Source organism: Lactuca sativa, chromosome 6 (genome assembly GCF_002870075.4).
Source record: "Lactuca sativa cultivar Salinas chromosome 6, Lsat_Salinas_v11, whole genome shotgun sequence".
Classification (NCBI taxonomy): domain Eukaryota; kingdom Viridiplantae; phylum Streptophyta; class Magnoliopsida; order Asterales; family Asteraceae; genus Lactuca; species Lactuca sativa.
Window position 1 is genome coordinate 137,517,510 of NC_056628.2, and position 72,089 is coordinate 137,589,598.

General features: G+C 38.0%; 2 protein-coding genes and 1 long non-coding RNA gene across 5 annotated transcripts; 1 reads left to right on the forward strand and 2 right to left on the reverse strand.

Moving 5' to 3' along the window:
* Positions 1-11,677: 11,677 nt before the first annotated feature.
* LOC111893937 (60S ribosomal protein L38) lies at positions 11,678-13,095 on the reverse strand. The gene is made up of 3 exons (XM_023890017.3): positions 12,995-13,095; positions 12,123-12,306; positions 11,678-11,816 (listed from the first exon to the last, which is right to left on the reverse strand). The coding sequence occupies exons 1-3, from the start codon at positions 13,082-13,084 to the stop codon at positions 11,794-11,796; spliced, it is 297 nt and encodes a 98-aa protein (XP_023745785.1). The 5' UTR covers positions 13,085-13,095; the 3' UTR covers positions 11,678-11,793.
* A 42,723-nt stretch (positions 13,096-55,818) lies between these two features.
* On the forward strand, positions 55,819-60,874 carry LOC111893934 (transcription initiation factor TFIID subunit 5). Of its 2 annotated transcripts, XM_023890013.3 has the most exons (20): positions 55,819-55,948; positions 56,747-56,959; positions 57,047-57,128; positions 57,236-57,314; positions 57,414-57,511; positions 57,586-57,642; positions 57,715-57,802; positions 57,894-58,003; positions 58,094-58,201; positions 58,281-58,432; positions 58,500-58,610; positions 58,699-58,768; positions 58,858-58,894; positions 58,985-59,137; positions 59,222-59,298; positions 59,375-59,491; positions 59,574-59,839; positions 59,920-60,015; positions 60,112-60,193; positions 60,488-60,874. In XM_023890013.3, the coding sequence occupies exons 2-20, from the start codon at positions 56,772-56,774 to the stop codon at positions 60,539-60,541; spliced, it is 2,025 nt and encodes a 674-aa protein (XP_023745781.2). In that variant the 5' UTR covers positions 55,819-55,948; positions 56,747-56,771; the 3' UTR covers positions 60,542-60,874. The 2 variants fall into 2 exon arrangements, with proteins under 2 accessions (XP_023745781.2, XP_023745782.2); XM_023890014.3 differs by lacking the exon at positions 58,500-58,610.
* Positions 60,875-65,335: 4,461 nt separating this feature from the next.
* LOC111893939 (uncharacterized) lies at positions 65,336-68,974 on the reverse strand. 2 transcript variants are annotated; one of them, XR_002851047.3, is made up of 3 exons: positions 68,116-68,974; positions 67,219-67,399; positions 65,336-66,480 (listed from the first exon to the last, which is right to left on the reverse strand). It is a non-coding gene; the product is annotated as an uncharacterized LOC111893939 (long non-coding RNA). The 2 variants fall into 2 exon arrangements; XR_006184396.2 differs by having other exon boundaries at positions 65,336-66,176; positions 68,116-68,966.
* Positions 68,975-72,089: the final 3,115 nt, after the last annotated feature.

Consider the following 72,089-nt stretch of genomic DNA (forward strand, 5'->3'; position numbering starts at 1 on the left):
CTAGTTTGATTTCTCCCCTAAAACCTGGACGACCATGCTCCTCGCTTCCATTACTGTCCCAAGATGTCTTCATTGTTCCTCCCTCGGTCTCTTCCATCAGGTAAGTTGTTGGACCATCTCATCTACTCATTTTTTACTATCTTTATTCTCGCTCTCTTTTTTCTTGATTTTTCTTCTCCTTTCTCTGTTCTCCCTTTTATGTTGAATGTTGTTGGCAGTTAGAATCCAGGGGAACAATAGAGGAGAGTCAAATGGTAGTGGTACACCACCACATTTAGGTGTAGGTGTAGGTTAGGGATGGTTACCAACACCAAAAACCCTCATCCTATCCCAAAGCCCTCATGAAATCGACTCAATGTACATCACCATGCTCAGAACCACTGAATTCTTGGGTAAAACCACATCATCAAGGTATGTGTTTTACATCTAATTTCACCTGTGATATTTCAATTTTTTTAGTTATAAATGATCAAATTTAAAGATTTCTCTGTTCGGATCTTCTAATTTCTCATTTCTACTGGTAATCTCTTATCCCTTCTTTCATTTTGTGTTGTTCAGATCTTCTAATTTCTCCCATTCTAGCCCTATTTAATATCGTTAGTGTTATCCAATTTCAGCTTCAGTTGGTCTGATCTATTTGTTTTGTGTTTAATTAATGGATGTGGTTTACTTAGTTAATTGAATTTTAGTTAAATCGCAATGGAAGGATTAGGTCTCACAGTTGTAGATTGAGATAAGAATTTTTAAGAAAAAAAAAATCAAAACAAAGCCTTAAATCGTTAAATTAAGGCTTAAATAAATTTGAGAAAAAGTGGATTTATGTTCGATAAATGTCACATAGAGTTCAAATATGTTCATTAACACAGATCTATTTCATCCGATTGACTATTTGTTTATTGCTACGCAAACCTGATTATCAAATTCATTTACATATATGATTATAAAAAAATTCATATGATTTTTCCTTCAGCTTCATGGAGTAGAAGCTATGTGGGCTGAGCTTATGCAATTACATGCTGGTATTAAGGAGTTGACTTCTACTCGCCAAAAACTTACTAGTCAAGTTTAGGGTATGACTCAAGATCTTGCTGGAGCTACTGTTGACCGGGTCTGGAACGAAATCGCAGCGCCGTGACGCCGAATCCGAACCAGCCCTCACGTGTTTGGCTTCCAAGTGGATTAAGGGTAAAATGGTAACTGTCATTCCTTGAAGAGATGGAATGAAAAAATAAGGGTCTCATATGGTATGGAATGACATTCCTTCGTTAATGGTTTTTTCCTTTCCAGTTTATCAACCAAGCAACATTTTTTACTTCTAACTTTATCAAAATGTTATTTTAAATCATAGCCTTTATTAAAGTGTTGGTTGACTTTTTATTGATATCTCTACTTCTAATTTTATCTTTAGCCTTTAATATAGTAGTGGCATGATTTAATATGTGTTTTATACAGAAGCTGGATAATTTGGGAGAAAGGGTTATGTCTTTAGCTTTTGATGTTATATCTCGACTTCTAGAAATAGCCCCAGTGAGTTTTCATTTAGTGAATCAGCCATTTTATATTTGGTTTCATTCTATTCCTTCTTATAAATGAATTATAATCATCTGGAAACAGGGATGGAGACTTGTTTCACCACTTTTTATCTTTGCTGGAGTCTGCAATTTTTCCAGCAATAATAATGAATGAAAAGGTTTGATAGTTATTGCTTTATTATTTTTGTTTGTTATTATTATAAGTATTATGATGGTTGTTAATTGAAAATGCATTTGCATCAAAATCCTAACTGCAAGTAAGTAATGTTTACATTGAAATAATTTCTTCTTTAGGAGTAGGATATTATGGAGTGGGAGGAAGATTCAGATGAGTACATAAGAAAAAATCTCCCTTATGAACTGGTATGCACTTGTTCAAATTGTTTATTGGTTATACGAATTCAACCAACAGTAACTAATTGTGAGCTGTTCAAATTGTTTATTGGTTATACGAATTCAACCAACAGTAACTAATTGTGAGCCTGTGAAGTATTCTGATGGTCAACAACATGTAAATGAAGAAGTGGTTGTTGGTGAGGCATTTGAAGATTCTGTTTTGCAAAAACTTCAAAAGGTTTGACTAATTGACTTTCACTTCAATGTATCTTTAATTCTTGATTTTCCTTTTTGACAGAATAACTTATTCCTTTTTTTGCAGGGTACTGAGAGACAAAAATGAGTTTTTGCAGAATATCTAGAATTAAAATTTCAATATTGCTACTAGAATATGAGTACATTGATTATGTTATGACAGAAAGATTGGTGACAAAATATCTAGAATTTAAATTCCAACATAACACATGAAAGGAGAACAAGAAGGATGTTTCTATAGAAGAACTGTTGTCGATTTCAATAAGTAAGAATATCGTGAATATGGGTAACTACTTTTTTATTTTTATTTTTTAAATTTTGTTACAGATTAATGAATGGGAAATGGATTGTGGATGACAATTTAGAATATAGTGGCCATACAAGGGTAACCATTTTGAAATGTTATAAGTTTTTTTTTAATATTTATATTATTGTTATTATTACTTTTAAATATTTGCTTTAATGTTTGAATTAACTTTTTTCTTTCTTTGTTTTCATTTTTGGTTGAATTGTTTATATTCTGCAGCATATGGGTGATTTTAATTATCCAAGATTAGCTTACTTTGTTGCTGCAACATCTGGTTCAAACAAAGTACAATGCCAAAAGTGCTTGAAGAGCTAGATGTAAGTCACATTTAATGTTCCATAAAGGTTTTCTGCTTCTTTTTGCCCAAAAAAGTTTCTCAAATACTTGGTTCTCATTTTTTCATTATATTCAATCTAGGTTTACAAACAATTGAGACTTAGTCTTGAGTTATTAAAGAAAGAAATGGAGATACAAAGGATTCTGATTAGCTCCAACTTTACTGGTTTATGGTGAAGGGGTATTTTAGTAATTACCCCTTCCTATACAATGTTTTTTTTTGTTTCTATGTATTTTGTGCATCAGGTAAAGTTGATGGAAGAAAGGAATATGAAGCCACTTGATTTAAATCTTGCAGCATTATCAGCAAGATGCAGTAAAGACTTGGAGTTGAATTTGGCTAAGTCATTATTGAGTGAGATGGGCCAATGTACAACTGCTTATCCATATAATCAGCTGTTTAGAGCATTAGTCTTAAAGAATTATGAAAGGCAAGATGCAACTTTACTTAGTTGGAATTTGATGTACATAGTAGATTAGATGCAAATTTATATATTGTAAGAAATAGAATTGTATGACATTAAATTTATGCAATGGATTCTATTTTTTGTATATGATATTTTATTTTCTATTATGAAACATTAAATACAAATTTAATTTGAAAATTAGTAAATCTATAAAGAATATTTTTTTTAAAACATTTATAAATATGATACGCAAAAATGTGTGTCATCTTCATTTATGACATGGCCTTTCTTGACAGAGGCTTTCTTGATACGCATTGCGTGTCATTAACACGCGCGTCGTAAGGTTACGACACGCGAATGCGTATCGTCTTCCTTTATGACAGGGCCTTCCTTGATACGCATTGCGTGTCGTAACCGCGCGTCGTAAATGCGCGTCATAAATGCGCGTCGTAAATGCGCGTCGTCTCTCTTTATGACAGGGCCTTCCTTGACACGCATTTGCGCGTCGTCTGAGCGTTTTACGACGCGCAATGAGCGTCGTAAAAGGCCTTTTTTCTTGTAGTGCAAGACTGTCATGAATCGAGTTTGTAGATGGCTAAATGGGTTTAGTCATAGCAATGGTTGCTACAACATTCATGAGTGCTCATAAGTTATGAGTATTGGAATAAACCCACGCTCACTTGTATCACTTCATGGAATTTATCTCGAGTGATCGTGAGACGGTAATATCATATAAATCTTCAAACCTAGAGATATGAGTTGTTACCTATGAGTTGGTTGTGCATTGATTGCACGTAAACGCATCAGTAACTTGATGTTATAAAACGTGCCTTTATGTACAATTCAACAAGTAGTAGAACAAGCATATGAGTCGAAGTTTATCTGTTCCTTCTAGAAATAGAAGCGATATCTGGGCCCCTCGATGATTTTGTTGTGACCTATGTACCGGTCGGTCAGAACTAAATTGATGTGTTCCATTAAGTTCTTTGTCAAACAAATCGGAAATCGGGAAACAAACTGCTGGACAATAAGTACGACATTGTTCCATGTATTTGTCCGGCTGATATCATGAGAACAGAGGATTATATGATCACTTATCTAAAATGGCGCTTCATAGTTCAACAGAGTTTTCGAGAGCTACGATTGCTGGTTGGTTCCTGAAATAACATACGCAAATATAGTTATTAGACTTATCCAAGTGGGAGTCTGTTGGATAAGGTGTCTAAGTCCATAACTTATTTGGTATATACTTGACCCGACCCGGCATGGTCCATTTGGGTTGCATTTCATCCAAACTATTTATGGATAATTTTATGAGAGTTATACACCTATGTTTATTAATATATTGTAAGTTATAATATATTAATATGAAGTTATTTAATTAGTGTTAGTCTTAAATTAATTATGAATTAATTTAGAGATTAAAAGGAAGACTAATTAAATTGTGGGCTATTGTTTTATATGGTGTGGGCTAACACTCATTTGTTAATGGGCTAGGCTTATGTGGAAGTCCATGGATGATCCATGGAGCTTTTAACACATGGATCCTTGGAAAGGAAAAGACATGGGTTATTAGGGTTTCACCCTAATCATGTACACTATATAAACATGCTTATGTTGCATGAAATAGCCACTAGTGGCACTAGTTGTGTGAGACTAGTGTGTGTGCTTGTGTGTGGCCGAAAATTACAAGTGTGTGTACTCTCTCAAAGTTTTCCAAGAGTTTGTGGTGATTTGTGATTCCATTTGAGGCATTCACACTATTGGTGCTTGGCCCTCAAACTCTTTAGGAATAAAACTCATCATCAAAAGGTATGTAATCTCATCTAATTCTTTTATGTTTAAAAGTACCCCATGCCATGTTAGATAGGTTATGAACCTTGGAAAAATTATTATTTTGCATGTATTAGACAAACATAGATCCAAGGTTTATTAGGGTTGCATGCACACTTAGGAAGTGTTAGATTGCTCAAAACCCAACAGAGGGATCAAAAGGGGGCTTGTCGCCTCCCGTGTTTGCTCCGGGGAACTGCACATATGATTTAGCGGTAGGAATCAATTAATTAGGGTTTAATTTAATAAGATATTAAAAGAAGGGGTGTGAATTGACAGAAATACCCTCACACAAACGGAGGACACAAACGATTGTTAAGCCTTTGGACCAATTCCACAACAAATCAAACATTTTGGACCACCGGTGCAACCCCAAAACTTTTTGGACCAAACATCCAATTTTTGACATACCACAGGGACCAAACTTGCAATTTTGTCAAAAAACAATGTAAACTAGAGGTGAATATAATTTACACATATGCATAATGTTCTAGTTTTCGTTTTCTAAAGTTTCAATAAAAATTGAATATGATAATACCACAATGAGGATGTTTTAGTCGATGGATGAAATGGAAGAGGTTTTATTTGTTTTAGGATACGATAAAAACTAGAGGTGGCAATCGTGTCGTGTCGGGTTCGTGTCGTGTCAAACACTAAACGGGTTGAAAATGCTTGACCCTAACCCGACCCATTTAATTAACGTGTCGTGTCGTGTCAACCCGTTTATTTTCGTGTCGAGTTCGTGTCGGGTTTCGGGTTAGGGTTATACCTCGAAATATGTCGTGTCATGTGAGGTTAAAAGATTGAGCATGTTGAAAAAGTAGGAGTTGGGTAGGTGGAAAGGAAAAACTAATAGTTTGGAGGCAGAATAGATGAAGTCATAGCAAGTTCAGATGACAAAATTAAAAGAGTGAGAGTTGGGGAGGCGGATGACAAAGGTCATAAGGATGCGATAGTGGTGAAAGAGACTGAGTAGTTTGGGAGAGAATAGAAAAATTGAAATGAAGTCTTGATTTAGACGGCTAAGTCATTTCAACATTACAAAACAATTCAATTTGAAGGCTTTCTTTTACTTATGGTTTTGATTTTGTATCTTTCTAGTTTATTTAAATAATTCAAAATACTTGCATATAAATAAACGGGTAATTTTCGAGTCATATTCGAGTTGAAATTCTCAATCCTAACCTTACCCATTTAATTTTCGTGTCGTGTCGTGTCAACCCGTTTATTTAAACGGGTTGAAATATCTTACCCAAACCCGTTTATTTCGTGTCGTATCAATTTTTGTCACCTCTAATAAAAACATTAAGAGAAATTGAATAATAAGAATAAACTCCAAATTATCAAATTTAACTAGTTAATTTATACACGCGTTTTTTTTATTATTTTGATAATGATAAAAGTAAGATGTTTGATTACTTTTGCATACATATTCAAAAATATCATCAACATAATGTTAAAATAAAGAAAGAATATGATTATTTGTTGTTAAACTTTAATACCACCTGTTCCCTTAAAACGACATGAATTTGATTTTATATATATATATATATATATATATATATATATATATATATATATATATATATATATATATATATATATATATATATATATATATATATATATATATATATATATATATATATATATATATAGGTGGTTTTTAAAAACACCATCCCCATAGCATGCGTCAAACTGATTCACTTATAAAATTTGATTAATTTTTGTTTCCTATATGCTGATGATTGTGCATACTGTGCATGTAAAAAAAATCATTTTTTCGAGCAAAAGGATTCATTTTTTTCGAGCAAAAGGATCCAGTATGCTATGTGTATGTTTGGTATTTGTTAAAGAAAAAGTTATCTAACATTTTTAAGTTTTCATTTGACCTTGCTTGACTATAACAAATGAATTACACTTAGGTTAAAGTTATTTAACTTATATCTTCATAAAAAAACTATAACACATTATAAAAATTGAAAGAAGCGATCATGCATCATGGAAGAGTTTTTATCATTTTTGCAAAAGGCATGGCCTATGTATTTGTTTGTTTACTGTAGTCTTATATCATAGTAGACAATCACATATAGGACATCTGTTAAATAATTGTTTATATGCTATCTTATAATGATTATAAATTAGGGAAAGAAAAGGTCAAAGCTGAACAAATAACCTAATATTATGAATTATTGAGACATCTTAAAAGAAAAGGATGTTATATTACTTTTTTAATAAATCTGAGTCCAAATACATGGAATATTACGTTCCTTTTATAAAAAAAAGTTATGGTTGGTGTTTGGGTGTTGGTAATATATTGTATATTATATTAACTTTAATACATTATCTTATTACAGCTTATTTTGAAGATAAATAATTTTGAGAAAACTTATTTCCGTATGGAACATAACTTATAAAAAGATGAATGAACAGAATATTAATACATAAAATAATTTTAACATTGAAATTATCATTCTACTTAGTAATAACTTCTAAAACCCACGTACGATATAGGTATTCTGTATAGGGTTTGTTACAATAGGGTGAGTTTAATGGATTAGACAATGTCATTGGATTGATTTAGTGGACTAATCTTCTAACGTTTTGGAAACTGTTAGTATATTAGGCTAATATATCATATACGGTTTAGCTGTGAGATTCATATGTTATACGGATTAGATAAAACAAAGAATTAAATATGAAGGTTTAAACAAAAATATATTTAAATTTGAAATTTAAAATTTAAAATTTAAAATTTAAATTTAAAATGAAACATATTAAATAGTAATATTGTAATTTATTGATTATTTTCAATTAAGGCGGTTATTAATTGAAGTGTATGATGTGTTAATTAAAAAAAAGATAAAAAAATGAGAAAAATGATAAATGGAAAAAAATATTTATTTATAAATACCAAAAATGACATGTGTCCAGGTTAATGAGATATGTGGCAAAATTAATTTCATTTATTAGGGAAGATTCAAGGGCGAAGCTTTATAGGGCCATGGGGTTGTGCGAAGCTCCGCCCCTCGTATGATCGTTACTATTTTTTAAAACATTTTTTTCATTGACTATCTACATAGAATACCAATTTTGAATTGTTTATCAATAAATTATGTATTGGATATGTACTTTTTCTGTTTTAAACAATTTATTGTTAACCGGATGGTTAATAGATAGGTGAAAATGCATTTTTTTATGTATTAAAATGCTTTTTGGTAGGATCTTACAATCCGATTGGATCTTACTATCACTATTTTGCAAAGAGAAAAACAATCTTACGTGAGATCTCAATATTGATGACCTTGCATGTGATGGTGTTGCTATAATCATATGATTATTGAAAAGTTTTTGCTTTTACAAATAATTCTAAAGAACGAATAGATAATTTGAAAACCTGATAAAAAATTAATAATATAATCTAACGAATTGGACAAAGATGTTATAAAAGCATAAACTAGCAAGAGGTAGAAACACTTGGAAGTTAGTAAGTACACAAATCTCTTCACCACCTACTAGAAAATGAACTATTACATATAAAATACTAAGAAAACATGGAACTTTTCAACGTATTTTTTTTCTTAGTGTTAACTTAATCCCATCTTAAGAGGCAAATGCATGATCGTTTAAGATCCCCTAAAAATGACGGTGTGAGCCTTCTATAAAGGCTAATTTGCACTACAATTACATGTACATTAATCCTTGTGAGTTGCATGTTGCCTTCTCTTAAAGTAACAAAGATTTACAACAAGTAATTTACTAAAATAACTATGCCTCAAGATAGAGTCTTTTTAAGCTGTTTGTTTGTATTCACTACAACCGATTTAAAACAATACAAAACCAACAATATTATTAGTGATTCAACGAAATGTGAAATATTTGAAATATGTAAAAGCAAAGATGATTTATCAACTTAGATATAATCCATGATATATGCTAGATCATTGTCTTCCTGTGAACTGTCTTCTTCGAGAGACATCGTTTATGAAAGTTTCGACAATATATGTTGTGATGTGGTGGTTTTTCTCATTGTTCTCAGAGTCTATTACACATACATCATTATCTGCATATCACAAATAATTTGTGATCTCTTTCGCAATCTATTTATATAACCACTTGGAAGTAAAAACAGTTTCGCAAAGAAAAAAATTTATGTGTGAGAAAATATCGAGTTTTTGTAAATATGTGATCGATAGTTCATGATCATTCATTGTAGTTACCGAAAAATAAGATCCCTAAATTTTAATTTTAGAGAATAACTCTCCAAAAAAACAAATAGAACTAATAGATCTCCTTGATATTTGCAATAATACTTGACATATATAAAAAGAACACAATAAACCTTGTCATCTCATATTGTTAAGTTGTCAAATATTGCAAATACTATGAGGATGATGTTCATTTTTATATTTAAATCTGAGTTTTATAGGTATTTTCATTTTCCAACCGTCGACTACCTTTTAGATAAAATAAAACATATCTTCTTGTTTATATTATTACATTCGCATTATGTGTGTATTTAATGAGATTATATATGGTCGACTTTACACCTACAAAATATAGAATATCCTCATATAATCCAAATCAAGGATATGGCATATGTCCAAGAAATCTTTAACCTTATAACTTCTTTTCTTTTCCATTAATGAACATGACACAACTTAAATTTTCAGCCTTGTTTATGGTCATTTTAGGTTTCTTTTTTATATAATTGAACTTTAAAATTATAAAAATCATCCAACTAACCACCATCATCACAATGAACTTTTAAGCGTTTTGAATATTGAGCTTTTTGTCTCTCTAAAAAGATCCCGGTTAGCAAAAAACTTTGATACTATAGCTTCTGCTTAAAGCCTTAAGATTTTCAACCAACTTTTCTTTATTTTATTAAATTTACTCATTTGCCTTTACAAAATAATAATTAAAAAAAATTAAAAATAAAAAATAAACTTATAAGTTTACAGGTACTTTACAATCATCAATATAAATAAATGTTAGAACTTACAAAAACTAACACATCATCGATATGAATAAATGCTAGAGGTTACGAAAAATAACGACATGATAACCTAAGACAAAACAAACAAATTATAGCAAGTTAATAAGACACAGAAATAAGCAGGTAGCCTAACTGTTTCGACGTTTAATGTTTCAACACTAAACATATACTAATGTCTACACTTAAACCCTATAACCCAACACAAAATAATACGATTTAGATTAAAAATATGAGAAATTAAATAGTCTCCTACTATTTGTTTCTAATATCCTCCTACTTATTTTAGATGGTGACAAATGTCATTAAATTTAATTTAAATTTGATTGAAATTTTGAATTTGTACACTTGTCATTATTTTAAATGGAAGAAAAATATGAACAAAAAGTAGGATCATATTTAATTTCTCTAAAAATATATATCTAACTATGTTAACACAACATTAAAAAGTTTAGAGAAATTAAATAATCTTAACCATTATAAACGTGATTTTTTAAAAAATAACCATTTTTTCAGTTGTTAAAAAATAATAATTTTCTCCGAAATGACATTCCAAAGTATGTTTTAATTTCAGATTTTTTTTCTAATAATTCTAAGAATTTTTTTTTCTTTTTTTAAGATTTCGAATGTTACATTTCAGAATATTTTGTCTGCGTTTTTTAATAAAATATATAATTTTATACATTAATATTGTCTTGTATATATACTATATAAGTTCGACCATATTTGTTTAATTTTTGTTAAATTACGCAAAAAAAAATGATTTCTTTCTTGAAATTTCGAAATTTTTCTTCAGATTTCAGAAAACTTTAGAGTTTTATTTTTCAAAATTCAAAATTTTAGTCTTGCATCCGAAATATCTATCAAAATCAGTCAAAAAAATGTTTTTTCTTGTTTCAAAATGTTCACTCTAAACAAAATGGTTATTTTTGTTTAAGAAATTGACAATTATTCTAAACAAAATGGTTATTTTTGTTTAAGAAATTGACAATTATCTTCAAATACACATCGATTAAAAAGTTGTTAGATTTCTTAATTTCCAAAAAGTTTATCTTGTTAACTTTTTGAAGATTGTTTTCTATTCGACACACTGTCTGTGACACCCGTATGTTATACGGGTTGAATAAAACAAAAAAATTAAACATGAAGGTTTAAACAAAAATTTATTTGAATTTTAAATTTGATTTTTTAAAAGGAAACATATTAAATACTATATGAGTTGTAATATTATAATTTATTGGTTATTTTAAGTTAAGGCAACTATTAATTTAGATGTAAATATGATTGTGTTAATTAAAAAAATATAAAAAAATGAAAAAATGACAAATGGAAAAACATTTATTCAAAAATTAACAAAAATTAACATGTGTCAAATTTAATGAAAAAGTGACATGTAACAAAATTATTTTCATTTATTAGAGAAGGATATTGCTTAACAACCATTAAACAACACCCAACCAAAAGAAATAGCTCTCAACCGAACTCAATAAAATATAATAGAAAATTAACTAAATACTTTACTGACAAAAATAATTCACAATAATATCCACAACAACGACAAATACTTAAAAGAAAACTTCCATCAATCAAAATCATTAAAGAAAAATCAAATTCAAACACTACTACTTTCCTATAAGTCCACTATATAAATAATTATACCAAACACAATAAAACATCAACTAAAAAAAAGTCTCAAATTATGGGAAATTCAGTTACATCTCACAATATCTTTTTGATAATATCAAACCCTAGAAAAAGTTCATGACTTAACTCTTTCAGAAAAGATTCGATCTAAAGATCTTGAACGCTCAAACCTGCATCAATTAAACAAATTCTGTTATAAATTTTCCAAATCTGGTAACCATAAATAAATAAAAAAATTGTTTTATATTATCATATACAGTTTGCTTTTTGAAAATAGGTTTTGTCAGATTTTTATAAAAAAGAATTAGTATATTACAGTTTTGGTCCCTGTAGTATACATCTTTCTGCAGGTTTGATACTAGTTTTAAAAGTTCTACCATCTACATGTCTAAGTTAAAAAGATGTAAAAAGACGAAAATGCCCCTCTCTTTTTAACGAAACCTAGAGAGAGAGAGAGAGAGAGAGAGAGAGAGAACCTGGAGGAAGAGATTGCTTCAGCTTATCTGCCTTCTCCTTGTCAAAGACACATAAAGTGTAAAGATACTTTGAGCAACGAACTTTGAATTTGACAACATCTTTGCTTCTTTTGATCTTCACAGATCTTGCATCCTTTCTTCTTGCAGTTAAAAGGAAATCTTTGATTTCATGAATTTGCTTCGGCTGAAAATGGAAAATAAATTAAAACTAAAAGATAAGCATGAGAACAATACTTCTTCACATTATTGTTTCAAACCATCAATATAGATTACATGACCAAGTTGAAAGCAACATTGTTCTGGGAATCCTTGAGTGAAAAATTTCACATAATGTTAATAGTGTAATTGACAAATTCTTTCGATGTTAACAATGGCGGACATGCTGGAATATATTCAATGTGATGAAAGAACAGACACTAAAACGAAACAGAAAACCGAGACACCAGATGACTGAAAAGCAAAAATTACAATTTCTAAAATAGTTCGTGCTAATTTTATAGATAAAAATCTACGTTTTTTTGGGAAATAAAACCCTAATTTCCAATAAACAACTTCGCTCTCGAAACTAATTGAATCGATATCGGTTTCGATTCATAAAACGCAAAAGCGTGTTCAGCCGCATTTACAGATTCAAAATTAAACTTGTGATGATCAAGTCAATATATCTCTTAAGGGAAACCAGACTCAGTTAGTTCCAGCTTCATGGAGATGAAGTCTAGCAGCTGCCATAATAACGATAAAACCCTAATAATCATGAACTATTGTACCAAAACATTCAGATACAAGCTTAGAGACAATGCAATCTACAAGAAATTATATCTTAGGACAGCAAAACTGCAATCAAATAAGATATAGATTGGGAGAGAGAGTACCATTTTTGCAGGTGGAGAACTTACGGCAGCCGAAGTAAGAACTGTAAACCCTAGTTTCGCAGAAATATAAAGAGAGTCGATGGATAACATGGGCCAGTCAATGCATATGGATTTGTCCTCCTTAACCAACTCAAATGGGCTTTTAATAATTATTTAAGCCCATTAAAATGTAAGTGGACTGTGGCATATACTATTTGTTTTCTTGTTTTTTTTTTCTTTTGGTTTCTTTCAGCAATATTCATATATTTTTCAAAATGTATTTTTTTTTGTTGTTGTTGAGATTACATTGCTATAAATGAAAAAAACACCCATTAAGCAAACTCAATGCCCCTAAGTTTTATATTTCTATATTAAAGAGTTTAGAAACAATGACTATAATGAAAGAAGCTATTATGCTATATACCTCGTAAAGGAGAGATGTTAAAACAACTATTCCTTCTATTTGTGTATGCTAGTGGGATAATACTGACATGAAAACCCTTGCAAACTTTTCAAAAGTTTGTAAAAGATGATGCAAGTGTTCATCTATTGCATTGGATATAATATTCCCTTAAAATCGCTAACGGATGTTCATCTGTTGTCTTGGACAATACCTCAACTTTTCTATAATATCTTTGCAAAAGGAAGTAAAAAATCAAGAATAGGATGCAAATTGTATAATTTTGCTTTTCATAAAAATTCAACTCATTTAGACCATTAAAAACTAAATGAACTACTTATGCTTACAAATACATCGTTTAAGGTATGCTTCCTTTATGAAGATGAGACGCAAGTTTGAAGACATAATTTCATATCCATGAAAGGGAGAATATCATAAATAAGATCAAGAGGTAAGGTGCCTAATCTATTCCTTTCTACATCAATCATAACTTCATTGATCATAGAATCGGATGTTCCTCTCTACTCAGTCTTACGCCCCGCCCATAGGGGTTTGCCCGTTCTTTGTACATAAACCATTGTCAGGGTTTCACGGAGTTTCTACCTCGGTGGCCAGCACGCGCAGCGTACTAGTTGGGTACGCCCAGCGTACGACGCAGTTGACCAAACTTCACCTTTAAGCACTTAATCGGTTAAGTCACTAAGCCAACTCTCAAAGTTGATACTAAATGGTGACTTAACACGTAAAGTTTGCAACTTTACTCCAATGCATGACTTAATGGGACCCAAAACTCAAAAAGAACCATATTAAGGATCATAACACATGCATGGACTAATATAACTCATAAAGATTGCATTTTTATGGTCAATGAACCTCAAATGTAACCTCCCAAATTTCAGAAGTTTGAGTTAAGAGCTTAAAGTGTAGATTGAAGAAGGGACTCGACGAGTAGGTATACTTACTTGTCGAGTCGGAGCTGGATACGGGTTATAGAATAAGTGACCGACTCGACGAGTCGGCGAGTGGACTCGACGAGTCTGGTCTGGACGAGAAAAGCCCTAATCTTAGGGTTTGCACCCTATTTAAAAGGACCTTATGTCCTCTCCTCATCCCCCTTGTCGGCCAAAAGCTTCTTTAAGCGAGTCCAAACCCTAATTTGAGTAAGAGGAGGAGGAAAGTGAGCTTGGGGCTTTTACAAGAGAAAGATTTGGAGGATTTGACCACTAAGGAGCTGGAGGATTCAACTCTTTGGTTATGAGAATCAGTTTGAAGGTAACAATCTGTCACTTTGCCTTTGTTGCTTCTAGATCTTTTCTTGGATGATGTTTTGGGGGCATTTTGGCATGTTAAGGAGCCATTTCGAGCTAGAAGTCCAGATTTGAGGTTGCTACTTCAGATCTAGGCTTGCCTTGGTCCAAAAACCCGTAAAGTATCAGCCCTTGGTGTGTTGGTGAAGCATGTTTGTCTTAAACCCTAGCATTATAGTGTTTTAAGCCTATAGCTCCTTGGTTTCACGTAAAGTTTGCAAGTTTATGTGAAGGGTGGGCCTTAGAAGAGTGGATCTACAGTTTGGGGCCCCTGCATGGCTCGAAAAGCCACTGTATGGAAAAAGATCTGAAGCGACTCAGCGAGTCACATGGATGGACTCAACGAGTTGGAAGAACAACTCGGCGAGTCTGTTGAAGATTGCCTTGGACTCGGCGAGTCTGTTCTTAGACTCGACGAGTCATGTCGCAGAACCCCAACCTCTTTTGGTTAAGCTTCGGATTTGTGAGTCAATTGGCGACTCAGTGAGTTGGTCAAGATGGAATTCTGATATCGTTCAACTCGACGAGTCTTGGGGCGACTCGGCGAGTTGAGTCGTGTTATGGGAGTTTCCTGAATATAAGAACTCGACGAGTCGACGGCTGACTCGACGAGTAGGGTCAATCAGGAAGGTTGACTTTGACCAAAGTTGACTTAATTGACCCCGGGAAGACAGTTTAGTCTAAGTGTTGTTATTGGTATTGGTTGCTCAGGAAGCTAGAGGAGCAGCATTTCAGAGAGTCGTCGGATAGCAACCAGAGGGTTAACGCCCAAGTTCAACAGTTCAGGTGAGTTTTCCTTCCAGGAGGAACGGGTCTACGGCCACAATGTCGGTCCGTCTAGTTAGCAGTAGTTTCCGTATTTCGGTCTGATGCAGTAGTTCAGTGTGCTTGATGTCTTTGTGATTAAAGCATGTTTTGTGTTATGTGTTTCGGACTTCGGTCCGATGCAGTATGCAGTATATGTGTTTATGCTAGTAGTTATGATTATGTTATGTCATGTTCAACCAGTTAGTCCGGACTTCAGTCCGATGCAGTTAGCCGGACTTCGGTCCGATGCAGTGGGCAAGGCCCCAGTTAGTCCGGACTTCGGTCCGATGCAGTTATCCGGACTTCGGTTCGATGCAGGGGGCAAGGCCGCAGTTAGTCCGGGCTTCGGCCCTTTCTGTACTTCGGTCCAATGCAGGGGTCAAGGCCCCGGTTAGTTCGGACTTTGGTCCGATGCAGTGGGCAAAGCCCAATATGTGCTTTATATGTTATTGTATGGTATGTGATAGTTTGGGGGAGCTCACTAAGCTTCGTGCTTACAGTTTTCAGTTTTGGTTTCAGGTACTTCCGCTAGCAAAGGGAAGAGCTCGGGATGATGACATCGCACACACCACAGCTTCAGCTTTTATCCTGGGAGTTTATTTCAGATGCTATGATATATTGATACAGTTCTTTGTCATGACACATCTATTATAACTTTTTGAGATTTGTGACGTACGGTTTCATTATATATTATGGATGATTGTTAGCTTTTAGTACTATTTAAACAAAAAAATTTTGGTCGTATTTTGGTTCGTTTCATCAAAGGTGCTAAGATCTAACATTCATGGCTTCTGGAGTAGACCTACTCACAAATATGGCTTAAGGACCCAAAAATACACAAATAAAGCCCTAAATTGGATCTAGCATAAAGAATCATCAAGTAAAGAACTTTATACCTCAAATAGCTTGCAAAGATGATGATGATTCTGGATCTACAAGCTCAAGCCACTCCAAAGCAACCTCCAAGTGTTCTTCTTCCTTCAAATCACTAAAAAAACACCACCAAAACTCACTTCCAAGCTCAAAAATCACAAAAGGGCAATTAGGGTTTTAATCTTAGGGTGTAGATGAGTGGAGGCTGACCAAAGGATACAACAAAGGCAACATAAGTTGCGTAAATAGGGCACAGACCCTAAAAATTAGGGTTTATCCCTGCTTAGTGTACGCCCTGCGTACTCCCACATACGACCAGCGTACGTGGGCGCCTCCGCGGCCAACTAATGAGCCAGTACGCCCAACGTACTCATAGTGAAACGTACCAAAATAAGACCATAAAATTTTCATTTTTAGATTAATATAACATCAATCCATATCATTATCATAAAACCAAGGTTATCAAAATATATTGATACATCATCAATATCAAAGTAAATCAAAAAATGTGGAATTGAGTGGTGTGTGCTCTGCAATCATCCCGATTTCTTCCCTTTGGAACCAGAAGTACCTGAAACATAAACTGAAAACCATAAGCACAAAGCTTAGTAAGTTCTCAAAATACCACATATCATACATACATAAATAAACACATAATGGGCCCCGCCCAACAACGATCCCCGCTCGGAATACAGATCGGGCCGCCCGACATACATATAAACATATAACATATAAACACATACACATGCAATAATCACAAAGATGCATAACATACAAAATAGTCATCCGGCCCCGCCCGATAAGCATATGAGTACATAACACATGCAAGAGTCATGCAGACATCTAGCATCCTGATGTGTGTGAACTCTACTAGTTTTAAACCTACTTTTAATTATAAATTAACACACAAAAGGCAGTGGACCTATCAATTGTGGTATGGCTAAATGAGTAGGGTGTCGAACTCACGGAACAGAAAATTAAAACTAATAACTAATATTATCTAAAAGGCAAGTAATGAAAATAGGGTTTTCTCTAGTTTTACAAGACTAGAAACTTTAACTACAACTTAACTACTCAACTAATAGCTGAAAACACGTAAAAACAACTAAAGTCAATGATCAAAAAGGGTTTCTGTTTAGGTTCAACTCATTTACTCCTATGGTTAATTTTTATGTTAATGTAATAGATTAATTATTATTGGTTACCGATTATGGTGATTAGATTCACATTCATTATTACCAATCCTTAGGAAATAGATTAATTTAAGTAGTGATCAAGTGATTAAACTAATAAATCTCCTAGTTCAATTATTCAGATTAAATAAGACTTGTAATTAGCTAATTGAATCGGTGATTCAATTAACCTCTTGTTAATTAATGGTGTATCAATCAAGCTCACACATTAATTTACCCATTCTCTAGTTAATCCTAGTTTCATATTCATTATTCATAGGCATATAGCAATGTGTTCACATAAATTTATATGAGATAAGCAATCAAGAGATGTTCATGCAACTTGATTACTTAGCAATTAACAGAAAATAGTTATAGTTAATTCATAAGGGTCTTTAACAAGCTTAATTTAACAAAATCACCAATAAACAATTAATCAAAAGAGTATATCAAACCATAGGAGCAAATTCGTCTTTCCTAAACAGAAACTAACTAATTTAGTTCATGATTTCAGTATATGAAGATCTAAAAACGAATCTCATTGAACCAAACATCATTCTAATCAAAGGAAAAGTAGAAATTTAACTAGATTGCCTTATTCTTTCAAGATTAGAGTTCTTCACACGTTCTTATGATCTCCAGCAAGTTCCTTAGTCGCAAGTAAGTTATCCAAAAGTCAGAGCGGGCCTCATTCGGATTTTGGCTTCAATTTATAGATATCTCAAAACAGGGGCTACTCGTCGAGTAGTCCACTGACTCGTCGAGTCCCTTTGTTGAATCCGTATGCGGCAAGGACTTCTCGTATCCCTTCGCGAACCTTTGTATGGACTCGTCGAGTAGTCGTCCCTACTCGCCGAGTAGCTTCAGAATTAAGCATTTTCCTTCTTTCTTCCATTCCCGAGCTTTCAATCGTAACTCCTGCTTCCTTTTGCTTCCAATCTTCCCTTTTAGACTGAAAATATAATTTGAACAATATTAGGTACCTTTTGTCCATAATGTGTAAATAATTAGCTAATAAATGATATAAATCTATACTGAAAATATAGCCAAGTATGCAAATATCAAAATACCCCACACTTGACTTTTGCTTGCCCCTAAGCAAAACTGAATTTTAAACTGAATTTCGGCCCAGATTTCAAAATTTATTACAAATTTGGTCCAAAATTTACATTTTTGGCCCAATTTTTTTTTTTTACAAATTTGGTCAAAAATTTACCCTTTTTGCCCAAATTTTAGAATTTTATTATGAATTCATCCTAACTTTAGTTTTTTTACAACTTGATTTTCTCAAAAATTTGTTTGTAATATGTTTTTCTTTATAAACTCATATTTATACAAAAAAAAACATATTTTCACATAAAAATCTTATTTTTTCTATATAAAAACTTTTTTTAAAAAGTTTTTGTATATGAAATATCTACTTATAAAAATAGGTTTGGATTATTTGTGTGATTTCTCTTAAAAAATCAATTAAGAAATTAAAAGTAACCCTAAATTATACTATCAAATTATAGTTTGTCAAAAACTAGTTACACTCATTTTAATATTATTTATTTGTTCTTTAATCACATTTATAGGACAAATAATGTCAGTTCTTAAATGTAGTTCATAGAAAAAAACCATTTTATTAAAAAATTTCGACATCATGTTTTCGAGCAGGTTGTGATACTTTCCTTGTGAAGCTCAACTCAAGCATGTTTCAGGTGTTTGAGTAATTTTTTTAACCAAACTCATGTGTAAATTCTTTAGAACTTTAGTTAAAGTATTCTATTGTGTTATTGATAGTTATAATATTTTATATATTTATGTTGCTATTGTATTTTTAGTCATTTCTCACTTCCCTAAAAACATGTTTATCGATAATAAATTGCAACCGGTATTCCATATAACAGACATTAAAAAATAAATGAATTACAAGATTATAAATAATCCAAGTAAGAAGAGGTTGATTGGCAATAAAAAATCACAACTTAGATCGGACACGTGCCTTGAATGGATATGTTTTATTTAGATAATATATTTATTAAAAAGTTATAAAAAATATATCAAAGTTATGATTTTAACTTTTTTCTTAAAAAAGTTCTTACGAATAAAATATAATATTATTATATTATATATATTTTAAACTTTCATATATAACGTAACTAACTTGAACTTTCATATAAATGTGATTAAAGAACAATAATCCAAACTCATTTTTATAATTTAGGGTTACTTTTAATTTCTTAATTGATTTTTTAAGAGATATCACACAAATAATTCAAGCCTATTTCTATAACTAAATATTTTATATACAAAAAACTCTTTTAAAAAAGTTTTTATATAGAAAAAATAAGATTTTTATGTGAAAATATGTTTTTTTGTATAAATATGGGTTTATAAAGAAAAAACATATTGGAAACAAATTTTTAAGAAAAAAGTTGTAAAAAAACTAAAGTTAGGATGAATTCCTAATAAAATTTTAAAATTTGGGCAAAATGATAAATTTTGGACCAAATTTATAAAAAAAATTTAAAATCTAGGCCAAAAGTGTAAAATTTGGACCAAATTTTTAATAAATATTGAAATATGGGCCAAAAATGTAATTTTTGAAAGTTGGATGACCTGTTGACCGGGTCAAAGGGTTAAATTGAATAAGATTACCGGTATTTGGGACTTAATTGAATAAAAAAAATATATAAAGACTAAATCGATTATGAGACCAATATATAGGGACTTTATTGCAGTTTTCCCTGTAATTTTCTTAAAAGAAGATACATATTTTCATTTTCATTCGTCCATTTAAAAAAGGGTTATTGTCACTCTAGCCCAATAAAATTACGTATAATGGTTTAAATGGTCCCTCGCGATTATTTTTTGCGTTTTAAGGGCTTAAACTTGTTAATGACCGATTGAGAAAGTCACCTTACCCATTTTAGCAGGTTAACCTACCTCGTCACTTGCCATGTATACGTATGAGGTAACTCACTGAGTCAATACCGAGTTGACTCGATGACACATAAGTTGGCACATGCAGATTAGTAATTATCGCCTTTAATGTCCACCAACACCCCAACAACCTTTCACTGTCGATTCGATTGAGTCCCAATCACAAGTCTCGAATTATAAGGGGACATACGCATGTGGGGTTTGAAGTAAAATAAATCTGAAACTTGTTTACCATTTTCGGGCAAACAATATTGTGGAAGAACCCTTAAAAAGCAACAATGTCGGCTCCACCACCTTCACCCAACTCTATAAATTTTGGTGAAGACATCAACTATAATGTGCTCCACTCAATCTTCTGTGATTGTGGTCCGAAGATTACAGAAAACCAAACTGAAATGAAAAGGTTGAAGGAGCAGCTATGTAACATCCCCATTTTCTCGGCCAGAAAAGACCGAATTTGTTTATGCTTTATAAAAATCAGAGTACCTCTTTTAATAAAAATGTTGCAAAATTTTTTCCCAGTAAAACATGATAAATACGTTATCAAAACATTTCCGAAGAAAAGTATTTTTAAAAACATTTGGGATGTCATTGTCAATACAGAAACATAAGCATAAATTGAACTTACATTTATTTACACTAGTGATCTACATCTCTTTAATCTCTCAGTGTAATATGACTTCATCTCAACACCTGTAATATAAATAAACTGAGTGGGTCAGGTTGGGAAACCTGGTGAGTACATAGGGTTTTCAACCCATAATAATATAATTATTATGTTTAAACAATCAAACAATCGACCCAATTACCCATCCTCATTATCTTCTTTACTCTTAAGGATCTATCCTAAGAGTCATCTATCCCGCATTCGTTCATTATGAAGTCCTTTACTTCGAGAGTTATAGGACTGGCACTAAATCCATAGCTGCCAATGCTCGTTCGTAAAGCACTAATTCCATAGTTGTTGGGTACTAAATCCATAGCTACCAGTGTTTATCTAATAGGTACTAAGTCCATAGCTACCAATTCTTAACAGGTACTAAGTCTATAGCTACCAGTGTTTATCCAATAGGCACTAAGTACATAGTTGCCAATGTTATTTGTTAGGCACTAAGTCTATAGTTGTCAATGTTTACTCACACCATCTTTTATCTCTCATCATTCATCTACCCATCTCATACCCAACATACTTGTATATTTAAAATACGTATACAGTTCAAATCATTTAAAACATGTATAAAAAAAACGTTCATTCAGCATAGACAGCAAGTATTCAGATAATATGCACACATAACACATAGTTTATATAAAATATTTCATATCTATGTGTAAGATGAAAGTAACTATGCATTCACCTGAGAAGGTGGTGACTCGCTACTCGGACAGCGCTTCGTTTACTTTAAAATAATTTCCTTCGACGAAACCTAGTATTATTACCACTAGATTTTAGTCTAACATTTACCGTGACTAATTATTAGTCTTATTATTATTATTATTATATAAGCGTTTAAACAATACTTTCCAACCACTATGTACAGACAGGGGCCAGACATAAAACACCAGAAGGCATGACCATTTTGGCGTATAGCACTTCTGAAATCCAACCCTATGCGGCCCTTTAAACCAGATTCCCCGTACCACGAGTAGTTAAAAAGATATTATAACGACACTTATATAAGTCATAATAATAGCTCAAATATTTATTATAAATTTATAATAACAATACTAGTTTTAAATATAAACTATATTTAAAATAGGGTAAGCATAACTTACTTACAAGGGGATTTTAGCTAGGAGTCAGGCTTTGCAGGGGCAGAACTTCGTCGCTGAATCTTTCTAAGAAAGATTCATGCAGCGCTTCATCGCTCACCTTACTATACTAAAACTACAGAAAGAGAAGTCGAATCACGAGGGACCGAAATGCTCAGGGGATAAGGAGAGAAAGACTCTTGAATCAAGAGAATGGTGCAAGAAATATGAGAGTCCAAGGCTCTTATTTATACTAATTGAATTTTCAAAAACTACCCTCCATAATTACTTAATGACCTTTTAGTTATATAAACAACTAAACACTCCTCTATAATACTATTTTAAATGAATTTAATGATATTTTACTAAACTAATGTAGAAAGAACTCAACATTAGTCTTATAATGACCGCATCGTCGATACCTTTCTAATGATATATACATATGTATATATATGTGTACGTTTATATGATTTATACTTTATTTTAATATGTAAATATGCTATTATAATTTGTAACTCGTTCATACGAACTCCATTTTTGACGTTATTTATATCCACGCGTAGGTGGAGACGTACTCTACAACTTTCGTTTAGACCCTGCCGGCTAATTTTGATATATTTTTAAAGTTATATTTTTAACAGGCCGGGACAAGATTGGTCCGTTAAAATCTCATAACTTCTTCATTCGATGTCCATTTTCGTCTGTCTTTTGATCGTTACGCTACTAATAACGAGATCTTCGATTCTCGTTTAGGCTGTGTCGGCTAAAAAACGCTCGATCTAATATTCGAATTTCGGGCTGTACACTGCTAATCCGAAACTTCAAAAAATAATAACTTCCTCATACACAGTCAGATTTGGGCGTTCTTTTTATGGACGATTTTGGTTTAACGTATTATACGACTTTCATTTAGATCGCTAAGGCTAAATCTCGCTCTATCGTAAATTCACTATTTGTAACGACCATAAAAATTCAACCAATTTTAACTTTTCAAAAACAACCCATTTTCTTAATATTATTACAAAAAGGTTTTCAATACAATTATTATCAGAGTCTTCCCAGAATCACATCATAAAACATAATCATGAGGAGCGGTACAATCACGTCTTTGCCTTGCCACGGTCTCCTGAAGAACCTGAAAAACATTAAACCACAACTGTAAGCCCGAAAGCTTAGTGAGATACCCCCAAAATACCAACCACATATACCATACACGCATAACATGCCATATCATATCCGATCACAGAACAACCATGCACTTCGGGTCTACTGTGTGACTGGTCCGCCGCACCGGCCAACAGTCCACCTGGTCCACCCTCCGAGTCTAGCCATATACATCGAGTCTGCAGTGTGATTGGTCCGCCCGCTCCGGGCCTTCAATCCACCTGGTCCACTCCCTGAGTCTACAGTATGACTGGTCCGCCCACACCGGGCCTTCTGTCGGCCTGGTCCACTCTCCGAGCCTCGGCACGTCTGGTCCGCCCTCTTGGGGCCTACAACCTATCCGGACCGCTCGTTGGGCCTTCGGGACAACCGGTCCGCCCTGGGTATCTTGGCCTACAGCACAAAGCAGGACCCGCCTCAACCCAACCCCAGTCCAACAACCATGTGCACATAAACATACAATCATATAACAATTCACAGTCAACAAGTCGATCTAACTGATCACATAACATATCATCATCCTAACCAGGATACCGACCTAACCGGTCACTAGCATAGCATCACCCTACATAACAGGATACCGACCTTAACCAGGTCTCTAACATATACCATCCTAACTACCAGGATGCAAACATATCAAAGCCATATCATACAACAAATACCCGGATCTCAATCCGATAAAGGGCCGGCCTTGGTGCCTTAGACCCTATTGATATAGTGAGGATAACTCACCTTGCCACTGCCGAAACTCTAAACTGAAGAAGCAGATTCTCGAATCACCGACTCACCGAAAATCCCGAACTAGCCAACATAGCACAAATAATCATTAGGCTAAGCACAATACCCTTCCAAGGGTAAATTGACCATTTTACCCTTAACTCAATCCGGCCCAACACTAGGTAAGCTCTCAAGCCCACTGATGGCCCAAAGACCAAAAGTCCGAAGCAAAGCCCAGTATTGGCCCAATTTACTAAATTGGGCCCACCACACCAAATGGGCCTAGACCTATGGTCCATAACAACTAATGGGTCCACAATACTCCATCCATAATGTCTAGTCACGACCCAAAATCCAGCAGCCCAATCCCTAAGGCCCAAAATGAAAAACCCAACAGAGGGAGTACGTTGGGCATACCCTCCTTGGTATGCGGGGCGTACACACTGATTCGCAATTGGGGATCGGGGCACTGACCCGCTACGCGGGGCGTACTCCTCTGTTACGCGGGGCGTAACTTCGCTGCTCATTAAGTCCACATAACTTCTTAATGGCTTAAGCTCTTAAGCCCAAACTTCAAATCCTTAGGCCAAATATGCCTAATATTCATAAAGTCTCAAACTTTATCACTTGGGACGTCCATAAAGCTCTCAATCCAAGGTCTTAATCCATTAAGACCTACTTATCTCACACATGGAGCAACCACAACCCTTGGGACCTCATTTTTCTCACTCAAGACCTCTACAAAGGTCTGAAAGGACAGATAAACTCGACCAACTCAAAACATGCATCAAGATGAGGACTTTTGGGACAAGAATGATGTCAAAACTTCACAACACTTAGATCTATGCAATATAAATGACAAGCAAGAAGCTTTATACCTCAGATAGGCTCCAAAGGATGATATCTTTCCATATCTATAAGCTCCAACCACTCAGCTCCTTCTTTGACAACCTCCTCTTTCTTCTTCTAGCCTCTCCTTTGCCAAAATAAGCTTTCCAAGGGGAAACACACCCAACGATGGAGGTGGAACGGCTATCAAGGGTTTCTGAGGTTAAGAGAGAGCTTATGGAGGCTAGGGTATGAACAAACATGTTCCTTATATAGTGGTTGACCCTAATTTTAGGGTTTTAGATCTCTGAGAGTACGCTGGGTGTACTAAACCTTGCACCCGTGTCCAATTACGCACTTACGCTGGGCGTACTCGGCGTGTCCCAAATTTTCATATTTGGCCTTCTTTTCCCACTTTCCCATAAAAGGACCAAAATACTCTTCCTCTTAAATCCCAGGGACTCATAAATAAGTACTTTTAGGAACGGGGCGTTACAATTCTCCCCCACTTAAATTAGGCTTCGCCCTCGAAGCCTGCGACAACTCGACTCCATAACTTCTCCCGCAACGCACCACCTGGCATTAACCAACCTAGGTTCCTTAAGACACACCCTTCGAAATCCGAAACTCAACTTTCCCTTTTCTTGCGGTGTTCTGACCACCGGCTTCACCCTTTGATAACCACACTTATCAGATACTACATTCATCAACCGAGTACCACTCCATGGCACTTTCTCGATCCTGACCACAACAATCACTTGACTCTTACGAGCTAGATATAACCCTGCACCACCGGGTTCCCGATCCGAGTCCAACTCTATCCATTCCATGCTGACAGAATGACACATTCTTCAGCCTCAGAGCAACTCCCATGAGTTCTCCTCTTGCAATCGAATGCACATGTTGAACTAGCTCTAGCACCCTCGGGATGGGAAAACTCGTCACACTGATGACACCTCCAAACATCCCCCATGATGAATCACCACTACATACACAATTCCTTGGTCATAATCAAACTGGGAATCCAAGACTACATCCCTGCACCCCTTCCGAGCCTCTTGGCTCTACACCCGCGGAATCCCTTCCGCGACCTCAGCTGTCATCCAATCCGGATGTGATTCCATACCACTGCCACAATCGCTGCTCAAAGACCATAATTGGATCACTCGAATCATAACTCTGCACTTCCGCTTTCACTTCCGTGAATTTACACTCCCTCTCGGAGCTACATTCCTCTCTCTTTCCTTACCAAGGAAATCCACTTGGCCGCCTTGTCACTGCGACAAGTGCCACGGTGCTCGCCCAACGCTACACCACTCCCTTATAGCATAACCGCTATCCATGCAACACACTGTTGGATTAATGTCTAAGTCCATAACTATAATTGGTAAGACTTGACCCGACCCGGCATGGTCCATTTGGGTTGCATACCATCATGCACTTGGATAGACTAGAATGAGAGAAATAAGACACTTATGGTTATTAATATATTATAAGTTCTAGTATATTAATAATAAGAATAATAAGATTATTTAATTAGTATTGATCAAGAATTAATCTAGGATTAATTAAGTGATCAAAAGAAGACTAATTAAATATATGGGTTGATTGTGTAAATCATCCATACTTGTATAGTGGGCTAATGCTCCATGGATAATCAAGTTGGGCTAAAACCCATAGGATGGTCCATGGATGCTCCATGGTGTATTTGTACCCATGGATCATGGAAATGAAAGGCCATGTCAATTAGGGTTTACATGGTGTAACCCTAACTATATAAGCATCTTATTCTTGACCAAAATCGGCCACTAGTGTGTGAAAAGAAAGGGCTAGCCGATTTCATGAGTTGTAGAATTCTCTCAAGTCATTCTAAGTGTTTTGATGATTGTGATTCCATTTGAGGTGTCACACTTGGGGCACTAGGCACTCAAGCTTCATGAAGACTTTCTACACCAAAGAGGTATGTATTCTATCGTGCTATAGTTATTGTTTTGTATGCTAGATTAGGATAATACCTTGGAAGTTCTTATTTGCATGTATAATAGAGAAAACATAGATCCAAGGTATTTAGGGTTGCATGTACACTTAGGAGTGTTAGAATGCTCAAAACCCAACAGTGGTATCAGAGCCTAGGCTTGCTTTCTCTTATACTTGTAATTAAAAGTTGAAAAAAGTCGAAAACTTGCTGTCTGACGAATGGACTCGGCGAGTCCATGGGGGGGACTCGGCGAGTTCATGTGTATCTTCAACCTACTCGGCGAGTAGGTTCATGCAACTCGGCAAGTAGGGTCGACAGAGTGTAGATTTTCGACTTTAGTTGTTGGAAATGGATTGGAAACATTACCCTAAACTGTTTTGGTACTTGAAAACTTGTTTTAGCTGGTGTAATGTTTTTGCTAATTCATTTACAACAACTAGTTATCAAAATTACAAAGTTTAATGTGATTTTGATTCTTGAAAGTGTTCATATTCATGTTCTTGTTCTTATGAAGTTTAGATGATCATAGGAATTATTTGTAACCTATATGGTAGTTTAATTCTTGATCATAATGTGTTTTAATGGAGTCTATAGCTTGTCCTCAAGTTATGGAAAACCAAAAGTCTCTTGGATTAAAAAAAACCATTAAAAAAAACACAAGAGTTAGAAAAATGAAAAGTCCTCATTTTATTACTCTATTAAACTCATAAGTTACAAGAAATGAAAAGTTTTGAATAGTTTCAAAACTTGCCCTCAAGTTTTGAAATTTGTAAAGTTTTCACTTATGAATACTTTAATTCCAAGTTAGCCCTTAGAATTTTAAAAGTTAAAATTCAACCCTTATACTTTATAATATTATAAGTTAATAATATATATATATATATATATATATATATATATATATATATATATATATATATATATATATATATATGTATAAGAGTAAAGTCAGTCTTACCGCTAGTACGCCTCATTCACGAAGCCGGTCTATAAGGTGGGTATAAGGTTGTTGCCTATAAAATGGCAACTTAATGGGTGTCCACTCTCACCCACCGCTTGCTTGACTGGTGGAGGGTCGTTAGCCGAACGGGTTTGACAGGACTAGAATTCTCCCTTCATTAAAAGTATTAATGAAAAATACTAAGTAACTAAACTCTTAATAATACCCAATCTTAGTTATTTAGGAAAAATGTGAATAAGGTGCTAATCCATGAAATTACACTTTGCACTTTGTTTAAGTCGTTAGTGGAGCGTGTGTGGTTAACCGGCACACTGACTTGGACTTAACAAGGTAGGTAAAGGGTGACTTAATATTTATCATAGTATTGATGGAGCGTGTGTGGTTAACCGGCACATCGATTGAGGGGTAATTTATTAAGGGTACCAAGTGATTTGCATGGTTACTTCACACCTTGTTTTGTGATCCTCGGCATCCCAGTCACAAAACCTGAAGGGCACACTCGAGATTGAAACATGCCTTTGAAAAGTTCAATGAATCTCAAAGATCTAGGAGTTTCAAAACCAATTAAAACCTAATAATACATTTCGTTTATCTTGGTAGAAATTGGTGAATCGTCATTCATCTACCTTCAAATATTCTATAGCTTGGATTACGGCATACCTCTTCTAAGTTATAAAATAGTTTGTTGGGTCCTAGCCTTAATATTTCATATTGGGTGTCATATTAAGGACTTTAAATCAACTTTTTGAATATCTCCCAAAAGATGTCTGGTTTAGACATCTATGATCTTCCCAAATCTCTTGAAACAAGGTTTCCTAATGAGGATGATGTCCCATGGATATCATACTTCTTTCTCCTCCTCCAATTATTCTCCCTAACCCACAAGTTCTTGAAAAGTTTAAGGTCACTCAAGCCCTATTGGCAAGGCAAGGTCTAGGTGTGGTCACATCTTGGAGATGTAGTCACATATTGACAAGCCGGAAGAGTTGGGTGTCAAAGTCTTGAGAAAGTTGGTGGTTCAATCACTTTCTAAGTCACATAGTGAGTTCCTTTGGGACACCTATGAAACATACTATGACAAGACCCTTAATGATCTTATCTATTTGTTAAGATCAACTTCCTAAAAACTTTATGGACATTGACAATAGTGACACAGGAAATCCAGAAAAGCATTCTCTTCCCAATGGAAAGGGATCGGCCATAGTCAACTCGCTTGACCAAATGGTAAAGAGAAAAGCTAAGTCTGTGATAGTCCCGTGTACCATTATCAAAGGGTCCATATGTTTATATTGCCAAAGGAAGGGGCATTGGTTGCGAAGCTGCCAAATTTACCTAAGGATGTTAAAGTCAATAAGTTTGACTTTACTTCAGGTAAAGTCCACTATCTAACTCTGTTAAGTTTCTATTATGAGATTCGTGATACATGATGTGACTGGGTCACATGGTGATGTTTAAGAATCAAAGAAAAGTGAAGAAACTTAAAGAAAGAATATGCTGAATCTGATCGCATAGATGGATTTCTATCGCGTAGCTTGAAAAATCGAATTCGTGAGCTACTTCTCAGGAGTTATGAGATATTGCTTAGGAATAGATAACAACAAGTTTTCATATGGATTGTAAGGATAAGTTTTTCCGCAAAGTTTTAAAATAAAAAGAAAATTTTTTATTTTATTTATTTTAAAATATCCTTACAATGGCATTTGGAAAGAAAATTGTTGCTTATAAGATTCCATTAACAGCAAGAGTGGAAATATGAAATTGATTCTTTCATTTGTGGTAATGTTTAAATTTACCAAATAAGGAAAGATTCTCATCACCCAAGTTTCAATTGGACCGGAACTTGGAATCATGCAAGTTGTATAGCATGATGAATGAGAACTTTCAAGTTTTGGAAAATTAAGACTAATTACTTGTTCACATGGATGTGTGAGTCAAGTAAAGGACTAAGGGATCGAGTACACATTCTTGTGCACTGGTCAAGTCCACCACAAAAAGATTGATAATAATATTCGTCATGATTTACTTAAGTTCAGTAAATATGATTATACTTACAAGCTTAAGTGTAACTCTGAGACATTGGAAAAAAGGTTCCAATGTAAGGCAGAGCGAATAAGAAGAATCAAATTAGGCAGAAGGATAAAAGTTTCTCAAATCTGAAAAGATGGGAGAGTACTTTAGTATCAATTTTTGATCATCTTAATGATTAAGGAACCATATCAAAATTAGTTCTCTAAGGAAATCTTAGTGCATTCTTATGACTAAGAAGAGGGATCTTGAATTGTTGAAATGGTTAAATCAAGAAGATGAGTCATACTTCATTCCAATACAAGTCTTAGAGTCATACTCCAAGATTGTCAATTGAGTGACATGTCTTAAAGAAGGTTTAAAACACTTGTCAAATGTAAGAGTAAAAGTTTTCTACTCTTGTACATTTGAAATTGGTAAGTTGTGATGTTTTGGATAAAACAAAGACCAACTTAGGCCAATTGGGTAAAGTGTTTTTCTTGATTAGAATCCGCACTATCTCTTGGATGTTTGACAAGGGAGTCTTATATGTCAAGAGGACAGTGGGAGTCTTAAAGGTCTTGAAAGTCTCAAGAACTAATCAAGAATAAAACCTGAAGTTCTTCTCTAGCACATGACTTGAGGTTTATAACCTATCGTGTTGACATATTCTGTGCCTATTCCAGTTAAAGTTGGTTTTGCATATGAGTTCTTAGAGTTCTCAATTTGTTGCACAACAACTTGGAAGCAATGGCAGGCCCTTGAGCTTCCAGGTGGCAAGAAGTTAAGATTGAGTTCAATCCATATGAGTTTGGATTTGTCATTATCCTTGTCTTGTGACTATGGTTTTGACAATTCACATGGATAAGAACACATACACCAGTAAATCTAAGTGTCATAAGGTTTCTCTCCGATTCATGAAAATGATGGTGAGGAAACACTTTCACTAAGTAGATTTTAGCTAGATAGCAATTGTGATATTTGCATTCTCAAAGTCGTTAGTGGAGCGCGTGTGGTTAACCGGCACACTAATATGGACTTGTGAGAAGTGGCAAAAAGGTCTAACCATTATGATTACGGCATACCTCTTCATAATTGTTTAGACTCACAAGTGTGCTATCTAAGGGAAGGTGTATGATTTTGATAAAGACTTATCAAAACAATCTAGTATCAGAAATCTGAACTTTGGTAAGAAAGTCAGCTGATTTCTGAGTACATGTCAAAGCTAGTGGGAGCATAAGTGTTATGCTAATAATCATCATGTTAGTGGGAGCATGATAATTATGATAAGTATTGCGAGTTAGAAATGTTAATTATAGAAAACAAAAGGTTTCAATTGGGAAAAAAGTTGTTTTGCTATAATTAAGGGAGAGGAGATTATACTTCATCTCAAATCTATAAGCTTAGATCGTGAGGTTTTAATCATTTAGTCAAGGTTATATATATGAATTTCATGTTGGAATGGCTCAACATAAGGAAATTCTGTATATGGGTCCATTATTTGCGTTCTAAAATTCGATTATGATTACGGCATCCCTTTTCATAATCTGAATTATGAGAACTTGGCAAATTGAAATGGAAATGTTATAGCAAAAGACTGGTTTAGTCTTTATGTGAGACATCATGAATCGTGTCCCATATGCTTCGGATATAGGATCGATTACATGTGCTATAAGCATCCGTTCTAAAGTTTTCCAAATGCCTGGGGCATTAAGAAGGGAAAAGGTTTAGAACTGGATATGACTAAAAGGATTAAACAATTGTCGAGGACAATCTAAGGTTTACCAAAGATTGGTTGCTCAAGGACAGTTGGAAGTATAGTGATAATTCTGGAAGGACCATATTGACATAATCTGTAAGGAGGCAACTCTTGTTCAGAAGTGATAGTCAAGATGGAATCTGGAAATGTTTCAAAGTTAGAATTTTCAATCTGTGTAAGATTAAGGAAACTTAATGCAAGAAGGATATTTCCAAGGAGCTGATCTCCTTTGGAATACTCTGTAATGATTGTTGTCAAGTCTTTCTGACTATGTGCATAATCATTACAAGAGGATCAATGCATATAAGTTTTGAATCTAACAGATTTCAGTAAATGGCATGAAGTTGGAATTCTTGCATTTGCAGTAAGGATTTGGGAGTGTGAAAAGAGAATCATTGAAGTAATGTTCAATTGATCTAGTTCACAAAGTAAAGATCATAGACAAACATAGTATGCATACTTCGTGTGTGGCATGACTAGTGTTTAGAAAAAAAAAACATAGTGTACATGCTTGGAGCATGGGACAACTATTGTTTTAAATTCAAGAATAAAGTTGATAGCTGAAACAGTATACAATGAATAATGTGTAATCATATGGTGATAAATAAAAGGTGTTTTATTTATATTCATAAGTTCTGAGACCATATTGGATTCGATTATTATTGTGTTTCATTTTGCATGTTTTGACTTCCCGAATAAACTAGGTTATTCTTCCGGAATGACTAAGTTATTCAAACCATCCATAGTCGGTCATATTTTGGAAGTAGATATGAATTAAGACTGTCATGATGGGTTGTAGAGGTCTAAGGTGTTGGACAAGGCTACAACAATCATGAGTGCTCATAAGTTCTGAGTATTGGATTCAACCCGCGCTCATTGGAATCACTTCATGGATTTTATCATGAGTGATCATGAGACGATAATATCTTATATTCTTCAAACCTAGAGATATGAGTTGTTACTATGAGTTGATAGTACATTGATTGCATGAAAATGCATTTGGTAACTCGGTGCTATAAAACGTGCTTTTGTGTATGATTCAACAAGTAGTAGAACAAGCCATATGAGTCGAAGTTTATCCATTCCTTTTACCTTCGGGATAAAAGCGATATTTGTGGGCCCCTCGATGATTTGATGATGACAAATGGAAGTGCTCGGCCGGGCCAGGACTGATTTGATTTGTTCAATTAGTCAGTCGTCATAAATCGGAAATCGGGAAACAACAAATGGACAGAGAGATTGATTATAATCCATGTCTCAGTCCATATGATATCTAGAATGGAGGAATATATGATCCCTTATCTAATGGACAAGTCACTGACAAAGGTCAGAGTTTATCTACAAGGTCAGAGTTCGACAGAAGCTTTTGAGAGCTACGATTGCCGGTTGGTTCCTGTAGTCATACGCAATAATAGTTTTAGACTTATCCAAGTGGGAGACTGTTGGATTAATGTCTAAGTCCATAACTATAATTGGTAAGACTTGACCCGACCCGGCATGGTCCATTTGGGTTGCATACCATCATGCACTTGGATAGACTAGAATGAGAGAAATAAGACACTTATGGTTATTAATATATTATAAGTTCTAGTATATTAATAATAAGAATAATAAGATTATTTAATTAGTATTGATCAAGAATTAATCTAGGATTAATTAAGTGATCAAAAGAAGACTAATTAAATATATGGGTTGATTGTGTAAATCATCCATACTTGTATAGTGGGCTAATGCTCCATGGATAATCAAGTTGGGCTAAAACCCATAGGATGGTCCATGGATGCTCCATGGTGTATTTGTACCCATGGATCATGGAAATGAAAGGCCATGTCAATTAGGGTTTACATGGTGTAACCCTAACTATATAAGCATCTTATTCTTGACCAAAATCGGCCACTAGTGTGTGAAAAGAAAGGGCTAGCCGATTTCATGAGTTGTAGAATTCTCTCAAGTCATTCTAAGTGTTTTGATGATTGTGATTCCATTTGAGGTGTCACACTTGGGGCACTAGGCACTCAAGCTTCATGAAGACTTTCTACACCAAAGAGGTATGTATTCTATCGTGCTATAGTTATTGTTTTGTATGCTAGATTAGGATAATACCTTGGAAGTTCTTATTTGCATGTATAATAGAGAAAACATAGATCCAAGGTATTTAGGGTTGCATGTACACTTAGGAGTGTTAGAATGCTCAAAACCCAACACACACATGCTCTGAATCTGCTCGCAAGGACTCTCGAGTCCATGCACCATCTCCACTAATCGAGATCAATACCCGGGGTCAGACCTTCTAATGCTAATACATCGCGGCATGCTCAGTCCATTTCCTCGAACCGATCTAATGACATGTGCAGAGTCTTCAACATGACTGGACCGCCTTACCAGGCCTTCAGCCAATCTGGACCACTCTCAGAACCTTCAGCCGATCTGGACCGCCCTCCAGGGCCTTCAGCCTGGCTGGACCATTCTCTGAGCCTTCGGCCTGACTGGTACGCCTACCGGCCTTCAGTCTACCCGGACCGCTCAACTAGCATCCATCCTTCTAAGTTATCTATCTGGGAAATCCTCCCATGCATACTGTTCTAGCCCTCTAGGGGTTCCGAACTCTATCTCCATCATACATACTCAATCCCAGCCTGATCTCAGGCCCTCCACAATCAAATACCCTTGGTCTGTATCCCACCCCGCATGCCTGCCACTTACTCATACCAGCCTACGCTCTTGGCTGACAGAAACACTGCTGAATCCCAAGCAGCTAAACAACCTCACATGCTCATCGATCTTCCGGAGAATTTTCCAATTCTCCCCCACTTATAGCACTGACTATCAATCACCGATCGTCATCACCGACCTCCCTCAAGCACCTTACACCACACAAACACTTACACGCGAACTGATCCCCACTAGCACGAGCAACCTTCATAAAATCACATAACAACACTGATGATCCCGAGCTTGAAAGAAACTCAATCTGCAGCTAACCACTCCTCATAATGCAGATGTTACCCGACATTCAAACCAGACGCCAGATTTCCACTAATAACCCTCATGAATGATAACCAACGAAATTCCCATTACTAAACCCATAACCATACCATAACCCTCAAAGAACAACGAATACCATACCGAAAACCACACAACAAGACTAGCAGATAAACAATACTCCACAATAATCACAAGATAACAAGATATCAAGAAAGAAACATAACCGTCGCTGCATCCGGCACTGCTCTGACCTCCTATGCTGTAAGCTGAAAAGCACGACCCTGAGCCCTTGGGGGCTCCGCTCCACCCTGACCTCCGCCCGTGATCCTCAAAGTGGCCGGTGCTGGAGCCTGCACCAGTCTTGCAGCAAGCTGTGGACAGTTGACCCTCAAGTGTCCAACCTGATGACAATGATAATAAATCCTCAAATCCCGAACCGGGGCTGACTGCCAACAATCCCTCGCATAGTGCCCCTCCTTTCCGCACTTGCGGCAAGCACCACCAGACCTACAAACTCTGGTGTGACCCTTCCCATACTTCCCACAAGCGTGATTGCTCTGATCTCCCACCCTAGAATCAACGGTCTTGGACCGTTTCGGCGCGGCTGCGACTGCACCGGAGCCTGCCTCAGCTCACGCAACTGCAACTCAATCTCCAACTCACGCCGCCTGGCGGCCTCCTGCAACTCCAACAAAGTCTCGCACCTCTGCGTAGACACAAACTGTCCGATATCTCTCTTGAGCATACTCAGATATCGAGACATCTGAGCCTGCTCCGAAGCGAACTCAGTGAAAAACATCGCCCTCTCAGTGAACATCCTGGTGATCTCCGTCACCGACTCCGAATCCTGCTTCAGCTCAAGGAACTCCTGAGCCAATCCCTCCCTCTCAACCCGCGGAACATAACGAGTGCTGAATATTTCTCTGAACTGATCCCATGAAACCGCAGCCCTTTGCGCATCTGAATATGACCCCGTGGTCACCAATCCTTCGCCCCGAGCCTCAACAGGTTCAGAGCACACCTCACCCTCTGATCAGCAGGGCATGAACACGTGAAGAAACACCCCTCCACGTCCGACAACCACCTCATAGCAACAATCAGGTCCTGAACTCCATCAAAGGTAGGAGGCTTCGTATTATCGAAGTCCTGATACTAAAAACCTCGACCGGCTCCTCGCCCTGCCGCTGCTACAGCCGCTGTAGCCGCCGCGACATCCGTCTCAGTGAGAGCCGCATAGAGCTCATCAAAATACTCAACCATGACGGTCTTGATCGACCCAAACAGTTCCGGCAGCTCAGCCCGGAACAACATAACAACCTCATCATGCAGGATCTCACGAATCCTAGCATCCAACTCGCCTGTGCTCATCTGACCCACAACCTCGGGCGGTACCGACCCACCCTGACCGCCCTCTCCGGCTCCTGATCCTGACCTGGATCCGCTCCCAGCATGCCTCGTGACCACCATACTGAAAAACACCACAAAATCTCAGACACTTCCCACTATCCCGGGAACCAACTCTCAACCCAACCCTAAAGGTCATGGTTTCCTTGATACGCGTATGGGTCTATGCTTTCAGTAGTACGGGCCCATACTACCTTCCACACCTACCCATATTTGTATGAAGTACTACCACAACACCCTAGTGAAAAACATACATAACAAACGCTCAATCCTCACTCCTAGAGGAACACCGGAAATCTCCCACAGAGGACCCTAGGCTAGCAGGCATCATAAATCAGGCAACACTTATCATGAAACCCTGAAGATCTCTAGCCTAGTACTAGCATGTTGTTCTATCAAAGCTCAAAAACAAATATCATGTATGGTATTTTGGGGTTACTTACTGGCTTCGACTGATCGTACCTCCGCGTCCTCCTTTTACTCATTTTGAAAACCATTTTAAATTCTCTTTTAAAACTCTCCCTGATTTGAGACTGGATTCACACGAATGTTCCTCCAATTCACTCAAACCAAGGCTCTGATACCAACTTGTAATGACCATAAAAATTCAACCAATTTTAACTTTTCAAAAACAACCCATTTTCTTAATATTATTAGAAAAAGGTTTTCAATACAGTTATTATCATAGTCTTCCCAGAATCACATCATAAAACATAATCATGAGGAGCGGTACGATCACGCCTTTGCCTTGCCACGGTCTCCTGAAGAACCTGAAAAACATTAAACCACAACTGTAAGCCCGAAAGCTTAGTGAGATACCCCCAAAATACCAACCACATATACCATACACGAATAACATGCCATATCATATTCGATCACAGAACAACCATGCACTTCGGGTCTACTGTGTGACTGGTCCGCCGCACCGGCCAACAGTCCACCTGGTCCACCCTCCGAGTCTAGCCATATACATCGAGTCTGCAGTGTGATTGGTCCGCCCGCTCTCGGCCTTCAATCCACCTGGTCCACTCTCTGAGTCTACAGTATGCCTGGTCCGCCCACACCGGGCCTTCTGTCGGCCTGGTCCACTCTCCGAGCCTCGGCACGTCTGGTCCGCCCTCTTGGGGCCTACAGCCTATTCGGACCGCTCACTGGGCCTTCGGGACAACCGGTCCGCCCTGGGTATCTTGGCCTACAACACAAAGCAGGACCCGCCTCAACCCAACCCCAGTCCAACAACCATGTGTACATAAACATACAATCATATAACAATTCACAGTCAACAAGCCGATCTAACAGATCACATAACATATCATCATCCTAACCAGGATACCGACCTAACCGGTCACTAACATAGCATCACCCTACATAACAGGATACCGACCTTAACCAGGTCTCTAACATATACCATCCTAACTACCAGGATGCAAACATATCAAAGCCATATCATACAACAAATACCCGGATCTCAATCCGATAAAGGGCCGACCTTGGTGCCTTAGACCCTGTTGATATAGTGAGGATAACTCACCTTGCCACTGCCGAAACTCTGAACTGAAGAAGCAGATTCTCGAATCACCGACTCACCGAAAATCCCGAACTAGCCAACATAGCACAAATAATCATTAGGCTAAGCACAATACCCTTCCAAGGGTAAATTGACCATTTTACCCTTAACTCAATCCGGCCCAACACTAGGTAAGCTCTCAAGCCCACTGATGGCCCAAAGACCAAAAGTCCGAAGCAAAGCCCAGTATTGGCCCAATTTACTAAATTGGGCCCACCACACCAAATGGGCCTAGACCCATGGTCCATAACAACTAATGGGTCCACAATACTCCATCCATAATGTCCAGTCACGACCCAAAATCCAGCAGCCCAATCCCTAAGGCCCAAAATGAAAAACCCAACAGAGGGAGTACGCTGGGCGTACCCTCCTTGGTACGCGGGGCGTACACGCTGATTCGCAATTGGGGATCGGGGCACTGACCCGATACGCGGGGCGTAACTTCGCTACTCATTAAGTCCACATAACTTCTTAATGGCTTAAGCTCTTAAGCCCAAACTTCAGATCCTTAGGCCAAATATGCCTAATATTCATAAAGTCTCAAACTTTATCACTTGGGACGTCCATAAAGCTCTCAATCCAAGGTCTTAATCCATTAAGACCTACTTATCTCACACATGGAGCAACCACAACCCTCGGGACCTCATTTTTCTCACTCAAGACCTCTACACAGGTCTGAAAGGACAGATAAACTCGACCAACTCAAAACATGCATCAAGATGAGGACTTTTGGGACAAGAATGATGTCAAAACTTCACAACACTTAGATCTATGCAATATAAATGACAAGCAAGAAGCTTTATACCTCAGATAGGCTCCAAAGGATGATATCTTTCCATATCTATAAGCTCCAACCACTCAGCTCCTTCTTTGACAACCTCCTCTTTCTTCTTCTAGCCTCTCCTTTGCCAAAATAAGCTTTCCAAGGGGAAACACACCCAACGATGGAGGTGGAATGGCTATCAAGGGTTTCTGAGGTTAAGAGAGAGCTTATGGAGGCTAGGGTATGAACCAACATGTTCCTTATATAGTGGCTAACCCTAATTTTAGGGTTTTAGATCTCTGAGAGTACGCTGGGTGTACTCAACCTTGCACCCGCGTCCAATTACGCACTTACGCTGGGCGTACTCGGCGTGTCCCAAATTTTCATATTTGGCCTTCTTTTCCCACTTTCCCATAAAAGGACCAAAATACTCTTCCTCTTAAATCCTAGGGACTCATAAATAAGTACTTTTAGGAACGGGGCGTTACACTATTTACGTAACTCGGTATCGTGTCGGTTCCGTCGCGAAAGTTCGACGGGTCATAACTTTTTCGTTATAACTCGGATTTCGGCGGTCTTTATATGTACGGAAACCTTGTAACATATACTAAAACTTGGTTAATATTATTTATTCTAAATAATATTTTTCCGCAAAGTCATTTTCGACACTTATTGCCTCTAAATTGACTAGTCCGGATCTACGGGCGTTACAAGCTAGGACAAGAGTATATCGTTTGCAGGATCGACCACATCAGTCTCTAACACAAGATGGATGACCATGATCAAAAGTTTAAAGTCGTTGGTGTTGCTTTGGGTGGCATGATGTTGGGGATGCTCTTGTTGCTGGTTGTTGTGCTCCATTTCCTTGTTAAGCTTTGGTGATGGGTTGATCTGCAGCTAAGGTGGTTAATGGTTAAGAAGGTTATTAGTATGTAGTGTTCGTGTGTTTGAATTTTTTTTCTTTTATTTATTTTTATTTTGGCGAAATATGTAAAAGTCCTGTCTTAATGAAAAGCATTTTGTAAGTGAAATCGAATGATTAATGAAAGACCTATTGAAAGACCCCAACTTTCGTATTTATGAAAGACCCAAACTTTCATACTATTCCAACATTATTCTTAAGTTACTTCCTCAAAACATGCTACATGCATATTTATAAAACAATATTTTATATTGATAAAGTGATTACAAAAGATTGGATACAAACCGACTAAGTTTTATTACATTTCATATCTACCCAGGAATCTACTATTCATATACATACATGAACATTAAAATACATAGAAATAGTATTAACTATTCTAAATCTTTCAGCAGTATAAAACTATATTGGATACTCATCACCTGCAATTGTTAAATATTGAGAGGGATAAGCGATAACGCTTAGTGAATTCAATAAATAGATACAATATAATCTTATGCCTTATATATATATATATATATATATATATATATATATATATATATATATATATATATATCAATATGACATAAGAAAAAGGGAACAAGAACAACAATAGCATATGCGTATCATATGTCAGGCTTTCAATATCAACTCAAGATTTGATTCAATGATTTACGATCAATGAGACATAATGATTTCAATACTTGATATGCATCAATAAATCTTTGGCCCAAATGGCACAGATAACATATAATTTTTGATTAACATTTTGGTAGATTTCAGGCTTATAGCCCTGTCTAACAATTTGCCAATACCATAGAATATAGTTCATTCTCTTACGGAGTCATGCTCTACATGGTCAGAGGCTACATACCATTCCTATCTAAGCTTCTGCCAATGCCATAGAATAGAAGTCATTCTCTTACGAGACATGTTCTACATGGCCAGAGGCTACATACCAGTACCACCGTGAATCTAAGTCCTTTTACTGATCACATGGTCAAAGGTATAACTTTGCTATTAAAAATAGCAAATAAAAATAACCCGGGAAAATAACCCGAAATAATAACACTGAAGAGCACATAGCACATATAACACATAACATACAATTGTTCCTATATACTGAACTCACCTTAAAATAATCGAGGGTTAAAATAGTAATTTGAGCAGCATATCGGCTCCAAATATGACTTTATTTGTTGAAAACCGGGAGAATTAGCTAAAAACCGGACTCTAAAAAAGTAGAGCTTCAAAACCGAAAAGATAAATTTTTCGGGCTTCACGGCACTTCGGGGCGTGTTTCGGGTGTTAAAATTGACACCGGGGCTTCGGGGGATGTCAAAATAGTCAAAATATGGAAAAGGGGCCAAAAATGGCAATTTTCTAAAATTCCTCGGCAAGGCTCGCAGACCTTGTATTTATAGGGAGGAGATGCGAGGGTTCGGCCGAGAAGGAGTGAGTCAGCGAGGGCAGATGGCAGCAGGGGGAGAAGGCACGCGGCTTGCATGCGAGGGCTCCAGGTGGCTCGGTTCGGACTCGACAGCCGTCTTCGGATGCGAGGAGTCACCGGGTGACTAAGCTGCTTCAGACGACTCATCGCGACACGCGTCGGATCTGGGCGAGGGCGAGTCACGACATCGGAAACGAGGCGGACATGGCATCGGACCAATCAGAGGGTGCGATGCGAGGCTGCGGTCCAATCAGAAGATGCCACGTGGATTATCACTATTCATGCGAAAATTAAATAAAAAATGTGCCAAATCTTGTAAAATCCATAACTTTTGCATACGGGCTCCGTTTTTGACGTTCTTTATATGCACGCGTAGCTAAAATTATGCTCTACAACTTTCGTTTAGACTTCGTCGGCTAATTTTGACTTTAATTTTTATATTATTATTTTTAACAGACCGGGACAGGATAATCCGTTAAAAATTCATAACTTCTTCATCCGATATCCGTTTTCGTCAGACTTTTTACCGTTGTACTACAAATGACGAGACCTTCAATTCTCGTTTAGGTTGTGTCGGCTAAAAATCACTCGATCTAAAATTCGAGTTTTTAGCTGTCTACTGCTAAGCTGAAACTTCGAAAAATCATAACTTCTTCATACGAAGTCAGATTTTAGCGTTCTTTATATGAAAGTTGATTATTTTCACGAGTTCTACAATTTTCATTTACATCACTAAGGCTAAAAATTAGTTTATCGAAAACTAAATTTTTACGCGACAAAGTATTTTCTAGATTTATCACGGATCTTCATTTGGTCATAACTTCTTCGTTATAACTCGGATTTCGACTAGGTTTTCGCCTAAATGTTTCTAATGAGATTTTTTACAACTTTCAATAATAAAATTTTACTTATTCCAAATTTTATATTTTCGCTATATTTCACTATTTGGCTATTAATTGGAATCTCATAAGACTTTTAATATTTTATGAGTGATTCTAAACATAGTTTTACTTCATTTCTAGTAAAAACTATCTATTAGAACTCAACACTCAATTTTATTCACTTTTAATAATAATAATACACAATTTCAGAATGTGTATGTTACACCTATCAAAATGATAGGCGTTTTGTAAAGTTGTCTGATGTTCTTTGCCGATTGTTTTTTATCTAAATTAGTTCGTAAGTTTGATAAACGGATCCGTTGAAAGTGCAATAGTGGGAGTAATATAGTCTCTTACACAGTGGGGGTAATATAGTCTTTTTTATGCACTGTTCCTTCATATATACCTTCTTGCATTCATTCTAGCACATTGTTTTCTTCTTCAAATACTCTTCACTGTGAAGGTACATAATGAAGAACATGGAATGTGGATGTGGAGCTGAGGCTATAATAAGAACATCTCGTACTACCAATAACCCAGGAAGGCCCTTTTATGCATGCACGGAAAAGGTAATTTACCAGTTATTCAAATTTTGGTGTTAACCCTACTTTTTTTAAGATGTGTTAATTGAAGCAAATACTTGGAATCAGGATGCTCGTTCAGGTTTTATAGCTTGAGTTGATGAAATGGAGTGCAACAATGAAGGTTTGATCATAAATGGGTTGTATAAGTCCAACAAAAAGCTTCAAGCTGAGGTCTTTAAGTTGAAGGTTTACCTAGTATGTAGTTGGGTATTTTTTTCTGTTTAATCATGTACAAGTTGTAATGAAGGTCAGTTGGACCAGTTGTCTTGTTATGTATCTTGTAATGCACCTTGATGTCTTTTGAAACTTGTAATGTACTTTATTTCCTTTAAATTGTTATGTAATTTGTAATGTACTTTATTTAATTGAAGTGGTTATATTTGGGGTTTGATGTGTTTTGTATGTACGAAATATGAACAATCAAATTAAACAAAGTTAACACTTAAATCCAACCAAACACAACAAATTTAAAACATAACAACTTGTCCAATTCCAAACTTAATAACCTACTACATCCCAATACCAAACTTAACACTCAAATCCAACCAGACACATGTTTTCCTTTTTTTAACATTTAGTTTGGGCCTTGTAACGACCCCATTTTCACGACCAAAAATTTTGTTTTAAAAACATTACTTTAGAAAGTATCAACCATAACATAAAGTGAACCATGTCTGAAACCCAAAACATACAACTAATCAATTATCAGAGTATCAATCCCAGAGAATCTCATAAATGCGGAAACCAGAGAGTGTGTGTGTGTGACATGCTGCTACCGCGCTGGCTCTTTTCCTCTAGCTGAGGAGGTACCTGAAACCAAAACTGAAAACCGTAAGCACAAAGCTTAGTGAGTTCCCCCATAATACTCCATACCATACAAGCATATAACAACCAATGTTCAGCTAGGAGTTACGGGCCTTGCCCACACTCGGGAAGATACGGGCCCTGCCCACACTTCGCTAACCGAGAGATACGGGCCTCGCCCACACTTGAGAAGATACGGGCCCTGCCCACACTTCGCTAGCCGAGAGATACGGGCCTCGCCCACACTTGAGAAGATACGGGCCCTACCCACACTTTGCTATCTGGGAGATACGGGCCTAGCCCACACTCCAACCTCGGAGAGATACGGGCCCTGCCCACACTCAACCGCTAACCCATAACATACAAGTATCACGCAGACAACAAGTATAAGCAACTCTATCATATTAACACATATATCATACTTGAATAAACCTAGAGATACGGGCTCGACCCACACTCTAGTACTAGCATCTCGTCTACACGGGTCGGCCTTGGTGCCTTAGACCCGTTCTTACTGGAAAGGAAACTCACCTCGAAATAGGCTGCTGGTCTGTGTGAGAATTGGCTGTCTACTGCTGTTGCTGCTAACGTCCCTTGACTGTAATTCCCACAAAAACGATCAGTCAAACACGCTAGATGTTCTTAGGGTAAAATGACCCTTTTACCCCTCACCAAGTCAAAGACCAGGTCAAAGTCAACTTCCAGTTGGCTGGACTCGCCGAGTCCAGAGAGCAACTCGCCGAGTCCATCTCTCACTGACCCGGTCCCTCTCACCAGGTCCCTCTTTCACTCACTGAGTCACCCCTGACTCGCTATCCGGGACTTTGGGGCCGACTCGAGTACCAACTCGCCGAGTTCCTCGAGCAGGTGCTCTGCTTGCTTCCAATCCACACCAAAACACCCCATTCGAGGGTTTGGGGGTTTCGGGACTACGATATACGGTTAATTTCGTGCACAGGTACGAAGGGTTGAGCCTTCGACGCCTAAACCCCTCGTTTTCTGTGGATGTTCATATTACTCGCCGAGTTCGAAGAAATACTCGGCGAGTTCCAGGCAATCTTCATAGGACTCGCCGAGTTTGTTCATCCAACTCGCCGAGTCGACGACCATCTTCATAGAACTCGCCGAGTTCCACCTTGGGACTCGCCGAGTCCTTCGACCCACTTCCTGAGTAGGCCAGATCTAGGACATGCAACACTTCCAGACCACAGATCCATGGTCCTAGGGTTCATTTACCACGTAAAGTTGTAAACTTTACGTGCATGCATGGCCCTATGAGCTCAAACATGCACTTCCAAGCTATACAAAAGGTCTTATGCTCATTGGGGACTTCCACTACCTCAACCACAGAGACTTTATGCTACCATGAAGTCCAAAAGGTCCACATTCGAAGTTCTTGCATAACATTAGCCATAAACACATAGAGATTTAGGTTTTTAGGGCTTAAAACCTCTTTTCTTAGGGACAAAAGGGGACTAACGAGCTAAAGATCAAGTTAGGGTCTTTTCTACCTGAATAGAGGCCTTTCACAGAGTAGATTCTGGATCTCCTTCCCTTCTTGCACTCTTCAATCTTCTCCTTCTTCTCTTAAGCCCCAAATCACCTTCAAAATGTTAACAATCACCCACAAGGACACAAAGGAGGCTAGGGTTTCGTTCTACAGGTCTCTGGGAGTGCTAAGGGAAGTGGAGGCTGGGTTAGGTCGATTAAATAGGGTGCAAATACCCGGGTTAGGGTTTAAGTCCAAACAGGGTCTACTCGCTGAGTCCATCGGACCTACTCGCCGAGTAGACCGAGTAAATCCCGTGTCTAGTCCCGCTTCTACTCGGCGAGTCTGTCCCTCAACTCGCCGAGTCCAAGGCTAATTATGCAAAATAAAGAGATTTAATAACCACGAATACATACCAGGAATCAGGTGCTACAAAATCTCCCCCACTTTTTTTAGACTTCGTCCTTGAAGTCTGCTGCTCGATCCTGAAACAGCTCGGGATAGTGCTCCATCATCTCGTCCACCGGCTCCCAAGTCGATTCCGAACCCTTGTGGTGCTGCCATTGCACCTTCACTAGCTCCACCCTCTTCTTCCTCAAATCCTTTGACTTCCTGTCGAGGATTGTGACTGGGCGCTCGATGTAATTCAGGCTGTCATCAACCTGAATATCCTCCAACGGCACTACCGCTGAATCGTCCACCAAGCACTTTCGCAGCTGAGAGACATGGAAAGTGCTGTGGATCTGGCTGAGCTCGGCTGGCAGATCCAACCTATACGCCACCTTGCCCACCCGGGCTACAACCCTGAATGGTCCGATGAACCTCGGGCCCAATTTGCCCCACTTCCTGAATCGGATGACGCCTTTCCAAGGCGACACCTTCAGGAGAACCATATCCCCGACTCGAAACTCCAAGTCGGATCGACGCTTGTCGGCGTAACTTTTCTGCCGATTCTGAGCTGTCTGAAGCCTGCTCCGGACCTGCTGAATCCTCTCGGTCGTCTTGAGCACCACTTCGGTGCTCCCCATGACTCTCTGTCCAACTTCACCCCAACATATCGGGGTCCTGCACCTTCGTCCGTACAACAACTCAAATGGAGGACGATCAATACTCGCGTGGTAGTTGTTGTTGTATGAGAACTCGGCCAGGGGAAGATAGGTATCCCAGCTACCACCGAAGTCTAGCACGCACGCCCGCAGCATATCCTCCAGAGTCTGGATGGTCCGCTCGCTCTGACCATCCGTCTGCGGGTGAAAGGCAGTGCTAAAATGCAGACGAGTGCCCAACTCGTCATGGAATCTCTTCCAAAATCTGGAAGTAAAACGCACATCCCTGTCCGAGATCACCGATACTGGCACCCCATGCCGTGCCACAATCTCCCTGATATAGATGTCGGCCAATTTCTCGGCCGATATGCTCTCCTGAATCGGAATAAAGTGAGCACTCTTGGTCAATCTATCCACGATGACCCAAATCGAATCCACTCCACGTGCGGTCCTAGGAAGCTTCGTGATAAAATCCATCGTGATATCTTCCCATTTCCACAGTGGAATATCCAACGGCCGCATCTTGCCATGCGGTCTCTGATGTTCGGCCTTGACCTTCCTGCAGGTCAAACACCGTTCGACGTACCATGCCACATCCCACTTCATGCAGGGCCACCAGTAATCCAGACGTAGATCCCTATACATCTTCGTCGCCCCGGGATGAATAGAGAATCGGGACTTGTGCGCCTCCTCTATCAAAGTCTGGCGCACACCCCCGTGATATGGCACCCATACCCTACGGTGCAATGTCAATAATCCTCGGCTATCATAGTCAAAGGAGGAAACCTGACCCACCACACGCTCGCTCTTCCGATGTTCCTCCTTGATAGCCTCCTGCTGAGCCTCCCGAATTTGCTCCAACAGGGGAGTCACCATGGTCATCCTCAAGCAGACGTCCCTGATCGGCGCCGCCTTGCGGCTGAGCGCATCGGCCACCACGTTGGCCTTCCCCGGGTGGTAAAGGATCTCGCAATCATAATCCTTCACCACATCCAACCACCGACGCTGCCTCATGTTCAGATTTGGCTGATCCATGAGGTACCTCAAACTCTTGTGGTCCGTGTAGATGGTACATCGAACCCCGTAGAGGTAATGTCGCCAAATCTTGAGGGCAAAAACCACCGCTCCCAACTCCAAATCATGTGTCGGGTAGTTCGCCTCGTGAGGCTTGAGCTGCCTCGAAGCGTAGGCAATAACATGCCCCCTCTGCATCAGTACCGCGCCCAACCCAGAAATGGATGCATCACAATAAACCACAAAATCCTCCACTCCCTCTGGCAGGGCTAAGATTGGCGCCTCGCACAATCTCTGTCTCAGCGTCTCAAATGCAGCCTGCTGCTCGGGCCCCCATCGAAAGACCATGGCTTTCTTCGTCAGCCGCGTCAGGGGCACGACTATCTTGGAGAAATCCTGAATAAATCTCCGATAGTAGCCTGCCAATCCCAGGAAACTCCGAATCTCAGATGGAGACTTCGGAACCTCCCATCTCATCACGGCCTCGACCTTGGCCGGATCGACCAAAATTCCGTTCTGGTTGACGAGGTGTCCAAGAAATTGCACCTCGCGCAACCAAAACTCACACTTGGAGAACTTGGCATACAAGCTCTCCCTCCTCAGGATCTCTAACACCTCCCTCAGATGCTCCTCATGTTCCTCCCGAGTCTTGGAATAAACCAAGATGTCATCGATAAAGACTATCACAGACCGATCCAGCATCGGCCTGCATACGCGGTTCATGAGGTCCATGAACGCGGCAGGAGCATTGGTGAGCCCAAACGGCATCACCACGAACTCATAATGGCCATAGCGCGTCCGAAACGCGGTCTTCTGCATATCCTCCTCCCTGACCCTCATTTGATGATAACCCGAACGCAAATCAATCTTGGAGAACCAAGATGCTCCCTGAAGCTGGTCAAAGAGGTCATCAATCCTCGGAAGCGGGTAACGGTTCTTCACCGTTACCTTGTTCAGCTCCCGATAATCTATACACATCCGATGCGACCCGTCCTTCTTCTTCACAAACAGAATCGGGGCTCCCCAGGGTGAACTGCTCGGACGAATAAACCCCTTGTCTAGCAGCTCCTGCAGCTGCGTAGACAACTCCTGCATCTCGGGAGGAGCCAACCGATACGGTGCCTTGGCTATTGGAGCCGCACCAGGAACGAGGTCAATCCGGAACTCCACCTGTCGCTCCGGAGGTATCCCAGGAAGCTCCTCTGGGAAAACATCTACAAAGTCTCGGACCACCGGAACCTCGCTCACTGTCGCCTTACCCGCCTCCCGGGTATCCATCGCATATGCGACATATCCTGCGCATCCCTGCTGAAGGTAGCGCCTAGCCCTCGCTGTTGAACATACAGCGGGTCCATACTGGGGCCTCTCACCATGAATCACTAACTCTCCCCCGCTTGGGGTCTTGACCCGTACTAGCTGCTGCGCGCAATCTATCACAGCCCCATTAGGGCTCAGCCAATCCATGCCTATAATCACCTTGTTCCCACGCAACCAAATCTACCAAATAACGCTCCTCGAACAAACGCAGCACGCAATCTCGAAATACCATCGATGCTCGCACCGATCGATCATCAGCAATCTCCACCTCCAAAGGGCAATCTAACTCGCCTGATGGCTCATGAAACTTCTTGCTAAGCGCAAGGGAAACGAATGATCGGGATGCACCCGAATCAAATAACACCTGAACTGGGAGGCCGTTCACATGGAACGATCCTAATGCATACATATACATACAGAGCACATATCAATAACATAACATCATAAAAATAAGATAGAGGGAAAGAGTCATACCCGTCACCACATCGGGTGCGGCGCGTGCCTCCTCGGTAGTCAGCTGGAATGCTCGGCTCCTCACCACTGGAGCCTCTACCTTGCCTTGCCGGCCATCCGTGATCCGCAGGGTCGCTGGAGCTGGCGCCTTCACTGGCGCTGAAACTATCAACTGGGGGCAATTGGGCTTCTTGTGGCCCCTCTGGTTGCAGTGAAAACATAGCAACTCCGATGTCTAAATAACTGAAACTGGAGTAGTACAACCCCTGCTAAAGTGCCCTGCCTTGCCGCACTTGTAGCAGCCTACTGATCCCATCCTACATGCCCCCACGTGGGTCCTGCTGCATTTCCCGCAGCGGCTCGGTCCTGACTGGCCTTTCGGCCTACTATATAATCCCTTGGGCTTCTTCCCCGAAGCCCCTCCTGCCTGACCCTCCTCTAACTTCCGTTTCCGGATGTGCTCCAAATCTATCTCCCTCTCCCTTGCCCTGGCAATCATGGAATCCAAGGTAGGGCAAGCCGAAAAGCTAACGTGCTCCCGGATGTCAGCTCGTAGCATATCATGATAACGAGTCCTCCTCATGTCCTCGTCACCAGCATACTGGGGCACCAACAAAGCCCTCTCCCGGAACTTGGCGGTGATCTCCGCCACAGTCTCCGTCGTCTGCCTCATGTCTAGAAACTCCCTGGCCAGCTGCTGAAGCTCGACAGCCGACGCAAACTCTGCCCTGAACCTGGTCACAAAGTCCGACCAGGTCATCGCCTCGATAGCTGAGGCTCCCAACGAGTCACCCATGGACTCCCACCAATCCCGGGCTCGGTCCCGTAAACATCCTGCTGCATACCTCACCTTCGACCCCTCGGGGCAGAAGCTAGTCAACTGGGCAGACTCGATGTCTGCAATCCATCGCCTGGTAGTAATGGGGTCCTTCACCCCATGGAAATCCGGCGCACCACTTCCCCTGAAGTCCTTAAAGGACAGTGTGCGAGATCCCGACTGGCCAGATGCCATGTCGCTCCTGAACGCCCTAAGGCGATCCTCCATCAACTCGATGATCCCTTCCTTGATCGACCCGAAGATAATGGGAGTCGACTCAAGAATACCCCTGGTGATCTCTGACGCGATGAACTCGCGTAGTCCCTCATCAACCGGCTCGGAACCTGATCCCGAACCTGACCCCTCTCCTGAACCGCCATCTACCGGCCTCGATCGAAGTACCACCATTTTGCAATACATAAATGTCAATCATTAGTGATATTGACACTCCTTAAGGGATCACATCTACCACAAGTTCCCTGGTCTCATCTTGGCCTCCCTTGGTTCGGGTACGGATCCTCTTCTTTCAGTAGTACGGGCCCATACTACCTTCCACATCTATCCGTACCTTTTCCAAGGCATGCCTTGACTCTACCAGATCCCTCTCACTATTGCTGATCACTGCTATACTCATCCTAGGCTTGCCTTAGGGAAATCTCTAATTCCACCCTAGCCAGTCCTCAGTTGCTGCAGGCCTCCTTGTAATGCCAATTAGCCATTACCCGAGTACCATCACATGTGACGAGGCTCAGATAATCCTTCGAGTACCCGACTCGTCCCTACAACGGTTGGACTCAAACAAGAGCTGCGCAGTAGGATCAAATTTGGCACTCTAAGATTATTCAACCCTGATCACATGTGACGTGACGCATTCGCCTAATGGCTAACTCCCATTATTCAGAGTCCCACGTAGCACAAAGCAAGCAACATTCAGATAAGGGTAACAAGCTCAATCAACTCTATCTGCTTTCAAGAACTGAGCTAGCATAAAGTGCTAAGCTCATACTACCAGGCATAACCTAATCAGGCTATCCTACTTACTGTCTACTCAATAACTAGCATGCAATTTCTCATACAACTGAAACACCAAAAAGCAGGCACATAAGGCATCACCCCTAGATCCTTAGTCCTATTCTAGCATGCTGTTCTACAAAAGCTGATAAACACAACATAAACTTGTATGGGTACTTTGGGGAATACTTACTTGAGCTCGGCCGGTCGCGCACATCACACACTTCGTTCTTTCTCAAAACTCTTTTCTCAATTTTAGAAAACATTTTCTTTTTAGAAAATCTTCTAATCCCTCGATTTGAGTTCAGACACTCCCGAAGGTGTGTCCGAATCCCTCAAACCAGGGCTCTGATACCAACTTGTAACGACCCCATTTTCACGACCAAAAATTTTGTTTTAAAAACATTACTTTAGAAAATATTAATAACTAAAACATCGTTTGATCAACCATAACATAAAGTGAACCATGTCTGAAACCCAAAACATACAACTAATCAATTATCAGAGTATCAATCCCAGAGAATCTCATAAATGCGGAAACCAGAGAGTGTGTGTGTATGACATGCTGCTACCGCGCCGGCTCCTTTCCTCTAGCTGAGGAGGTACCTGAAACCAAAACTGAAAACCGTAAGCACAAAGCTTAGTGAGTTCCCCCATAATACTCCATACCATACAAGCATATAACAACCAATGTTCAGCTAGGAGTTACGGGCCTTGCCCACACTCAGGAAGATACGGGCCCTGCCCACACTTCGCTAACCGAGAGATACGGGCCTCGCCCACACTTGAGAAGATACGGGCCCTGCCCACACTTCGCTAGCTGAGAGATACGGGCCTCGCCCACACTTGAGAAGATACGGGCCCTACCCACACTTTGCTATCTGGGAGATACGGGCCTAGCCCACACTCCAACCTCGGAGAGATACGGGCCCTGCCCACACTCAACCGCTAACCCATAACATACAAGTATCACGCAGACAACAAGTATAAGCAACTCTATCATATTAACACATATATCATACTTGAATAAACCTAGAGATACGGGCTCGACCCACACTCTAGTACTAGCATCTCGTCTACACGGGTCGCCTTGGTGCCTTAGACCCGTTCTTACTGGAAAGGAAACTCACCTCGAAATAGGCTGCTGGTCTGTGTGGGAATTGGCTGTCTACTGCTGCTGCTGCTAACGTCCCTTGACTGTAATTCCCACAAAAACGATCAGTCAAACACGCTAGATGTTCTTAGGGTAAAATGACCCTTTTACCCCTCACCAAGTCAAAGACCAGGTCAAAGTCAACTTCCAGTTGGCTGGACTCGCCGAGTCCAGAGAGCAACTCGCCGAGTCCATCTCTCACTGACCCGGTCCCTCTCACCAGGTCCCTCTTTCACTCACTGAGTCACCCCTGACTCGTTATCCGGGACTTTGGGGCCGACTCGAGTACCAACTCGCCGAGTTCCTCGAGCAGGTGCTCTGCTTGCTTCCAATCCACACCAAAACACCCCATTCGAGGGTTTGGGGGTTTCGGGACTACGATATACGGTTAATTTCGTGCATAGGTACGAAGGGTTGAGCCTTCGACGCCTAAACCCCTCGTTTTCTGTGGATGTTCATATTACTCGCCGAGTTCCAGGCAATCTTCATAGGACTCGCCGAGTTTGTTCATCCAACTCGCCGAGTCGACGACCATCTTCATAGAACTCGCCGAGTTCCACCTTGGGACTCGCCGAGTCCTTCGACCCACTTCTTGAGTAGGCCAGATCTAGGACATGCAACACTTCCAGACCACAGATCCATGGTCCTAGGGTTCATTTACCACGTAAAGTTGTAAACTTTACGTGCATGCATGGCCCTATGAGCTCAAACATGCACTTCCAAGCTATACAAAAGGTCCTATGCTCATTGGGGACTTCCACTACCTCAACCACAGAGACTTTATGCTACCATGAAGTCCAAAAGGTCCACATTCGAAGTTCTTGCATAACATTAGCCATAAACACATAGAGATTTAGGTTTTTAGGGCTTAAAACCTCTTTTCTTAGGGACAAAAGGGGACTAACGAGCTAAAGATCAAGTTAGGGTCTTTTCTACCTGAATAGAGGCCTTTCACATAGTAGATTCTGGATCTCCTTCCCTTCTTGCACTCTTCAATCTTCTCCTTCTTCTCTTAAGCCCCAAATCACCTTCAAAATGTTAACAATCACCCACAAGGACACAAAGGAGGCTAGGGTTTCGTTCTACAGGTCTCTGGGAGTGCTAAGGGAAGTGGAGGCTGGGTTAGGTCGATTAAATAGGGTGCAAATACCCGGGTTAGGGTTTAAGTCCAAACAGGGTCTACTCGCTGAGTCCATCAGACCTACTCGCCGAGTAGACCGAGTAAATCCCGTGTCTAGTCCCGCTTCTACTCGGCGAGTCTGTCCCTCAACTCGCTGAGTCCAAGGCTAATTATGTAAAATAAAGAGATTTAATAACCACGAATACATACCAGGAATCAGGTGCTACAGGCCTCCTGCCAACTTTAGGTTTTTGCACTTGAGGTTTTTCAGCTTGAGGACATGTGTCCTTGTTATGCCCAACATATTTACAAACACTTCATGATATTTTTTCCCTGCCTTAGACACAGTGTGCCTTGGTAGCTTCTCTAATGCATCTCTTCTTCTGTTAACCTTTGGTCTACCTAGCATTCTTTTCTTCATTAGTGGAAGAGGTGGTATGAAGTTAGTAGGTGGCCACATGTTGCTACCATTCATCCCCTGAATTAGATACTTATAGGTGTTCTTGTAGACTGCTCCATAGAACATTGTATCAACATAACCACCAACATGTCTATTGAGGAATGATATAGTTGAAACTGAATGCACACATCCATACCCATTAAGTTTCCACACTCTACAAGTGCAAATCTTCTTGTCCAGGTCAACAGCATAGGACTCAGCCATGTTTCTTGTTTCAAATTGGTTAAGACCACTTGGTAAAACCTGCCAATACCTAGTGTAGACATAACATAAGTAATTATATTAATTTATGAGTTTAGAGTTTAGAAAGTACCTTTGTGCTTTTTTTTAATTGATTCAGAAGGAGTGTAATTGCTGGGCAAGGCTTGTAATCAGGCCATGAACTACCTTTAATCTTTATATTGTATATTCTCTCCATAACATACAATCTAATCTCCTTTAACATAGTGATGATTGGCTTTTTCCTAGCATCTCTTATGACACTATTGAAGCTCTCAGATAACCCATTCTCCACTGCATCACACATCTTTCCCCCTTGAAAAAATGTTGTACTCCAAGATTTGGGGTTGGTGTCCATAAGATAAGCAAAGGCTGCAGGGTTAAGCACTTCAATCTCCTTCATGGCAGCATTGAATAAAGGCTCAGTGGATGCCTTGCTTGCTTCCAAAACATGTTTTCATAATGCAAACCACTGAATCTTTTCCTAAAGTTGGCAACAATATGCCTTGCACACTGCCTGTGTTCAGCAATAGGCAGTATTTCATTCACAGCCTCTAACAGCCCCTGTGCAACAATGGTAACAAATTATATAAAGGGTATGAAACTATAACTTATTAAATTAGGAAGTAAAACTACTAACCTTATGCTGATCTGACATTAATGTTATACCAAAACCATCATTCAGTTACAAGTCATCTCTAAGGTTTTCCAGAAACCATTTCCAATTTTCTTTGTTCTCTACACAGACAACTGCCCATGTAATTGGAAATGTGTGATTATTGACATCTCTTCCTACAACAGATATGAGCTCACCACTACATAAGCTCTTTAAGAAACATCCATCTAAATTTATAACCCTTCTACAACTCCCTTTCCACCCTTGCTTAAGCCCATCAAAACACAAATAAAGTTTGCTAAAATAATTCTTACCATCTGGCATAGAATTGACATCAATTTTGACTGTTGATCCTGGATTTGATCTTCTAATCTCATCACCATATGACCACAACTTTGCATAATGCTCCACTAATGTTCCTTCAATCAGTTCAATTGCATACTTATTTGTTCTTCTACACTATCCCATACTCACATCTATACCAAATTTCTCTTTAACCTCATCCCTAAGTAGCCTCACACTAACCTTTTATTTCTGTAAGAATTGTGTTGTGTAATGGGTACCTATCCATGAATAATTGACAATTGAATCTAACTTGAAGTTTCTTGCACAATTATGCTCATTTATAAGACTCTTTATCTGGAAAGACTTTTCCTCACGCATCCAAGAAGCCCACATCCTAAACTTGCACTGCCCAGAACAACATTTCACTAACAGCCTCCTACTATAAATTTTTTTTGTAACACAATTGATAACCATTTGCTACAACATAGTTACACATCATATGTTTCCGTTGTTTAGGACTCACAAATCTCATACCTAATACATGTTTTTGCTTTTTCCAATGAACATTCTCATTGTAAATAGCCTGGTCAGTAGAAATTACCTCGACTTCATCTGGTGGATCATATGTATCTTCACAAGGTGGACTGTCTGGGGTGACTTGCTCCTTTGGGCACAACTTACTCAGAAACTCATCCTCCTTTGTCTTGTTCATAGAAATGCACTTATCATGATCACTGTCCCCTTCCATGTGAATGTCATCATCTTGCTCTCCTTGCAAATCCTCGTTTGGACGTGGGATATCATCCATACCACCATGTAAATCTTGCATGTCGATACCATCATTCATATCCATACGACTGTGAACTTGTTCACGATCTTCATTTGTACCAGATAATTGGTCCAAAGAACTGCTAACTTCTGCTTGCTCTTCTAGAATCCATTGATGTACATTAACACCAAGATGGTCCATATATACATCGATTACACAATCAGAAGCATACCCTACTTCGATTAATTCCATGTAATCCATGTCATTCGCGATTAACCTTAAACCATAAGGAAAAACAATATCGGACATTCAAAAGTACACATTCACACATATCTCACATGCGAATCTTTCAAGGAACTCGACAAATTCCTTCTTGTCCATTCCAACAAAATCAACATCATCAAACCGTTGCTCTGCTCCATCTGTGTAAGTAATAGAGGGGTACCTGGTAAAAAATCTAGCAAAATATAGATCAATCTTCATGAAAACGGCCATAGCAACAACAAAGTTTCATGATTTGAGTGACTAACACTTGAAGAAAAGGATAGGACCGAAGAACAAATAAACAACGAAGTCCGATGCGGAAGTTATAGACGAAAGTGAAAGAAAGGGACAGTTGAGGGGTTTAAACGTACAATATCTCTCATTAACTACTGTGCACACGTGACAATGAAATGACCTTATTGAATATGACGTGCAATGCCAGGTAAGATGGGGTCACTGGTTGACCCCTTCATTTTTTCAAGATTGCCCTTCTAAACCAACAAATAATAAGTTTATGCCCTTAAAATGCAAAAAATAGTTACGAGGGACCATTTAAACCATTATACGGAACTTTATCGGGCTAGAGTGACAATAACCTTTAAAAAAGATGTTTTGAATTTTTATACTTTGATCATGATTATATATTTTCAATTAAAATGAATGATAAAAAAACAAATCATTTTTTTAAAGTAGATGAATACAATAGTACGTTTTAATCAAAATATTTACTAAACAATTTTTATTATTGATTTATGTGATCTCAATTATTAAAAAAGTTTATTCATTTACGTGTGTATACAAGGATAACAAAATATATTTTTGTTAAAACTTAAGTTCGTTTATATAATTCTTCTGCTACTTCACGTCCTCGTTCATCGTCTCCCTAAATCGAGCACGAACACAAACAGGTTTTGGCACCGGAGGCAGGAAGATCTCAGACATTGGCGACTCAGGTTTCTTGCTTTCTCTTGTCTTGCTCGTGTATGGTTGTGTATTCTGTAAATGTGACCCTAGTTTGTTTAATTGCTTCGTCATCCCTGTCTAGTTAGTCGTTTGCAAGTCTTAGTTTTGATGTGTAATCGTTAGTTAGTCGAGTTCAAAACGGCATCGTCAATTTTCTGTAAATTGATGCACTTTTCAGTTGTCAACTACAAATTCAGACACCAAACGCAAATCCATACTCGCTGGAAGGGAGATTGCAGGCATTGTGGACTCAAATTTTCTTTCTTTCACCTTTCTCGTGTGTGTTTGTGCGTATTTTGTCATTATGAATTGATAAACTCAGTTTTTAATTGGATGTTATCATTGTTTTAGTTGTTTGTATATATTAATTTCGGTTGTTATAGTTAATCTAGTCGCTAGTAATCTCTATGCTTTAGAGCCCTAATTCTAAAATCATAACAATGGAAACATTTGTTTCCCAATCGGTTTTTCCTCTTGGTTTGTTATTTGTAATTCTACCCTTACTTACTTTCCATTCTTTTGCTTTTCAATCTTAGAACATGAACATCATGTGGCTAGGGCTTTATATTACAGAGTAGAAAATAGGATTTCGAGGGTTTTGGAATGACCTTTTGATTTATCCGTATGTAAACAAGACTTTTGTGTTCAAATATTCGTTAGATGATGATTATCATTAAATTTTGGTTGCTTTTACTACTACTTTTTCATTTTTCTGTATGAATTCCTGTTTATTTTGATTCTAGTTTGGATTTCATTCACTAGTGATGCATGTTTGTTTTATGTTTCAGTAAAAGATATACAAAGAACACTGAGATGGATGAAGAAGTGTTGGATAAAGCTGTATATTTGTATCTAAAGAAAAAGGGATTCACCCAAACTGAACAGATTTTTCAACAAGAACAACAAAACAAGAACAACAAGAACTCCAGCTCATCTATCACTGCTACTGATGTTTCCCTTTCAGATCCAGATCTTGCTAAACAAATCCTCACATTTTCCCAGTACTATATTTACCATTTTACCCTCTCTTCACATCTTCCTCAATTATCAATTAATTATTTTGTTATTACAATGCATTATGCTTTCAGGTCAGAAAGTATTCCAACACTGTATCATGATGGATACAGCAAGTTGAGGTCATGGACATATAGCTCACTAGATTTATACAAGGTGCCCATATATTCATATATACTCAATGTCATATCTTCTTTGGTTTTATAATTTTATCATATGTTCATTACTTCATTTATTATATTTTAATGCTTTTAACAATGCAGCATGAATTGCTTCGTGTTCTCTACCCAGTATTTATCCACTGTTTCATGGATTTAATAGCAAAAAGCCATCTTCAAGAAGGTATACACATAATCACACACACATATACATATCTTGAATTTAGTTATTTACAACCTATGCCACTCATTTTATTAAAAAAATTGGGTTTTCACTTTTCAGCTCGAGCATTCTTCAATAACTTTCGTGAAGATCATGAGATGATGCATTCACGAGACCTCACAAAATTAGAAGGTGTTCTTTCCCCATCTCATTTAGAGGTTAATTACCAAAACACCCCTAAACTTATAAACTTTATTTCACTATATCGAAATAAACTCTTGTAAATATGCAGGAAATGGAGTTTGCTCACACTCTAAGGCAAAGCAAAGTGAATATAAAGATATGTCAGGTTACCTTTTTATCCTTTTATAAATTTAATCAAATTATATGATAATAAATCAATAATGGTTATTCTTTGTAGTATTCTTATGATCTTCTTCTTCAATATCTACACAAGACACAATCCATTACAATGCTTGGTATTATCAATGAGCATATTGATTTCCAAGGTAAGTTTTTTATTACAATCTTTTATATCATGTAAAAAAAATGTTAAAACTTTTAATCTTTTCACTATTTGGACTATTTTTTTTTCTGCAGTTTCTCCTGGACAACCTAGCTCTATATCTGATGATGCTGAAGCCTTTTCACTTGTTGGGAGTGGACAAGATGCTGCTAATTTAATAAACCAGAAAGAAATACATTGGGGGGTTAGTAAAAAAAACAGTAAAAAACTAAATATCTTATTATTTTCACATTCTATGTAAGAAACTAAAATTTTAATTTTAATTTTTTTATAGTTGCTTGAAGATTCTTTAGAAGATCGGCTTGATAAAGCAGGTGGGTTGCTCTCAGATTCAGAAAAGACAGAAGGAGAAGGCAAAGAAGGAGAGTTAGATGAAAATAAGGTATTTTTATTTATTTATTTATTTTAATTAATTGTTTAGTTTTACACTTTTTCTTTATTTTGCTGTGTTTATTATTCAGAAAAAATCAACAGAAGGTGGAAAGCAAGGTGGGCCCCTCAAGAAGCTAAAGAAGGATAAAGTTGTTGGTGGGGCAGGGAAAGCTGCCCGAGGGGAAGGTGAAAAGTCAACTGCTGCCCCACGGGTCAAACCCGAGCTTACTTTGCCAACAATGTATGTTACATAGTTTTTTTTTTTAAAAACATTTATTTATTTATTAATTTTTTTTAAAAAATCTCAGATCAACAGATGTAGAACATTCTATTCTTGAAGACCTTAGAAACCGTGTACAATTAAACAATTCCACACTTCCTTCAGTTAGTTTCTACACATTCATTAATACACACAATGGGTATTTGTAAATTTTGTATTATTTCAAATATTTCCTTTCTTCTTTATCTTTTATTTATATTATTTTATTTTATTTTCGTTTGTTTCAGATTAAATTGTTCATCAATATCCCACGATGGATCATTAGTAGCTGGAGGTTTCTCAGATTCATCACTCAAGGTCTTTTCCCTTAATTTTATTTCTTAACATTCTAAATTTCTATTATTTATATTATTTTCTTATTTTTTTATAAACTTAACATGTGGCAGGTGTGGGACATGGCGAAACTTGGGCGTATGGGGAGTTGTAAGTCATCCAACTTATTTACTTCAAAACTTAAATAATTAACTTTTTAAATAAATGTAAAAAAAAAAAAAAACGAGTTTCTGTTTTCAGCTGTTTTGCAGGGTGAAAATGATGAAAACACACATGGATCAAATAATGGAAAAAGGTCTTACACTTTGTATCAGGGGCATTCTGGTCCAGTTTATTCAGCTTCATTTAGTCCTTTCGGGGATTTTCTCTTATCATCATCATCAGATTCAACAAGTATGTTTCTTTTTTATTTCTTTTTATCATGTTTTACAGTGGATATATATAATATATAATATTATATATAAACATTTACCGCAGTTCGATTATGGAGCACAAAGTTGAATGCAAATGTCGTCTGCTACAAAGGTCATAATTACCCTGTATGGGATGTTCAGGTAGAAAAGTCAAAAGTCAAAAAGTTTACTATTACTATTTTCTATTGTATTAAATTAATTTGGTAATTATTTTCAGTTTAGTCCACTTGGACATTATTTTGCAAGTGCATCTCATGATAGAACAGCTAGGATTTGGTCAATGGATAGAATCCAGCCTCTAAGAATACTTGCAGGACACTTATCCGATGTTGATGTGAGTATATTTTATTTTAGTACCAAAATTGCAAAAACCAGGTATACCAAGGGACCAAAAACGTAAATTTTATTTTTGGCAGTGTGTACAATGGCATATGAACTGCAATTACTTGGCAACCGGATCAAGTGACAAAACAGTTCGTTTATGGGATGTACAAAGTGGTGAATGCATAAGAATTTTCATTGGTCATAGGAGTATGATTTTATCATTGGCCATGTCACCCGATGGTAGATACATGGCATCTGGTGATGAAGATGGAAGTATCATGATGTGGGATGTTTCCAATGGTCGATGTGTCACTCCTCTTGTGGGCCATACTTCATGTGTCTGGTCTCTTGCTTTTAGGTAAACTAACTCTTCTATTCTTTCATTTCATTCGTGGGCCCCACATGACAAAACAGGTTGTACTGATGAATATGTTTCAGTTGTGAGGGATCGCTTCTTGCGTCTGGTTCGGCTGATTCAACCGTCAAGTTGTGGGATGTTAATACAAGTGTGAAACCACCAAAAACCGAAGACAAGTAATCATTTTTATTTTTATTTTTTAATTTTTTTTATATGAATTTAAATATAGTTTTACTTAATCAATGTGTCGTTTGTTTTGTTTGATTTGTTAGTAAAAGTGGAAATACAAATACAAATAGACTGAGATCACTCAAGACTCTAACTACCAAATCCACCCCGGTTTATGCTTTAAGGGTAAACACTCAACTTAATTGAAATAGCAACCTACTTTCATCTATTTGTGTATTATTCTTAATTATAGCATTACATTTTCATTTTTTTAAATTAAAACATTACTTCCATATTTTCTTATTAAGGCAAAAAAAAACTTCCTAATGATAATATTCTACTTTCTATCCCTATTTGGACAATAAAATAAAAATGAAAGTAGGATGCTATAATAAATAAACAAATGAAAGTACAATGTTGTTTCTTGTATTTGTCTTTACATATGAAAATTTGTAACGATGTCATTTTTTTTATTGACAGTTTTCGAGAAGGAATCTTCTTTTTGGTGCTGGGGCTCTTTCAACAAATGTGTAAAATTGGAGGGGGTGGGGTGTGTTTTTCATTGTTGCTTTTAAGGATGATGACTTGAGAACTTTCAACTTTGTTCACATTTAGTCATTGGATTTTTTTCGTGTTTGATTTACCCCTGAGTTATTTGAAATTGTTCACATTTTACCCTTATGACCGGCTATAACCGGTCATAAGGGTAACATGTGAACAATTTCAAATAATTCAGAGGTAAATCAAGCATGAAAAAAGTTTAATGACTAAATGTGAACAAAATTGAAAGTTTGTTACCCTTTATGAAGGTCGTATATGTTATTAAGAATGAGCAAAAACCGAATATGAAGGTCACAAAAGTGAGGATGTTGTAGTAGTCGTGTGATATACCTTTATTTTGTAAGGTACTAGAAACAACAATTTGAAATACAATAGAAGCGACTTTAATCACATAGAAATTGAAGAAACAAAGATTGTGGTGGTTTCATGCATATAGGACATAGGCAACGGTTTTCATTCCATATGGTGGATATAGTTGTTGTAGATCGTGTGAGGAAGAGATAACATATGATAAAGAAGTGTGAAGATAATGCAATGTTAAATTTAAATGAACTTTTTCTCTTTATAAGGACACAAGCTTTGATCAGAGAGTGTGGATGCATAAGATCAAAGTCGTGGAGTAGTACATGAGTAATCTAAGTATTAGTTGCCTTTACATTATTTGTGCATTTTGCCTAGTTTTCACTGTTTTTACTTTTAACTTGTTTTATGGATACTTTTCTTCCTAGTTATTACTTGTATCTATCTTTTCTATTTGTATGTTGGTTTTATAGGTACCTTCTCACCATGTTCCTTTTGATTTTCGATCTATATTTCATTTTATTGCTCGTATGTCTTTTTGCCTTTGTGAAACTCTACTGATTATTTCTTCTTTCTGGGTTGACGTTTCACTTATATGTGTATAAAGAAACTCTAGTTAAAAGTTTATCTCATTGACTAGGATTAAAACAATGAACTACAACATGCTTTTGTGATACACATTCTATTCTGTAATATTCCTTACAAACACAACACATGACAAAATAAACTAAGGGATGATTACAATAAGGGATAACGACTTGAAAGGGTAACAAACTTTCAACTAGTTCATAGTCCGTCATTGAGCTTTTTTTCATGTTAGATTTACCAATGAATTATTTGAAATATTCACATTTTATCCTTATTACCGATTGTAACTGGTCATTAGGGTAAAAGATGAACAAATTCAAACAATTTAGGGGTAAATCATGCACGAAAAAAAAATTCAGCGACTAAATGTGAATACAGTTGAAAGTTCGTTACCCTTATGACCGGTTGTAGTGTTGACTTATTTTTAGCTTGTAGTTTAGTTAACCTTTGTTAGTTGAATCATTTGAATATGTAGCAAGTAACATGTAGTTAATTTTGTTTTTGCTTTTATTATTTGTTTGTTAATATTTATTTGACAAAACTGCAAAAATGGTCATTGTGGTTTGCATTTTTTCAGAAAAAAAATGTCCAAACCATTAAAGTTTCGGATTGATGGTCATTTTGAACTAGTTTCGTTGCGTATTTGGTATCTTAGAAAACTGAAATTTAATGTTTATTTTTATTTTAATAATTAAAAATAAGAGAGTGTCCACCTCTCTCTCTCTCTCTCTATCTCTCTCTGTCTCTCCCTCCCTCTCTCTCTTTCTCAGTGGAATTCACATTTCTCCACTTAGTGTTTCTTACTTTCTTAAGACTCTTTATGAAAATGATTTTTGTTTCTACCTTTATGGATTTTGGTAATTCTTAGTCTTTATAGGGAGGAGTCTTAACAATGAGCTTAGTCATCACATTGTAGATACATAACATCAGAGAAGACTCATTGACCCACCATTCATATATAACATATGTAACAAATTTCCTAGAGCGAGTGTGTTTTCTTTTCATGTTTGTCGATTTCTCCTTAAGATTAGTATGTTTTTTCCCAAAGATTTAGATCTTTGGACAAGGCATTCTATAAGATGTTTGCCCTTTTCAACCAAATGGTTCCGTTCTCATTTGTTCGGAGGTTGGACTTTATATCAGTAGACGAAAGTTGTAACATCCATAAAATTTCATAAAAATTTAAACATTTTCAAACCAACCAAAAATCATAATTGTTTACATTTTAGTTTTCAAAACATGTTTAACATCAGAGTTTTTCCAAAATCACAAAACACAACATGAGGAGGTGCATGATCAAGCCTTTGCCTTCCCACGATCATCTGAGGTACCTGAAACACAATCCAAAACTGTAAGCCCAAAGCTTAGCGAGTTCCCCCAAAATACAAATACACAAACAAATAGCACAAATATAATAACAGCATGCAATGGCTCCACATCTAAAAAATTGGATTACCCTTGAGCCCACAGCATAAGTGTGGCTTGCCCTTGGCCAACAGCCTATGTCTGGCTTGCTCCCCGACCTGATCAGTCCTCATACTGAATACCACTAACCCTTCAGTACGAGTCTGGCATGCCTTTCCCGACCCTTAGCTCGTATCTGGAATGCTCATGAGTCATGAGCCCTTAGAATGATTCTGGCATGCCCAACTCATATCTGGCTTGCTCCAGGCTTTGTTGGCTACAACACGGAGCAGTACAACCTCAACCCACCCTACACAATATGTTGACATATAACAAATAATATCATATATAGATAAATAGACACCATCACAGGTATACCTACAGATCTACCAAACTAGCATATCAAAACTAGCATGCTGATGGGTGTCGAATCCATCAAACAAATAAATCCTATTTGCACTTATATGATTTAAAAATAATAGTAATAGTGGCAAACAAGGTCGATCCTCAGGGACTCAGTTTTAATCCATAAATACACCAAAATAGTCATGTTTTTATTCCTATTCATAAGAAGTAAATGCGGGGGATGATTTTTAATGAAATAAAATAAAAGAAATACTAGAAACAAAAATAAAAACAATATGGTTTCGAGTTATATTCACCTAATGATGCAAGTTGATGATAAATTGATGTCAAATTAAATTCTAATCTAAGTTGGTACTTGAAAGCAACAAGCTCTAACACTTCCCATTCACCAAGTTTTTTTTAACCAAAACAAGCTCTTTGAATTAAACCTAACCTTACTAACCTACTCTAAACAAGCTCTTAGAAATAGATTGAAAGATTGCATTAAGTTTTGTGCAAATGTTCCCAACAACATCCAATACTCCTCACAAGCTCGGGAGTGTAAAAATGTGTGATTTTGGTTTACATTAAAATTGGAAAGAGGTTCCTTCAGCGGTTCAGCTTTAGGTATCGGTTCAGGTGAGTGAGTCGTGTAGGTGGCGTGTTGAAATTAGGACCATACATTGAATAGCCATCGCTGTTAAGAACAACTGAGATCCAATGAAAATTTTGAGGGATGCTAATAAGCTGACAGCTCAGGCATGGCTTCAATAGCGAAAGAAGTTCTTTCTGATTTGAATCAAGAAAGACAATGAATTTACGAGATCTTGATCCATTCAGTGCCCCCGAACCAGCAGCCTTCGCGCCAAGCAAGACCGCCCTTGTCCCTTTCCTTTCTCCATTCCGCCTCCTTCTTTGCTTTGTTCCAATTGATAGTGACTCGAACTATTTCATCCCCCTCATAAATTTCTGAAGATTTGAAAAGGACTTTATAGAGCTGAGAATAGACCCAACTTTAGAGTCCCTCTGCCAAAGAATTTCATAGAGATAAATGGTTCATCTCCCTTCTAAGCCATGTGGCCTGAAATTCATCCATGAACCACTGCTTCTCCATAGAAAATCCACGAATTTGGCCGAGTTGGCTCTAATTCAATGCCTGTCTCCATCGAGAGTTCCCGGATATGTTGGGAATCCTCTCAAGGATGGAGGTGGTCGTCTAAGAACTGCTAGGTCCAGGGTAATGGCGCCTTTCACACTTAGGTTGATGCTGGCGGAGTGTGTTGGTTCCCTCACTCCCACTAAAAGAAAACTCAATGCAAAACCGCTCGGGACCCATCCTCCAATGGGGCCCTTCTCTCAATTGTCAATCCTAACAGGGAGCTACATTTATTCAATGGAAATCAATTTAATGTTTTTACTGGTTTTAATTCACAAAACAATTACGAATTTTGCATATCAAATAACTTGAATGATGTAACCCTAATTCAAGTGGCAAACATGAATCAAAATTAAAATCTTTTTTTTAATTAACACAAAACCAAATTCACCAGATAGAATACAAATTCAACATCAAATCATATGATCAACTACATAAAAAGGAAGTTCAAACTACAAAACCGGATGTGTTAACTAAAATACGATAAATAAATACTACAAAGTACTAACTAGTTGATGCTTGAATTAGCATCAAAAGACTGATTTAGACGTGTGATCATGGATTGTTACGTGGAACGACTTTTGTATAATTCCTAGTTTGGCCGCGATTGTCAACAAGCTCTGACAACCCGTTTCGTCAGACACTCGATTAAAACAAGCTCTTTAAGCAAGCTACGAACTTATCTAACTAAAATAAATATTTCAATTAGAACTGAATCACTACAAAATTATCAAACGAGCAATTTGTAATTAGGTGAAAGTCGCATTAAAGCACACACGAAACACCAAACACAATGAACCCTCACGTGAGCTCGGAGAATTTACATTGTACCAACATGATTTCATAACACAAGTGTATTATTTGCTACTTAGACCAATTAAAAGAACAATTACATATTCAATTAATTGATTAACAATTCATCGTTAAAACCCTAACCGGGCTGCTCAAGCCTAACTAAAATTGGGACAACGAAATTAATGAAAATCAGAAATCATATGGATATGAGTGTATTAAATCTAAATAACAATATTACACAACAATCTAAAACGAGTCTAAATAATTAAACTTATTCAAACATCAAACCCGGTGGTTTAGCCGTTTAAGACGACTAAACCCCGAAAACTACAATTTAATCAACGGAAATTAAAAACTTACAAAAAGAATTTAAAATATTGTTTTGATGCTTGAAACCTAAAGAAAACCCTCAAGTAGCTTTCTCGTTCCCCCTTTTCTGTTTTTGACGTGTGTCTGGAGTTGTCACCCAAAAATGTTGCGTGTGTGAATGTATGTATATCCGATCGATGCCACCTTCTTTTTCTTTGTATCTCATGTAACCTTTCTTTAATTCATGGGTGGGCTGAACTTATAATATGGGACTACAATTTAATTCATTATTTGGGCTACTATGAATTTCCAAGATGGGCAGCCAAATGGAATTAAAAACAAATCAGATTTTGGGCTAAGCTAAAATCACAATGGGCCGTCATTTAATGATGTTGGGCATATTTCGTGTTGCTGTTCACGGGGTCCAAAAAGAGAATCAAACGATCTCAAAATCCAATCTCTACCCTTCATATTAAAGATCTATGAGTTAGTTAGGCATCAGTAAAATTTCGCTCGACCGGACCACGTTTACCCCTCGATCTAATTACTTTACAAAGACCGCGCATTGCTGCCAAATTTTCAAAAAACCTTTAAATCGCTTCGTTTTATTGTTTTATCGTAGATGTTGTTACGAGACTTCGAACGTGGTTGCAAGGCTTTCCATGTGACTTCTATTGGTCATCTAAGATGTCATTACCCGCTTACATAAATCTGCACAAATTAAGCTTAAACGAGTAAAATTGTCCCCAACAAACAATGTAATAAAACATATGAAATGCATGCTAAATATACACAATATGTCATGAAAATAATTAAGAAAAATACTAAAATGATACGTAAAAATGAACCTAACACTTGCATATCTATTCCATACTCAGCATATCAACAATATCAAGTTCTCAAACCAATGAGCCGGCCTTGGTGCCTTCGACCCGAAAGTACAGTGAGGAAAACTCACCCCGCACTGCTGAATCACACTGAATGCCTCTGGCTGCTAGCTCACTAAATTCCCGCACTAACACAACAAAATATCATTCAATTAATAATTGGATTAAAATCCTTGACTAATAATCCATACTTAGGGTAAATGACTACTTTACCCTTTCCCTAGATGAGCTAAGACCCAGGCCCAAATCTTGATCCAGAAGGCCCAAAAGTAAATAATCACCCAAGGCCCATAATTAGCCCAATTTTCCAAATTGGGCCCAACTCCTAATTGGGCCTTACTCCAAGGTCCAACACTTCACTTAGCCTAAAACACCCATTATCAGATGGACCTATAAGGGCCCAAGCATCTAAGCCCAAAAGGTGGCTCAAAGCTTGAATCCCAAACTCGAAACCCAACAGGCTGAGTACACGGGGAGTACCCAGCTGTACGCTCAGCGTACTCTGCATTGAATCGAAATTGCGCCATTGACCACCTACGCCCAGCGTACGCAGTGGCCATGCTAGACTTCGATTAAGAGCTTATCCCATTCAGTCCAACGTCCAACTTTCAAATCCTGGTCCAAAGAGGTGTTCCAAACCATAAAGTCCCAACTTTATGGTTATGCGTATCTTAATAACTCATGCATGCACCAAAAGAGTCAAGATAATATTTTTATGACTTAATGCACATTATTTCTTCAGAAAGGACAGATCCTTTGGTCTTAGAGTAACACATACTCATTTACACCAAGAAAAGGGACTAAGAACACATAATTTCCTCATGGAAAGATCTAAAAGAAAACAAGGCAAGATTGAAGCTTTATACCTTTTGTAGCTTCTTAAGAAGGTAAGAATCCCAGATTCACAAGTTGCTCCCTCACCAAGGCTTCTCAAAGAATCTTCTTCTTCCTCTAACACACCAAGAACACACCAAAAAGCATACACTTGATCTCGAAAATGCACACTCAAAGATTTGGGTTTGCAGAAACATCCCAAGGGAGTGGAGGCTGAAAGGTGGAAAGGAAATGAGCCAATATGATTCTTAAATACCCTTCAAACCCTAAAATTTAGGGTTTCCTCTTGATGTGAGTATGCCCAGTGTACGTGAGTGTATGCTCAACGTACACACATGTACGCTTAACGTACTCCTCCAGATCATATTACAAAAATACCACTAGCGCTTCAAGGAATAATTCTTGGACTTAGGGATCAAATTGACTTATAATTTAAAACCAAGGGATAAATTTGAAAATACTTGAAAACCGGAGTGTAACAAAAGTACAAATTTTTTGGAGAATACAATCTTCCGTGCTGGAAAATTGGGGGAACTTTATTTTAAACTGTGATCTTAGTAAACTTCGTTGCATGGGTAACTATTAATACCTTCATTACATGAGTATGTAACATTTCGTTTATTAAATAAATAAATAGATAAAATTAGTAAATGAATAGTAGCCCTAAATCCATAATTTAGCAAGGCTTTGGTTTGGGGAGCTAAATGTCATAACTTTTGAATATTGGGGTCTAAGTGTAATTTCTAGATTGATAAGTAAAGATTTTCAGAAGTCAGGGGGTGTTCGGTAAATATTGGGATTAAATTGAAAAGATTTTGGAATTGGGGGGCTGAATGGTAAAATATGGACTCATGTTGAAAAAGGTTTTACGGGGAGGGACTAAATTTGAAAAAAAAAGAAATAAGTTTGAAAGAGACACGAGATTGAACCTGTTGCTCCTTCCCTTCCTGTTTGAAGATGTATCATCAAGAAACCCTAATCCATAAGGCAGCCGCCATGCGTGAACCTTCCAGCTGCCACCACCCGACTCCCTCTCGTTTTCCGATCTATCGAAGCTCCGAGCGACTGCCAATTCTCCGCCGAAGTCCATGCAACCATCTAGCACCATCGTTGCTCCAGTTGCCAACGAGGACCACGAGCAAGCACCTTTTTCTGCCGTTGCTGCTGTCGTTCGCGGTTCAACCCTTCTTCTCCGTTTTGCCGGTGCTACGCCCATCGTCGCTGCCGCTCCGAGCGGCTGTTTCTCTTGTTGCAGTCCTCGACGGCCGTCTTCCACCGCGTGGGTGGCGGTGTTGTACGTGAAATTGCGTGTGTATGGTGCGTATTCTGCTTAGAGCAGAAATGGAGCACGTTCTCAGTCGTGTGTATGTGTGTATATAGATGGCTGGAAATCGCAAACAACCACCATGGCAGCCAACCATGGTGGCTGCCGCCATATTGTCTTCTTCTACTGCCACCAGCCACCGTGGGAGGTGGTTGTGTGTGTGTGATATCGTGGGAAATGCATATGTTGTAGTAGTGTGTTGCTGGTTGAGCATTTCTTGGTTGAAAGTTAAAGAAAACCCATCACCACCACCGTGAAGTGGTGGCTGCCGCCATGAACCACCGTCGACCACCACCGCCTGATGTAGCAGTGGGTGGTGCCCGTCCTAGTGAAACTCTAACTAATCTGCAAGCTTAAGTTTGGACCTAATTGACATGCAATTGGGTTGGAAACCCTAATTAGGGTTTAGAAAACCCTAATTTTGGATATGTTAGTTTTGGAATTGTCGGGACCCGCGTTTGGACCGGTGGATTGAAGTCATGACTTATGTACGATTACGTTGTATGTTTGGCCTAGTGGAGCGATGGACTTAATGGATTAAGTCCTTAATGGGTTAAGTAAGAACACTTAACCATAATCGTCATTTTATGTGAGAACCCTAATTATGTTGGGCTTCGAGTTAGGCCTTTTCTTTTAGGCTTAGGTGTTTGGGTTCTTAATGGGCCATCCAAGAACAAGTATATGGACTAGAATATTTGGATGAGCTTCATGGTAAATCCCATGTGAGGGGTTTCGGCCCAATATGGAAAATTGGGCCATAATTGGTCCTTGGTTGGTTATTCGGTTTTTGGGCCTTCAGAGTGTGAGTTTGGGCCTTGGTCTTGGACTAAGCTAGGTTAGGGGTAAAATGATCCTTTTACCCCAAGTGTGGATTTATGGTTATGCATTGAAACCCAAATGGTTAATTGGGTTTTGTTTTGATGTTGACAGTTCGGGGATCTGTCAGCCAGCAGCCAGAGATTTATTCACAAGACTTTAGCAGAGCGAGGTGAGTTTCCTCCTATTTGAATGGGCCGAAGGCACCAATGTCTGCATATATTTATGACTGTATGCATTCCGGACTAAGGTCCGATGCCGGGCGGTGCCCGATGTATGTTTATATGTGTCCGGATTACGATCCGATGCCCAACGGTGCCCGATGAATGTTTGTATGCTTGATGTGTTCGTGATTCTTGCATGTGTCTATATTTGTATGTTTCCGAGTTACAGTCTGATGCTGGGAAATGCCCGAGGAATGTTTGTATACTTTCCGGATTATTGTCCGATGCCGGGCGGGGCCCGCAGAATGTTTATATGCTTATGTTATGTGATTATTCTATGTGTATTTGTTGATATGTTTATATGTAGACCGGGCTTTGCTCGATGCCGGTACGGGGCCGATATCGGGCACTATCTGATGCCGGGCGGTGCCCGATGAAGGGGCGGGGCCCACAATATGTTTATATGTGATTATTTGATTATATGTATGGTATGTGGTAGTTTAGGGAAACTCAATAAGCTTCATGCTTACGGTTTTCGGTTTTGGTTTCAGGTACTTCTGGTAGCAAAGGGAAGAGCTCGGGATGACTGCATTTCACACACCACGATGTTTTAGCCTGAGATGTTTACTCTGATATATTGACATATGTTTTTGATATGGACACTCTGTTTATGATGTTTTGAGATACTATGACTTATGTTTTGATGAGATACACGTGAAAAATCAATTATGTTAATACCTTACTAAATTAAACATCTACTTCATAAAAAGTTTTAAACAATTATATTCTCTTTTAACTATTACCAAGAACATGAAGAACATGTTCATGAACAATCATAACCCAACATAATTTTTGTGATTTATCATACTAAAAAAAGGCTCTAATGATATATAAAAGTAATCACAATATTACAAACAATAGAAACATTAACAAACTAATTTGTTTTATTAATCCCAAAGCCTTGAATCTAGTTAGAATATAATAAATAATTTTTTTTTATCAATCTATGGTTCATTTAGAATTATACCTTAGATTGGAGACAAATTATCAAAATGAATAGTAGTTGCTAGAATTCCAACTGATCAAGGCCTCCTTACATTCCTAATTGCTTTATTATGCACGTTGCTAAGGGAGAGAGAGAGAAAGAGAGAGAAAGAGAGAGAGAGAGAGAGAGAGAGAGAGAGAGAGTGAGAGAGAAGGTTGTGGCCAGGGTTAGCTCCAAAGGAGCTCTTAGGGTTTTTGGTTGTATTTATTTATGATGGTTATGAGCTTTCTCTCAAAAATACTTTCTTATCTAAATAAAACCCAAAGCCTTTTTATTATGGGAAATTAAGTAATCTAACCATTTTTTGTGTTTATTATAAAAAATAACCACTATAAAATGGTTTTTGCAAAATAACCATCGTCTCCAGAATGGGTCATTTCGGAAACCATTTTGGACCGTGTACCCGACCCGACCCATTAAAGACATTCTGGAAAGCGCATTCTGGAGTACTCCGACATGTCCGAAGCTCAATTTACAAAACTTGGTTCCGGATTTTATCTGAAGCATTCCGGAGAACAAACTACAAACCCATTTCGAAATATTCCAGCCCCTTCTAGACATTTCAGACTAAAGAACCAAAGAAGATATGGAACACGATCTTGATGATTTGGTTGTTTTACGGCTAAGTCCTTGACTCATACACTTTTAGTAGTTTGATTTTAAGTTTTTGTTGTAAGTAAGTTAGTCGGGAACATGAAGAACAGGTCCGAAATGCATATAACATGTTCCAGACATGTTATAGATGTTTAATTTAGATTTCAGACCTACCCAACAGTAGTTTACTTTCGTCTTCGGGTATTCCAGAGTGTATTAGGGTATTATACATGGGAATTTGGTATTCCAGAACAAAAAAAATCTGGAACATCTCTGGAATGTCCGAAATGCGAGGAACTACTCCAGAACAGGAAGAACATATCCGAAATGCAAAGTACAACTACAGAATGTTCATCACATTTCGTTCCGGATTACCATTTACACTTTTGAATTACCTTAAAATCAATTTTTTTTTGCTTTTATTTTCAGCATGACAATATTTTTGAAGCATCAATTATGCTATCTTGCGAACCCACAATTATTGTGAATACTCTTGCGAACTCAGGGATAGACTGCCACACAAGGGTATGTTCCAAAAGACATGTTTCTGTAGGTAGTTTGATATTCCAGTGGGGTAGAAGGGAACCCTATTACTTCTAAATTACGTGTTTTTCCACAAATTTGTGACGAACCTTTGAAGCGAAGTAGAGGAAATGGTTTTTGAGATCGGGGGGTACAAGCTGATTTTCGAGAAGAAAGAATTATGTCTTCTCACTGGCTTCCAGTTTGGTGAATAGTATGATACCTTCGGTTCCGGCGTCGCCTTCTGATCTCGTGTATTTCCTATGGTTAAGAAGTTTGACTTTGTGAAACTACAACATGTGGTTGATGTGTTTGAAGGATTATAATCATTCTCTCTGTCCATTTGTTGTTTCCCGATTTCTGATTTATGACGACTGACTAACTGAACAAATCAAATCAGTCTTGGCCCGACCGAGCACTTCCATTTGTCATCATCAA

Excerpts from the sequence above, each read along its gene's own strand:
- LOC111893937 (XM_023890017.3), bottom strand. The coding sequence starts at position 13,084 with ATGTTATCCATCGACTCTCTTTATATTTCTGCGAAACTAGGGTTTACA. Across the intron at positions 12,307-12,994 it reads GTTCTCCACCTGCAAAAATG|CCGAAGCAAATTCATGAAAT; the intron begins GTACTCTCTCTC and ends TTCCATTTTCAG. Across the intron at positions 11,817-12,122 it reads GAAGCAATCTCTTCCTCCAG|GTTTGAGCGTTCAAGATCTT; the intron begins GTTCTCTCTCTC and ends TAATTGATGCAG.
- LOC111893934 (XM_023890013.3), top strand. The coding sequence starts at position 56,772 with ATGGATGAAGAAGTGTTGGATAAAGCTGTATATTTGTATCTAAAGAAA. Across the intron at positions 58,004-58,093 it reads AGAAAGAAATACATTGGGGG|TTGCTTGAAGATTCTTTAGA; the intron begins GTTAGTAAAAAA and ends ATTTTTTTATAG. Across the intron at positions 60,194-60,487 it reads CCCCGGTTTATGCTTTAAGG|TTTTCGAGAAGGAATCTTCT; the intron begins GTAAACACTCAA and ends TTTTATTGACAG.